The sequence below is a fragment of the Ipomoea nil genome, unplaced genomic scaffold, assembly GCF_001879475.1.
Source record: "Ipomoea nil cultivar Tokyo-kokei standard unplaced genomic scaffold, Asagao_1.1 scaffold0302, whole genome shotgun sequence".
Lineage (NCBI taxonomy): Eukaryota > Viridiplantae > Streptophyta > Magnoliopsida > Solanales > Convolvulaceae > Ipomoea > Ipomoea nil.
Genome location: NW_017616730.1, coordinates 824,422 through 896,510, shown reverse-complemented (window position 1 = coordinate 896,510; position 72,089 = coordinate 824,422). Strand labels below are relative to the sequence as shown.

At 33.5% G+C, this 72,089-nt stretch overlaps 6 protein-coding genes and 1 long non-coding RNA gene across 10 annotated transcripts; 5 read left to right on the top strand and 2 right to left on the bottom strand.

The window, feature by feature from the left end:
• Positions 1–773: 773 nt before the first annotated feature.
• LOC109158504 lies at positions 774–1,978 on the bottom strand. The gene is made up of 3 exons (XR_002050400.1): positions 1,743–1,978; positions 1,421–1,521; positions 774–879 (listed from the first exon to the last, which is right to left on the bottom strand). It is a non-coding gene; the product is annotated as an uncharacterized LOC109158504 (long non-coding RNA).
• Positions 1,979–5,643: 3,665 nt separating this feature from the next.
• On the top strand, positions 5,644–8,086 carry LOC109158498 (putative E3 ubiquitin-protein ligase RF4). The gene is made up of 4 exons (XM_019306418.1): positions 5,644–5,673; positions 6,859–6,907; positions 7,125–7,666; positions 7,750–8,086. The coding sequence occupies exons 3-4, from the start codon at positions 7,132–7,134 to the stop codon at positions 7,812–7,814; spliced, it is 600 nt and encodes a 199-aa protein (XP_019161963.1). The 5' UTR covers positions 5,644–5,673; positions 6,859–6,907; positions 7,125–7,131; the 3' UTR covers positions 7,815–8,086.
• Positions 8,087–35,566: 27,480 nt separating this feature from the next.
• LOC109158722 (putative E3 ubiquitin-protein ligase RF298) lies at positions 35,567–38,032 on the top strand. Its single transcript, XM_019306623.1, has 3 exons — positions 35,567–36,257; positions 36,434–37,311; positions 37,450–38,032. Exons 1-3 carry the CDS (start codon positions 35,567–35,569, stop codon positions 37,855–37,857), a joined length of 1,977 nt encoding a protein of 658 aa, XP_019162168.1. The 3' UTR covers positions 37,858–38,032.
• Positions 38,033–38,280: 248 nt separating this feature from the next.
• Positions 38,281–41,107, top strand: LOC109160609 (receptor-like cytosolic serine/threonine-protein kinase RBK2). Of its 4 annotated transcripts, XM_019308898.1 has the most exons (9): positions 38,281–38,578; positions 38,722–39,201; positions 39,432–39,683; positions 39,760–39,914; positions 40,077–40,156; positions 40,251–40,386; positions 40,483–40,632; positions 40,721–40,860; positions 40,914–41,107. In XM_019308898.1, the coding sequence occupies exons 2-8, from the start codon at positions 38,835–38,837 to the stop codon at positions 40,820–40,822; spliced, it is 1,242 nt and encodes a 413-aa protein (XP_019164443.1). In that variant the 5' UTR covers positions 38,281–38,578; positions 38,722–38,834; the 3' UTR covers positions 40,823–40,860; positions 40,914–41,107. The 4 variants fall into 4 exon arrangements, with proteins under 4 accessions (XP_019164443.1, XP_019164453.1, XP_019164436.1 ...); XM_019308908.1 differs by having other exon boundaries at positions 38,835–39,201; positions 40,721–41,107; XM_019308891.1 differs by having other exon boundaries at positions 38,803–39,201; positions 40,721–41,107.
• Positions 41,108–42,448: 1,341 nt separating this feature from the next.
• LOC109160646 (histidine-containing phosphotransfer protein 1-like) lies at positions 42,449–44,496 on the top strand. Its single transcript, XM_019308931.1, has 6 exons — positions 42,449–42,581; positions 42,733–42,863; positions 42,960–43,028; positions 43,243–43,314; positions 43,799–43,871; positions 44,114–44,496. The coding sequence occupies exons 1-6, from the start codon at positions 42,519–42,521 to the stop codon at positions 44,162–44,164; spliced, it is 459 nt and encodes a 152-aa protein (XP_019164476.1). The 5' UTR covers positions 42,449–42,518; the 3' UTR covers positions 44,165–44,496.
• A 10,620-nt stretch (positions 44,497–55,116) lies between these two features.
• On the top strand, positions 55,117–66,748 carry LOC109160629 (LRR receptor-like serine/threonine-protein kinase ERL2). The gene is made up of 2 exons (XM_019308914.1): positions 55,117–56,611; positions 66,653–66,748. Exons 1-2 carry the CDS (start codon positions 55,527–55,529, stop codon positions 66,672–66,674), a joined length of 1,107 nt encoding a protein of 368 aa, XP_019164459.1. The 5' UTR covers positions 55,117–55,526; the 3' UTR covers positions 66,675–66,748.
• LOC109160637 (gibberellin receptor GID1B-like) lies at positions 66,260–68,774 on the bottom strand. The gene is made up of 2 exons (XM_019308923.1): positions 68,375–68,774; positions 66,260–67,842 (listed from the first exon to the last, which is right to left on the bottom strand). Exons 1-2 carry the CDS (start codon positions 68,411–68,413, stop codon positions 66,844–66,846), a joined length of 1,038 nt encoding a protein of 345 aa, XP_019164468.1. The 5' UTR covers positions 68,414–68,774; the 3' UTR covers positions 66,260–66,843.
• Between the last annotated feature and the right edge of the window lie 3,315 nt (positions 68,775–72,089).

Sequence of the window (72,089 nt, the reverse complement as noted above, 5' to 3'; positions counted from 1 at the left end):
TAAAGTCCAATGTTACATTCTATTTTCTAAATTTAAAAGATTAATTACACATATACAATTATAATAATCAACTATGTTTAGTAAAATATTTAATTATATTATTAATAAATACATAATCATAATTAAAATCAACGGATACATGACGACTCTGTTTAGTAAAATCTTTAATGATTTTGAATATGGTCTTAATTCATACAATCCGAATCTTTTGACATTAAAAGCGTTCTCATTTCCATCATTGACAATATATCAAAGCAAAATGTAATAAAAGACTTGAATTTTACTGTGTAGTAAATGCGGGGCATTTTTAATAGAGTTTTATTATTTGTAATCTAGGCATATCCTTGATCCAAATTGTTTTAAATTAATGGATTGCATTCATTGTCTATTCTATTCTTGTAATTTTACCTTTACATTTTATTTGCCATTCTTGCAATTTCATAACTCACCTTGACCCTCTCGAAGTTAGTGTACATTTTTAAATAATTTTTAATAATAATTTTTTTAAAAAAATGAAAAAAAAAACGAATGGGTGGCCGTCGTCGTTTTATTTATTTATTTATTATTTGCTTAACCTGCTAAAATTGATGGTAACCTGCTATTTGATGAAATTGCATACATTTGATCGAAGTGTTCAGTGGCCTAATTGCACTTTTTGGAGTGTTCAGTGGCCTAATTGTAATTTTTTTTTCGTTCAATGGCCTAATTGCATTTTCAGATTACGTTCAGTGGCCAATTTGAACCTTATTCCTACATTTTATTTATCATTCTAGCTTGCAGGTGAAGACTACCATCATGCTGGAAACCATGAACTTCAGCCTGAACATCCCTCCAAGTTTATAAGAAAAAACGAAAAATGGAGATCAAATAACTTGGAAACTGATGGAATAATCACGAAGCGGGCTTGGAACGAACCAACACGGAGCGGGCTTGGAATGAACCAACACGGAACGGGTCGGACCCGGCATCAACGGACTACTCGCGACGCGTGGTGAACCACCCCAGGCGGCATGGGGTCGGCTCGCCGTCGAGCCGACATCCATGGGCTCGGCCGAGCCCATAGTCGGTCCCTTGGCCGAGCTCCGAGCTCGGCCAAGGACCGGGTCCTCGCGTGGAGCGAGTTTCACGGCGCGGGCCGCAGCTCCTCCCACGGACCCAGGGCCCGTAGTGGCCGGGGTATAAAAATACCCCCGGTGTCCTGTTCAATTATCTTCTACTTTCTATAAAAATACCCCTAGATATAAAAATACTTGTATCGTTATTACACGTCCCGAACATCTGTAATAGCATTACACACCTATAATATATAATATCATTTACGTACACACCCCTATTATCATTTTATTATTCCCTTTATCACATTCGACATATATTCGGATTGTATAATCCGGACCCCCGGTTCATATAATCCATCAGAAACTATCCTAGCTTCTAGAAGGAAGTGAGCGTCCTTCCACAAACAACATCATTCTCCTCAAATATACATCGCATGTTTAGTTCATCAACTGCAGGTCGTCGCCTCTGGAAATTAAAAAGAACAAAATGAGATATCTGTAATTCAGCTTTCCCACAATCAAATCTAAAATTAAGACTGTGTCATCGTATATAGAATTATGAAACATGCAAATTTTGTTTAAAGGTTAAAATAAGAAAGCAAGCTTTATATTTTATGCCACAAAATTCAATAATGAAAAGGCACATCACACGAAACCAAACTGCAGTGAAGATACATATAAATATACCTGAATGCCATCTGGCAAATTCATAGATGAAAGCATCAATACAGCATCTTGGCTAGAGTTTATCTCCAATCTCCATCGCTTTGGAGCAACCTAGCTTGTATTGAAAACAGAGATCGAGTAAATTCAACTACACAACTGCAATATATAATGTTACCTTTGCGCTTTGCATTTACTATAGCACCTATAACGTAACCCAATAAAGCAGACATGTGAGAATGGATTCTAATGGAAAATGCCCAATATATTTTCAATAAACACTTGCCCATATGTGAATGTTTCAAGATCAGATTTTGCATATACGTACTTGAGGACACCGTCTTCATGGTCGATTGGTCGTTCTTTAAATTTTTATTTAACTAGTTACTTCCGAATATAGTAAAATAGAAATTCAAATAAGTAAAAAAGTGAAAACGTCAAACCGTTTCAGAGTGTTATCAAATAAAAATATCACGCAATTAAACACGACTTCATCACGTGATTGACTTCTTATATAGTCTTGCTCTACCTTCTTATATCACGCAAGCACCACTTCATTGCACAAATGCAATTGAGAGAGTGAACTCAGGGGGAGACTACCTTGTTACTATTATTTGCTTAAACGGTATTTTTGTGAGTTTTCATTTTCATTTGAGATTGAATTTTTTTTAGTCTTTGCTCTAATTTATTCCATTGATGTTTAATTGTTCTCTGTGTTGCTTGGTGTGCCATTCTAGGAATACCCTTCCGGCCTTTGATTCCTTATCCAGTTGTTGGATTTTAATTTTGTTCATTTTTTAAATTCTGATTTTATATTAAAAAAAAATTTTGGTAAGATTTTTTTTCAGCCTAATTTTCATTTTACTCGATGTGTTGTTTTGATGATTTTAGTTGGTCTAGTAATTTGATTTTGATTTATCCCTTTTCCATTTTCTATAATCTTTGTTTTTCATCTTGAATTTACTTACTGATTGTTTTGGCAATTTTGTTGTAGGGGACAACTTTTGTTCCGTCCCAAAGGTATATATGTTGGTAGGGCTGGGCAATACTTGAAAAAACAAAAAAATTGGCCGACCTGAAATCCGTAGCAGACTACCCAAATCGATCCGAACCCGACATTTAAAACCGAACCGCCGTATGAAACGACGTCAGTTTATAGGATTCGGGTGGAGATAATTTCACATCCGACCCCTCTGAATATCCGGACAAAGCTAGGGTAACGTATGGCTTAGTTCTATACGGCATCGTTTGGTCTAAGTATATATATACATTGATAAGGAAGAAATCTTCAGTTCTCTCCTCATTTGCACAGTCGCGATTGCTAGGGTTCCTATTCCTTCTCTGATTTCTCTCTGTGAGCTCTCACTTCTCTCTTTGTCGCTTCTCCCTTCTCCCTTCGCGATTCTGATTTCTTTGAGACAGAGACTCTGAAACTCTGAGTTCTCTCTACTCTAGTCTATGTTGGTTTTCTCTTTGTGTTTCTTTTAAAATTCTGTAAATTCTTGCGGATTTATTAGAATTTGATCTAATGTCACACCTCTTTCTTTGTTTATCCTTAGAAATGATAGTTTTTTTTTATTTTAAATAATAATAAGAGTAAAGATCTTGTTTTTCTAGTCTTTCTATTTCTATATAATTTTTTGTTTTTTTGTTTTTTATTGAAATCGGTTGCTGATTCGTACTAGTTATTTTGTCGCAAAGGAGTGAAGACGTTTTACTTCTTTTTGGTCTACATTGCAATAAAATCCAAAGGTATGTTGATATTCTCTATGCATATCTTTTAAAATTTCGTGAATTTATGCTCTATTAAAATTGAATCTTATGTTACACCTCTTTCTTTGTTCATCTATCTATGGAAATGAGAATTTTTATTTTTATTTTTATTTAGGGTAAGAGTAAATATGTAATTAATTTTTCTAATCTAGCTTTATGTTTCTGTATTTGACAGCAAAAAAAAAAAAATGGTTAACACAAACGAGGCAGGAGGAGGTGGTGAAGGCAACAACAATGGTGATAACAAGGGCAAGGAGAAGATGGTGTTTGATGAATTGTCAGACAGTTCCATGGATAGGGATAGGGATAGGGATGGTTTCCCACTCCTACCTTCCATATATTATGAGAAGTATGAACGGTTAGCAGAATCTCTCCACAAACAACTGCTTCTGATCAAGGCATGGAAGGAGAGATCTATGAAGGAGGGGAAAGAAAAAGAAGAAAGCCCAGCAGAATTGGAGGAGTCTACTATGGAGGAAGAACGCATGAAGAAGATAAGAGCTGAAATCTCTGAACTCAAATTGGTGGATAGTTGGGAATTAGACATGAATGTGGAAAGGGAATGCGTTATGTGTTTGATTCTGGAAAAAACAGTAGCTTTCCTCCCTTGTGCTCATCTGGCTCTTTGCGAAGACTGTAATGTGCTTCATCAAAGGCTAGGAATGAACGACTGTCTTATTTGTCGAACGCCAATGGAGAAGCGGATCACTGTCCGCTAGCTAACTAGATCAGAGTACACTGCCCGAAAGCCATGAATGAGATCAAATCAGAGCAATAATGCATGGTATCGGATTATGGCATGGATGGTATCGGATTATGGCATGCATGGATGCAAGAGTTCTATTGCTTGGCTAGCTAGATGCTCAGCATTGTTCCAGAATTTTATTAGAGTTCGGTCTCTTTTGAAGTATTTTCTATATTATATTGTTATTTATTCTATGTTGTTTTATTAAATTATATTTCATGGTTGACTCATATATAAAGGTTTAATATGAATGGTGTGTGTATTTATGTATATATACACTTAATTTGATTATGTGACATATACAAAATTTAAAATTTACCTCAATTAATCACTTGTTAAACAAAAATGAAATAAATAAAATAGTTTTTTCTAAAATGGTCCCTCGATTATTTCTAAGTGTATATTAGGATTACAATAGGTAAACGGACGAAAATACCCACCATTTTAACACTAATTAGACAGAATATGTAACGGAGGATTAAATTGGGTAAGTTTTTGAAAGTCGAGCGACCACACTTCATTACTGGAAATTATTGAATTTTCGACCACCTGAAAGTGATCTTAAATCAAGTTAAAAGCAAAAAGTGGTCGGAAATAGCAACAAGGGTTTTTCCGGATACCAAAAGTGGTCGGAACAAGGCTTTCGACTTGATTTAAGATCACTTTCAGGTGATCGGAAATTTCAGAATTTCCAGTAGTGTTTGGTGCAATTGAAAGTCGAAATGCAAAATTGAGATAGAGCAATAGTTGAGGGACCATTTTGAAAAAAACTCAAAATTTAATACCAATTTAAAATTAATAATATATTGTTACTCATAATAGATATTATAATACTTATATGTAAAATTGTAGTACTATTTAGCGCAAAATTGATTGTTACTATTTAATAATGATAAAAAAAATGTAATACTTATCACTGAAATTGTAATACTTACACAACCAATTGTTTATGACCCAACCCGTCTCACAGACAAGGATCGATCCGTGAGACGGTCTTACACAAGTTTTGCCATATAAAAAATATAAGTTGTATTTACAAAACAACAACAACTACAAAAACAACAACAACAACAACAACAACAACAACAACAATAATAATAATAATAATAATAATAATAATAATAATAATAATAAAATCTTCATTTTTGGATAAATATTAATTGTGTCATATTCTTATTTCAAAAAAGGTATTTTTAAAATTTTCTACAGATAAAGAAACTGTTTCGAAACATTTAATGAAATTCCATAAATTTGTGGAAGGATATATTTTTATATTTTGACGTAAGGACTTACGTCATAGAATTGTTACGTAAGTGCTTACGTCATAGGTGATTTTTCTCCTATATAAAGTTGGCTAAACTGCCTCAGTCTTCACCACACAGCTTGTTCTAGTCATTTGTTTGATTAGTGTCTTGTAAGTTCTCATTTTCATCTAAAGTTGAACCTTTTATTTTTTATTTTTTCATTTATCTCATTGATGTTTGATTGATCTTTGTTTCAACCTCTCCATGAGATTGAGATATATCAAAAACATCTTTCTAGACTCTGATTTGTTCTTGGGTTGTTTCGTTTTTATTTCAGATAACTGCTCCTTTTCGAATAATCTACATACCCTTAAACATATAGGTGTGATGGTTATTAATTATTATTATTTTTTAAAGGAATATATAGAATAAATCTTATGTAGTTATGTTTCACTACTTCTTTCATGTGTAATGTATATTGAGTGTATATGTCTTAGATTTTTTTTTCGAAGAATTATGTCTTGAGATTTTTTGTTCATCGATTGAAATGAGAGTGTTTTTTCAGATCGATGTGCCCTATAATCTTTTGATTCCTTATATGATTGTTTCAAAATTTTTATTTTATTTTTCTTAGATCTTATTATACCTAAGTTTTTTTAAAGCTAGATTTTCTATGGGATTTTCGATCTAACATTGTAGAATTAGATTATATATATGTTTTACATTTTCCATGTTTAATGTATGTTTTTTTTTTTTTTTTCTTTTGTGGAATTATATGTATGAGATTCTTTGTTCATCTGTTTAAATGAGAGTGTTTTTTTAAAGATGAATTTGCTTTTGCTATAATCTTTCTGCTTATCTATTAGTTTCTCACTCTTTCCAAACCTTGATTCCATGTCTAGTTGTTTCGAATTTGTTGCTTTTATTTTTTAAAAAAATTGGTAAATATGTAAGATTTTTTAAAAAGCTAGATTTGTTGTGGGATTGCGGATTCAACATTGTAGAATATGATTTTATGCATTGCTCCACCTCTTTCATGTCTAATATATATTGACTATATATAGTATATATGTTCGAGATTTTTTTTTTTTTTTTTGGATTAACTTTATGTATTAGATTTATTTGTTTATATGGATCTGATTTTGCTATGATCTTTCCGTGTATCTATTACTTTGTTTCTCTCAGTGAGCCCTATCAAGAACACCATTATTGATTTTAATTCCTTCTGGTTGTTTCACATTTTTGGCTTTTTATTTTTATTTTTTAGATCTATTATATGTAAGATATTATTAGCTTCATTTTCATTGTGCTTTTTATTTTCAAATTTTTTAAATTTTAAATTTGCTTGCTAATTTGTTTTCATTGAATTTTGTTGCAGAGGACTACTTCTTTTTGGTGCTGCACTTGCATTGACATGCTAAGGGTAGGTATGATGATTTTCTCTCTTTGTTCTTCTCAAAATTTTGTGAATTATCGTCTATTAGAATTTGTTCTTACGTGGCACTTCTTTCTCGTCTTAATGCATAGCAAGTGAATATATATGTTCAGGATTTCTTTAATTTGTTCATCACTTATTATTTTGTTGAAATTTTTTTTCTTATTTTTTGTGTATCTTAAAGTTTGCTTTTGCATTGACAATTGCAGCTAAAGAATGTTTGGTGGAAAGGATATACCATCTCTATCTTCCTCAATGATGAAGAGTTATGAGTTATTAGACGAAGAACTCCATAATGCATTGAATGAGCTTAGGTCTCTGAACCAAAAATATGACCCATCTAATGCGAACAAGAAAGTTAATTGTAGGATCTGTTCCATCTTAACTAAAAGTATATTTAGATTTTATATTATATGCTCAATGTTCAACAAAGCCGACTGTGAAATCTCACAACTAGTTGTGTGGGATGATCCCATGGCAATTGAGCTCGAGAAGCTTCTAATTCCTCACATAAAGGTGCTTGATTTTGGCACCTTTAGTTGTCCATTGTTTGAGGTCTTGAAAAGCTGCGCAGGTTACATTCTGCTAGAGATGGTGTTTGTTCTGAAAGACATGAAACCATTTCTGAGTGTTGGTGAAGCAATGTGGCTCCTGTTAATATGTGATCTGAACATATTACAGGCGGTAGCAAATGCTACTCCGATCCTGATCAGTCAAGAAATATCCAAATCCAATCAAAAGCTTCTTAAAGGTAGTCATTCAAACCCTCACAAATCATGTACTCCAATTTCATCCTCTCTTACTCATCATAATATTTTGCATGTTCAAGTATAGAAGGAGGAGTTACCCCAGAAGAGATGATAACCGCGGCGATAAAATCCGGTGTTCAGAGTAGCTGATCAACGGTGAATTAGCCTGCTTGGTTGAGAGAAGATCGATGAAGATGAGGGCGGGGTGAATAGGATGAAGAAGAAGACGAATAAAAGGTTCTACTTGCGGTACGGTGGGTAGATGAGTTCTACTGTACTTGCCAAGAATGATTAGAAAAAAGTAGTGCATAAACATAGTTAACAGTTACTCCAATTACAATGTAGAGTTAATGTTTGTAGTTGTTGGATATTAGTTATTGATCCCATCTAAACTTACTGTCCTCTTTGAAAGAGTACCTTAAATTGTAATAAATAAGTCTAATTTAATGCAATTCTTTTAAATTAGTGGGTCACTTAATTTAAAAAGAATTCTTTTAATTTTATTTTACTACTTTTTAATAAAATAATTATTTTAAAATTTAAAAAAATTAAATAAAGATGGATTAATTATTATCATTATATGAATGGAAGCATACATATATACACACAAGATGTCCCCTTCACACAACAAGCAATTTTACAATATGCAAACTAATTTGTTAAATGCCATTTCAGTAAAATTTCAATAAACACTTGCCCATACACACAAGATCAGATTTTGCATATACGTACTTGAGGACACCGTCTTCATGGTCGACGGGAGTGACGTCGGCGACGGTGACGGAGGCATTGGAGTTGGTTTTTGAGGAGAACGAGTCCAACAGTTCCAGTGCTCTTTCCAACCTAATTTTCTGCGTTTTGTTCAAAGAAATCTGTAGACCTCTCATCTCTGCCGCTATATTTGCGTATTTGTGTGGGAAAAAAAGGACGGAGACAGTAGCGTAACAGATTTTAGGGCTATAGCCTATAGCATCGAATGAAAGTAAACAACACAGTCAAGAAGTGCATTGAAAGTAAAATAACAGGTGAGGTCGGAAAATAAGCTAAAGGCCGGAGAAGATGACTGACCAGAGCGAGGTGGTGAATGTGATTTGCAGTCTGCGACGGCCGACGGCGATTCGGGGCAGAGTAGTACACAATTCGGATTCTTTTCCTACTAATATGTGAATGGAAGTATACACATTCGGTCAGTGAGGCTCGAACCCATAATCTCTTATTTCAAAGAATTATGTCCGCCTCATAATTTTTTTTTGAAAGAATTACTTCGTGCCACTAGACTACAAGGTATATATCATATCTCTTTATATAAATCTTTGGAAAAATAATTTAGGTGAAATATTATAGGAATTTAGGAAAAAGATAGCCTGATATTAAGTACGTGTAAAAAATATAGTTGTTATTCACATAATAGACTTTCCTTAAATTTTTATTTAATTAATTTCTTCCGAATATAGTAAAATAGAAACTCAAATAAGCAAAAAAGTGAAAACGCCAAACCATTTTAGAGTGCTACCAAATAAAAATATCACGCAATTAAACACGACTTCATCACGTGATTGACTTCTTATATAGTCTTGCTCTACCTTTTTATATCACGCAAGCACCACTTCATTGCACAAATGCAATTGAGAGAGTGAACTCAAACGGGAGACCACCTTGTTACAATTATTTGCTTAAACGGTATTTTTGTGAGTTCTCATTTTCATTTGAGATTGAATTTTTTCTAGTTTTTGCTCTAATTTATTCCATTGATGTTTAATTGTTCTTTGTGTTGCTTGGTGTGCCATTCTAGGAATACCTTTCCGGTCTTTGATTCCTTGTCTAGTTGTTGGATTTTATTTTTGTTCATTTTTTAAATTCTAATTATATATATATATATATATATATATATATATATATATATATATATATATATATATATAAATTTGGTAAAAATTTTTTCAGCCTAATTTTCATTTTCCTCGATGTGTTGCTTTGATGATTTTAGTTGGTCTTGTAATTTGACTTTGATTTACCCCTTTTCCATTTTCTATAATCTTTGTTTTTCATCTTGAATTTACTTACTGATTGTTTTGGCAATTTTGTTGTAGGGGACAACTTTTGTTCCGTCCCAAAGGTATGTTGGTAGGGTTGGGCAATAATTGAAAAAATAAAAAAACTGGCCGACCTGAAATTCGTAGCAGACTACCCGAACCGATCCGAACCTAACATTTAAAATCGAACCGCCGTATGAAACGACGTCAGTTTATAGGATTCGGGTGGGGATAATTTCACATCCGACCCCCCTGAATATCCGGACAAAGCTAGGGTAACGTATAGCTTAGTTCTATACGGCGTCGTTTGGTCTAAGTATATATATATACGTTGATAAGGAAGAAATTTTTAGTTCTCTCCTCATTTGCACAGTTGCGATTGCTAATTAAGGTTCCTATTCCTTCTCTGAGTTTTCTCTAGCTGTTTGAGCTCTCACTTATCTCTTAGTCGCTTCTCTCTTCTCCCTTTGCGATTCTGATTTCTTTGAGACAGAGACTCTGAGACTCTGAGTAGTTCTCTCTACTGTAGTCTATGTTGGTTTTCTCTTTGTGTTTCTTTTAAAATTCTGTAAATTCTTGGGAATTTATTAGAATTTGATCATATGTCACACCTCTTTCTTTGTTTATCCTTGGAAATGAGAGTTTTGAAAAAAATAATAATAATAATAATAATAATAATAAGAGTAAAGATCTGGTTTTTCTAGTCTTTGTATTTCTATATAATTTTTTGTTTTTTTTTTTGTTTTGTTTTTTGTTTTATATTGAAATTGCTTGCTGATTCGTACTAGTTATTTTGTTGCAGAGGAGTGAGGACGTTTTACTTCTTTTTGGTCTAAATTGCAATAAAATTCAAAGGTATGTTGATATTCTCTGTGCATATCTTTTAAAATTCCGTGAATTTATGCTCTATTAAAATTGAATCTTATGTTACACATCTTTCTTTGTTCGTCTATATATGGAAATGAGAATTTTTATTTTTATTTAATTTATTTATTTAGGATAAGAGTAAACATATATGTAATTAATTTTTCTAATCTTTATGTCTTTGTATGTATTTCACAGCAAAAAAAAAAAAAATGGTTAACCCAAACGAGGCAGGAGGAGGCGGTGAAGGCAACAACAATGGTGATAACAAGGGTAAGGAGAAAATAGTGTTTGATGAATTATCAGACAGTTCCATGGATAGGGATAGGGATGGGATCCCACTCCCACCTCCCATATATTACGAGAAGTATGAACGGTTAGCAGAATCTCTCCACAAACAACTGCTTCTGATCAAGGCATGGAAGGAGAGATCTATGAAGGAGGGGAAAGAAAAAGAAGAAAGCCCAGCAGAACTGGAGGAGTCTACTGTGGAGGAAGAACGCATGAAGAAGATAAGAGCTGAAATCTCTGAACTCAAACTGGTGGATAGTTGGGAATTAGACATGAATGTGGGAAGGGAATGTGTTATGTGTTTGATTCTGGAAAAAACAGTAGCTTTCCTCCCTTGTGCTCATATGGCTCTTTGCGAAGACTGTAATGTGCTTCATCAAAGGCTAGGAATGAACGACTGTCCTACTTGTGGAACGCCAATCAAGAAGCGGATCAGTGTCCGCTAGCTAGCTAGATCAGAGTACACTGCCCGCAAGCCATGAATGAGATCAAATCAGAGCAATAATGCATGGTATCGGATTATGCCATGCATGGATGCAAGAGTTCTATTGCTTGGCTAGCTAGATGCTCAGCATCATTCCAGAATTTTATTAGAGTTCTGTCTCTTTTGAAGTATTTTCCATATTATATTGTTATGTATTCTATGTTGTTTTATTAAATTATATTTCATGGTTGTCTCATATATAAAGGTTTACAAAATTTCTAGCCCACTACCTACAAGATATATATATATATAGTCGCACTCCTGTGCAAATAAGTACCCAGGAGAAAAATGCGAATACATGCCAGTCATCCACGTGTCCAGATCAACGAATCAGATCTAATGTTAAACAAACGATACGATGACATTTTTGTAAATAACTCGAATTTTGGTGCAAGTAAATGTGTTATAAGTGCAAGTAGCTGGTGCACCTTTGCAAGTAAAAAATGTAGTAAATTCACTTACAAGTGCACCTACTTTCACCTACAAGTGCATGTAATTTTGCCATGTTAACATTCGTGCACCTAGGTGCAACTACGTATAACTATAGATGCACCTAGTTATAACGTCAATTGCACTTAGTATTGATGCTCAGTTTAAATTTTACTTGCACATATAATACATTTTACATGCATTTGTAATACATTTTACTTGCATGTAATTTTGTCTTGTTAACATTCATTGATTGGGTGCACCTATTTTCACCTACAAGTGCACCTATTTTCACTTACAAGTGCATGTAATTTTGTCTTCTTAACATTCATTGATCAGGTGCACTTACTTTCACCTAGATGCACCTAATTATAACTATAAGTGCACCTAGATCTGAACACATGGCGCGTGCTGAGTTATTCACATTTCCATCCTGGGCGCGGCATTCGCACCTGAACGCAACTCTCTCTCTCTCTCTCTCTCATATATATATATATATATATATATATATATATATATATATATATATATATATATATATATATATATATATATGTTCAAATGTGATTTTTGTGTCCAGGTGCGATAGTGCGGTTAAATGTGAGTCATTGATCTTGTTTAAATCAACGTTCAGGAGTATCAAAATTGAAAAAAAAAAAAAAAAAAAAAAAAACGAGGTCACAATTTGATAATTTCAAGAATCACCCTAACGTCACAATAGAGTTGGTGTACATTTTAAAAATTTGCATCAGCTCCACCGAGTGTGAATACTAAACTAAATAATTAAACAATATATAATAAATACACAAATTAACTAAAGGCCTTATGGTCGAGAGACATAACTGTGGCCCCTTAAATGAGATGTATCAGATTTAAATTCCAGTATGGAGATAAAACTAAATATAATATGAATTGTATATTCGTCATTCGTGTCATTCATAACGCTCTCGGCCACACCTCGAAATGAATGTACATTTTAAAATTAATTTAGAATTGAACTAAATTTGCATCCGCTCCACGTTATTCTTGTAACTTCACAACTCACCTTGGTCCTACCATTGAGAATATAATGTGAATATTTTATAATTTTACATCACTTCCATTTAGTGTGAGCACAAACTATTTTCATCTTGATAAAAAATTCAAATAATATAAAATAAATAAATAAAAAAATTAAAGTTGTGAATCCATTATAAAAGTTAATATCATATATAAATATTATAACATAATAAGTTAATTGTTAAAAAGTTTTAAAGGTAAATAAATCTTTATCAAAATTTTAAATAAATTTCATTCATCCAATAAAAAAATTAATAGTTAAAATATTGTGCGGGCCAAATTTAATATGAATGGTGTGTGTGTTTATGTATATATACACCTAATTTGATTATGTGACATATACAAATTTTAAAATTTACCTCAATTCGTTACTTATTATCACCGAAAAAATTAATATATGCGTGTTAGATTTACTAAATATACGTGATTTGGATGATACAATTGTTGTATATTTTCTTTGGTACACCCTAATTAAATTCATTTCATTATATTAATTAGTTGCCTTTTAATTCGTAAAATTATAAATAGCAAATTGATTATATTAATTCTTATTGAGACATAAATTTAATATAACATTGACTAATAATAATAACATGCATATTTAATTATTATGTGAAGTTGTATTATTCTTTTGTCATTTATTTTTCTTTGTCAAAGCTAAGTCTCATAAAATTATGAAGGGGAAATTAGGAGGGGAATAAAACATTTTTCTATTGATATAAATAACAATAAAAACAAGTGGTAATCTCATTATATTTTTTTTAATGGGCAAGGTTACACAATATTTATGTTTGAATACTAGAATTATGAGAAAAGTGATTGAAAATGTCAAACTGGTTAAGGAGTGCTAGTCTAGGTTGCATGAGAACGGAAAATAAGGTCAAGAATCTTAGGATACAAAACACGTGAGAAAAGTAAAAATATAAAAATAGTCATACTTATGTGAGACCGTTTCACGAATTTGAAATCATAATATACTTATTACAGAAAATTTAATACGAATTTAAAATAAATAATTTGTTACTAATGATAAATATTGTAATACTTATAACTTAAGTTGTGATACTTACAAAGTGCATGTAATTCTAATTTAAATATTGTAATATATAAATGTGAAATTTTACTTATGAAAAAATTACAATACTTATTGTAGAATATTTAAGAGTTTTTTTTTTTCTCAAAATGGTCCCTCGACTATTGCTCATTCTCAATTTTGCATTTCGACTTTCAATTGCACCAAATGTGATCCCTCCTTTCAAAAACTCATACAATTCAGTCCTCCGTTACATATTCCGTCTAATCAATGTAAAAATGGAGGGTATTTTCGTCCATTTACCTATTGTATGCCTAATATACAATGAGAAATAGTCGATGGACCATTTTGGGAATAGTCTAGGGACCATTTTGGAAAAACTCTTTTTATTTATTTCATTTTTGTTTATTTTCATTTTTTAGATTCTATCAAATTAGAATTTTTGTAATTTTTTCTCACAAATATAAATAGTTAAAATTCCACAATCCAACCTCAAAATTTTTAACCTTCTCTACAGACTTTTTTTCCTCTGTCTAAACATACAAACTTTTCCTCCATTCCTATTAAGTTTTACACTAAGTATCGTAAATTTCTTAAATACTCATATACTTTTTATTTTATCTGATCTTTTTTATGTTCACACACACACACACACACACACACACACACACACACACATATATATATATATATATATATATATATATATATATATATATATATATATACATACATGAACATAAAAAGATAAAAAAATTAAAAGTATATGAGTATTTACGAAAGTTATGAAACTTATTGTAAAACTTGATGGGGATAGAGGAAAAGTTTGTATGTTTAGACAGAGGGAAAAAGTCTATAAAGAAAGTTAAAACTTTTGATGTTGTATTGTGGAATTTTAACTATTTATATTTGTAAGAAAAATATACAAAAATTCTAATTTGATAGAGTCTAAAAAAATAAAAATAAACAAATAAAATAAATATAATAGTTTTTTCCAAAATGGTCCCTCGATTATTTCTCAGTGTATATTAGGAATACAATAGGTCAACGGGCAAAAATACCCTCCATTTTAACACTAATTAGACAGAATATGTAACGGAGGACTAAACTGGGTAAGTTTTTGAAAGTCAAAGCACCACATTTGGTGCAATTGAAAGTCAAAATGTAAAATTGAGATAGAGCAATAGTTGAGGGACCATTTTGGAAAAAAAACTCAAAATTTAATACCAATTTAAAATTAAAAATATATCATTACTCATAATAGATATTATAATACTTATATGCAAAATTGTAATACTATTTAGCGCAAAATTGATTTTTTACTATTTAATAATGATAAAAAATGTAATACTTATAACTGAAAATGTAATACTTACACAACTAATTGTTTATGACCCAACCCGTCTCACAGACAAGGATCGATCCGTGAGACGGTCTTACACAAGTTTTGCCATATAAAAAATATAAGTTGTATTTACAAAACAACAACAACAACAACAACAACAACAACAACAACAACAACAACAACAATAATAATAATAATAATAATAATAATAATAATAATAATAATAATAATAATAATTAAATCTTCATTTATGGATAAATATTAATTGTGTGTCATATTCTTATTTCAAAAAATGTATTTTTAAAACTTTCTACAGATAAAGAAACTGTTTCGGAACATTTAATGAAATTCCATAAATTTGTTTTTCGATATATTTTTACATTTTGACGTAAGGGCTTACGTCATGGAATTGTTGCGTAAGTGCTTACGTCATAGGTGATTTCTTTCCTATATAAAGTTGGCTAAACTGGCCTTTGTCTTCACCGCCACACAGCTTGTTCTAGTTATTTGTTTGATTAGTGTCTTGTAAGTTCTCCTTTTCATCTAAGGTTGAACCTTTTTTTTTTTTTTTTTTTTTTTTTTTTTTGTAAATCTCATTGATGTTTGATTGATCTTTGTTTCAACCTCTCCATGAGATTGAGATATATCTAAAACATCTTTCTAGACTCTGATTTGTTCTTGGGTCGTTTCGTTTTTATTTCAGATAACTACTCCTTTTCGAATAATCTCCCCTTAAACATATATGTGTGATGGTTATTATTATTATTTTTTAAAGGAATATATAGAATCAATCTCATGTAGTTATGTTTCACTACTTCTTTCATGTGTAATGTATATTGAGTGTATATGTCTTAGATTTATTTTTTTTGAAGAATTATGTCTTGAGATTTTTTGTTCATCGATTGAAATGAGAGTGTTTTTTCATATCGATGTGCCCTAAAATCTTTTGATTCCTTGTATGATTGTTTCAAAATTTTTATTTTATTTTTCTTAGATCTTATTATACCTAAGTTTTTTTAAAGCTAGACTTTCTATGGGATTTTCAATCTAACATTGTAGAATTAGATTATATATATGTTTTACATTTTCCATGTTTAATGTATGTTTTTTTTTTTTTTTTTGTGGAATTATATGTATGAGATTCTTTGTTCATCTGTTTAAATGAGTGTTTTTTTAAAAGATGAATTTGCTTTTGCTATAATCTTTCTTCTTATCTATTACGTTTCTCACTCTTTCCAAACTTTGATTCCATGTCTAGTTGTTTCGAATTTGTTGCTTTTATTTTTTTAAAAATTTGGTTATATGTAAGACTTTTTTAAAAGCTAGATTTGTTGTGGGATTGCGGATTCAACATTGTAGAATATGATCGTATGCATTGCTCCACCTCTTTCATGTCTAATGTATATTGACTATATATAGTATATATGTTCGAGATTTTTTTTTGGATTAACTTTATGTCTTAGATTTATTTGTTTATATATGGATCTGATTTTGCTATGATCTATCCGTGTATCTATTACTTTGTTTCTCTCCGTGAGCCATATCAAGAACACTTTTATTGACTTTAATTCCTATTGGTTGTTTCACATTTTTGGCTTTTTATTTTTTTTTAGATCTATTATATGTAAGATATTATTAGCTTCATTTTCATTGTGCTTTTTATTTTCAAATTTTTTTAATCTTAAATTTGCTTGCTAATTTGTTTTCATTGAATTTTGTTGCAGAGGACTAATTCTTTTTGGTGTTGCACTTGCATTGACATGCTAAGGGTAGGTATGATGATTTTCTCTCTTTGTTCTTTTCAAAATTTTATGAATTATCCTATATTAGAATTTGTTCTTATGTGGCACTTCTTTCTCATCTTAATGCATAGCAAGTGAATGTATATGTTCGGGATTTCTTTAATTTGTTCATCACTTATGATTTTGCTGTAATTTTTTTCTTCATTTTTTGTGTATATATCTTACAGTTTGCATTTGCATTGACAATTGCAGCTAAAGAATGTTCGGTGGAAAGGATATACCATCTATATCTTCCTCAATGATGAAGAGTTATGAGTTATTAGACCAAAAACTCCATAATGTATTGAATGAGCTTAGGTCTCTGAACCAAAAATATGACCCGTCTAATGCGAACAAGAAAGTTAATTGTAGGATGTGTTCCATTTCAACCAAAAGTTTATTTACATTTTATATTATATACTCAATGTTCAACAAAGCCGACTATGAAATCTCACAACTAGTTGTGTGGGATGATCCTATGGCAGTTGAGCTCGAGAAGCTTCTAATTCCTCACATAAAGGTGCTTGATTTTGGCACCTTTAGTTGTCCATTGTTTGAGGTCTTGAAAAGCTGCCCAGGTTACATTCTGCTAGAGATGGTGTCTATCCTGAAAGAAATGAAACCATTTCTGAGTGTTGGTGAAGCAATGTGGCGTCTGTTAATATGTGATCTGAACATATTACAGGCTGTAGCAAATGCTACTCCGATCCTGATCAGTCAAGAAATATCCAGTCAAAAGCTTCTTAAAGGTAGCCATTCAAACCCTCACAAATCATGTACTCCAATTTCATCCTCTCTTACTCATCATAATATTTTGCATGTACAAGTACAGATGGAGGAGTTGCCCCGGAAGAGATGATAACCGCGGCGATAAAATCCGGTATTCAGAGAAGCTAATCAATGGTGAATTAGCCTGCTTGGTTGAGAGAAGATCGATGAAGATGAGGGCGGGGTGAATAGGATGAAGAAGAAGACGAATAAAAGGTTCTACTTGGGATGGGTTTCTCTTCATTCCCAGAATAATATTTCGCGCTTGTGGTGGGTAGACGGGTTCTACTTGCAAAGAATGATGATTAGAAAAAAAGTAGTGCATAACCATAGTTAATAATTACTCCAATTACAATGTAGAATTAAATGTTTGTAGTTGTTGGATATTAGTTGTTGATTCCGTCTAAACTTATTGTTCTTTCACAAAGAGTACCTTAAATTGTAATAAATAAGTCTAATTTAATGCAATTCAAATCCTTTGATATTAAATAGGTCATCGAATTATACACCAAACTGCAATTAAGATACTGAACTCAAAAAAAAAAAAAAAAAAAAATTACAATTGAGTCTTTGAACAACACAAATTTATACAATTTAACCTAAAATCACTTGTTTATCTTTTAATTAGTGGGTCACTTAATTTAAAAATAAGTTTTTTAATTTTATTTTACTACTTCTTAATAACATAATTATTTTTAAATTTTTAAAAATTTTAAAAAGATGGATAAATCATCAATGTTCGGCAAATTTTCAAATACATTTCATTCATTCAAAACTAAAGTTTATAATTAAAACATTTGATTTTGTCAAACTTTATATGGGTGATATATAAAACCCACATCCAACCCAAACTTATTATCTACCACAAATATATTTTTAAAAACTTACCATTGTCCACCACCCACTACTGCATTCAATAAAATAAAATAACCCTTAGGGTTGGGGTTCAACCTTTTAAAAGAATAAAATAAAATAAAATAAAATAAAATAAAATAAAAATGATGTGGACTCGGATTTGAATTAATACCTCCCATTTGGCTTATTATAATTATCCTCCTCAATATAATCACATCTTAATCCATACGTCCTAAAATATATCTATATTATTACACAATTAGTCTACATATTCAAATAACTGTTTATCTTGATATAAATATATTAGTAATGATAGCATGAAGATTTAGACAAATTATGCCCTGAAAACGTGTTCACCATGAATGGTGTCCAAACGGTACCGTTTTTACGTTAAAAAAAAAAAAAAAAAATCGCTAATGTGGTGTTAACGGCGCGCGTTTGGTCAGATTATGAATTTTCTATTATGAGATTATGAATGTACTGTAAATTCATAATCTCATAAAAGAAAAACATTTATTAAATTATGAATTTTCTGTTATGAGATTATGAATTTACTGTAAATTCATAATCTCATAACAGAAAATTCACAATCCCATAACAGAAAATTCATAATTTATGAATGTTGAAGAAGCTTGCGCTACAGAGGAGCAACCATGATTTCGGACGGGAATGTGTAGGCATGGTTCCAAAGTGAATGTGCAGACATGGATTCATAATTTATGAATGTCCGAAATCATTGCTCACCTCAAATTAAAGTGAAACCGCGAAATGTGAAAATGAATAAGAAAAGTCACGAGATTAATTAAAGGAAAAAAAAAAAAGAAAAAAAGATGACGGTGTACTAACACCGTTGGGACCGTGTTCACCATGGATAGTGAACACGGTTCCATGGCATAACGATTGGTCATCTAATTACACAACAAAATACAATTGGGCTATTGAACTAAAAAAAAAAAAAAAAAAACTACAATTAAATCTCCGTACAATACAAAATAATGCAATTGGACCTAAAATGACTTGTTGGCCTGATAACATACTTGCAGTTACCAAATTTTAAATTATCTTTTAAAATTTTATTTTGATAAATTTAAATTTAAAAATATTTAAAAATTAAAAAAAAAAAAAAAAAAAAAAAAAAAAACTCACATTCTCCAGTGAGAAGACGAGACAACCTTTTCACTGGAGAACACCGGAGAAGGTGAGTTTTTTTTTTTTTTTTTAAGTTTAAAATATTTATGTAATTTAAATTTATTAAAATAAAAATTAAAAAAATATTTTAAAATTCGGTCATGTCAGCATGTTACCAGGTCAATAAATCATTTTAGGTTTAATTGCATATTCGGGAATCTAATTGTAAATTTTTTGAGTTCAATAACCCAATTATATTTTGTTGTGTAGTTAAATGACCTATTTGACCCTTATTCCATATGTATATAACTCTTACCTAACTTAAACGTATTATCCATGACAAATATATTTTTTAAAACTTACCATTATCCACCATCCACTATGCATTCAAAAAAATAAAATAAAATAAAAAACTTGTGGACTCAGATTTGAATGAATACCTCGGCAATTTATATCGTGCAGCACGGTGCACATAGTAATGTGCGCCCAGGCACAAAACACCCGTGTTTCAATTGTTAACGTCTTTCCGTCCGTCCAAACGATCAAACCCTCATTATGTGTATTCAGTTAAAAGTTTCTGTTTATTGTGTTATGAATTTCTGTATATCCAATTAAGAGTTGATGTGTATTCAGTTAAGAGTTTCTGTGCATTTAGTTAAGAGTTTCTGTGTATTATGTATCGTGTTAGATTATGTGTATTCAGTTATGAGTTTCTATGTATGCTGTTATGAATTTATGTGTATTCGAAATAGAGAATTTTTTTTTAGACAATGCACCAAAACGATGTCGTTTTGGGAGGCGCGGGACGCACATTGCTATGTACGCCTTGGTTCACGATATAACGATTGGATACCTCTGATTTGGCTTATAATTATCCTCCTCAATATAATTAATCACATTTAAATCCATATATACTTCCTAAAATATATTTATATTATTACACAATCAATTTACATATGCAAATAAAAGTTTATCTTGATATAAATATATTAGTTATGATAAATTTATGTAGTATAAAATTTTGCAATTGTCGAATATTAGTCATTGACTAAGTGCTAAATGTGTGTGTGTGTTTTTTTTTTTTATTGAGTGACGATAAAAACCTGCAATCACTACATGAGGTTATGCATATGATAAACTCTACTCATATATAATAGTCTGTAAATCACACAAAAACATTGTACTAGAAAGACAGTGTGCGATGACATTGACAAGTTTAACTAAAAGAGTATGAAATTTGAGTTCATCTTTATAGGTGTAAAAGAAATGCAATAATTAGTTTGGTAGTAATTAATAATTGATTCGGTGCCAAATATTTTGTCAATTTATCATGTTTAGAAATGTAACATAAATGTAATTATTACATTTACATTTAACGTACATGTAATAATTAGTTTTGAATGTAATCTTATTTAATGCATTTCAAGTCCTACGATATTAAAAATGTACATTCACATTACCACTTTTGACAATATGAAAAAAAAAAAAAAAAAAAAAAAAAAAAAGAAGTAAAGTTTATTAAACTATTTGAATTCTATTATGTATTAAATATCAAGTATTTATTTTTGATAGAGCTTTATGACATGTAATTTGGGGATGGCTTGAACAAGAGTGGTTTAAAATTAATTGATTTCATTCACTATATGTTCCATTCTTATAAACAAAATGGGTGTACATTTCAGAAATCTGTATCCGCTCAATCGAATGTGAATACTAACTAAATAATTAAATATTATATAATAAATACAAAAATTAAAATTCATAATTCATAATAAAACTAAATATAATTTAAATTTTATTCATCTTTATTGTAATTTCACAACTCACTTTGGCCCCTCCTCAGAATACATTTTAAAATTTTACATCACTTGCACAGTGTGTGAACAAAAACAATTTTTCATCTTAAAAAATTAAAATAATATAAAATAAATAAACAAATTAAAGTTTAGAATCCGTTATAAAAATTAATATTATATAAATATTATAAATAATATCTTAATAAATATTATAAATAATATCTTAATCGTTCAATAAAATTAAATAAATTTCATTCATCTCATATTAAAATTAATAATTACTCCGTAAAATATTGGGCGGACCAAATTTATATGGATGGTGTGTGTATTTATGTATATATACACTTAACTTGAATATGTGACACAGTGACTGTACAAATTTTAAAATCTACTCCAATTCATCACTTACTATTACCCAACAAATTAAATAAATCTACGCGAGCAAGATTTAGTGAATATATGTGGTTTAGACTTTGGATTAAATTATACCAGTCATGCGTTTATAATTATCTTTTATTGACATCCATAAATATAGTGAGAAAATGTAGTGAATATATGTGGTTTGGACTTTGGGGTAAGAAAATGTAGTGTTCATAAATACAATTAAAATTAACCAATTATAATAAATTAAAGTAAATGTTTATCGTTGTGTGATATTAGTTGGTGCTTCGATGCGAAATAATAAATGAATTTGAATTTGGTCTCAATTAGTGCAATTCGAGTCCTTTTACGTTATTAAAAAGGTTCTTATTACCACATTTAACAATATGTCAAAGCAAAATGTAATAAAACACTCATAATTTTTTACAAGGTCTACTATCGGAGTTTAATCTTATGACCATTTATTTGGAATGGTGACAGAGATGTTATCACACTACATAGCAAATGGCAAAGACTTAGATTTTACTGCATAGTAAATGCAAAATATTTTTTTAATAGAATTTTATTATGTGTAATAATCTAGGGATGATCTTGATCCGAAGTTGAGATTAATTGATTGCATACAATTATTGTAATTTCACAACTCATCTCAGAGTAAGTGTACGTTTCAAAAATTAACATCCTCTCCACCAATTGTAAATCCTTTATTATTATTATTATTATTATTATTATTATTATATAATAAAGCTATATGGTTTGAAAAATAATTAATGTTACAATTAATGCCACAACATCCTTTATTATTAAAAAAAAAAAAAAAAAAGCACAACATTTAAAAAATAAAATAGCTATATATTATATAATCATATAAAAAATATACTTTTGAAAAATAAAATAGCTATATATTATATAATCATATAAAAATGTGTTCAATTAGAGTTTAAATTTACACATACAAAATTTGAAATTTGCTTTCCAAATGTAATTATCTTAGTTATTATTCGTATTGTGAAAATTATAATATAGATGAAATACAATTAAGAATAAATCAATGTAATTATGTAACTTCTCTCTATAAGTTTATTTGAATATACACATAATTAGAGATTATATTAACCATACAAAATTATAATTTTAATATTAATTTTAATTTTAATTGTAATTTTGTATTATATAAAAATAATAAATACTTGACCAATGGAAGCTCAAAAATATTATTATATTAAATAATTTAAAATATTTTAATTTTTTTATTTTTATTTATATTTATAATAACATAATTTTTTTCCGTGCATCGCGCGGGTGAATTACTAGTATTTATTATTTTTATTCCTTGTAGGGCTTGTTTAATTTGTTCTATTCTTTATAGGGCTTCTAGTCCAAAATATGTATAAATAGACCACTATACATGGAGAGGACAAGCAATTTTTAATAATACAAAATATCTACTCTCTCTAAATGCTTTCTATATTTTTCTCATATATTCGTTATTTTAACGATTGTGTTGACCAGTTGTTGACTACTCAAAAGTCATAAAAACAACAAAACCAAATGTAAATGTGTTCATGTTCAGTTGAGTCACCAGTAGGGCCGGGGTGTGGGGGGCCATTAGGGTTGGGGTTCAACCTTTTGGAAGAATTAAGTGACCAAATATGTTTATTTTATAATTAAGAGATCAAATTTCAACATTTTAAATAATTAAGGGACAAAGAGTTTAATTTTCTCATTAAATGTGCAGTGAGCATGGGTCTAGCCTTTGTGGTGCATGTTCAGTTGAGTCACCAGTAGGGCCGGGGTGTGGGGGCCCTTAGGGTTGAGGTTCAACCTTTTGGAAGAATTAAGTGATCAAATATGTTTATTTTATAATTAAGAGATCAAATTTCAACATTTTAAATAATTAAGGGACAAAGAGTTTAATTTTCTCATTAAATATTCATATTGAAAGTTGAAGCACGGAAATCGTGAAAAGCATAACGTCTAAACAATTAAGTGTCAGTGTGTAAAAGTGACACACAAGCACCACGCCATGCCTGCATATTACTTTTGCCGAACATCAGTGTTAAAGCGAGCACAATGCAAGAAAGCAAGTGAACTTAAATTCATCTTGAGCTTCTACACAACTTCGATCAAAACAAAGATAATCTTGCTGGGATTTTTTGTTTAATCAGTGTTTTGTGAGTTTCCCTTTTCATTCAATATTGAACTTCTGTTAGATCTTGATTTGATTTATCTCACTGATTGTTTTTGTTTCTCTTGGTGATCTATTACCAAGAATACCTTTTTGAATTTTGATTACTTATCTGATTGTTTTAAAATTCTTATTTTTTTAAAAGCCTTGATTATATATAAGATTTTTCCGTGAAAATTATTTCCCATATGATTTTTGTTGTGCTTTGTGTGGCGTTGATATATATATATATATATATATATATATATATATATATATATATTGCTCATTAAATATTCATATTGAAAGTTGAAGTAACGAAATCATGAAAAGCGTAACGTCTAATTAGTTAAGTGTTGGTGTGTAAAACTGACACACAAGCACCACGCCATGCCTGTATATTACTTTTACCGAACATCATTGTTAAAGCCAGAAAGCAAGTGTACTTAAATTCTTCTTGAGCATCTACACAAGTTCGATCAAAACAGAGATAATCTTGCTAAGATTTTTTGCTTAATTAGTGTTTTTTGAGTTTCTCTTTTCATTCAATATTGCACTTTTGCTAGATCTTGATTTGATTTATCCCACTGATTGTTCTTTGTTTTTCTTGGTGATCTATTACCAAGAATACCTTTTTGAATTTTGATTTCTTGTCTGGTTGTTTTAAAATTCTTATTTTTAAAAGCTTTGATTATATATAAAATTTTTCCGTGAAATTTATTTCCCGTTTGATTTTTGTTGTGCGTTATGTGTGTGATAGGGATTATTCTCCAAGTATACCTCCCTATACACCCCGTGAATCTATTCGGGTCAAGAAAGTATATTTTGGGAATATTTTATTCCTTATGGGTTTGGACCTTGCCTATATAAAGGCCATTTACAACACTCCAAAGGGCGGTTGTACTCTCTCTAGAATATTATCACTTACACATTTCTCCTCTACTCTCTCTCTACATTCCGCCTCTCTAAACAGTTAATGGAAAGACTTTCTGGGAACAATTGGTCTTTTCTTCTCCAGATATTCATACATTTTTATTTTTTTTTTGGTAGGGGGTATTCTATACAATCTATTCGATCAAAATACATATCCGTAGTAGAAGCAAGTATTTACTACATCAATGTGGCTTTGATTTTTTTTTTTTTTTGCACATTAAATATTCATATTGCAAGTTGAAGTAAGGAAATCTTGAAAAGCGTAACGTCTAAACAATTAAGTGCCCGTGTGTAAAAGTGACACACAAGCACCACGCAATGCCTACATATTACTCTTGCCAAACATCATTGTTGAAGCAAGAAAGCAAGTGTGCTTAAATTCTTCTTGAGCATCTACACAACTTCGACCAAAACAAAGATAATCTTTCTGGGATTTTTTGCTTAATCAGTATTTTGTGAGTTTTCCTTTTCATTCAGTATTGCACTTTAATTTTGCTAGATCTTGATTTGATTTATCCCACTGATTGTTCTTTGTTTTTCTTGGTGATCAATTACATACCAAGAATACCTTTTTGAATTTTAATTACTTGTCTGATTGTTTTAAAATTTTTATTTTTTTAAAGCTTTGATTATATATAACATTTTTCCGTGAAATTTATTTCTCGTTTGATTTTTGTTGCGCTCTATGTGTGGCTTTGATATTTTTTTTTTTTTTTGTTAGATTAGAAATTAGATTTTTTTTTTCTTGCTTTATAATTTGCAACCTTGAGACATTGAACTTTTTTCCATCTTAAATTTACTTACTAATTCATTTTGAGAATTTTGTTGTACAGGACTACTTATTTTTCTGATTTGCACTTGCATTGACATACAAAGGTATGATGGTTTATGTTTGGGATTTCTTTGATCATTGACTAAAATCTAAAAGAATAGATTTAATTTTTCTATAATCTTTATGTGTGTGTTTGATTTATGGAGTTTGAATTCTATTATCATATTCGATCAAGTCCAATTATCTTTTTTTTTTTTAAGGTAAGTCTAATTATCTTATTTGTTTTACAACGTTTTGTGCTTCATGTTGGGATTCAAATCATGAATGAATGAAAATAGTCATTTTCATATGAAATCTCACTTTTGTTTCTTGAAATGAAAAATTGCATATTTAGTCCCTCAATTATTACTTGTTATACAATTTAGTCTCTCAAAAATATATAGTCACTCAGTTGTTCTAAATGTTACCAATTTGAATTCCGATTACCTTGTCTTTAATCTTCTATTTTTCTTTAGGTTATGCTTAGACTTTTTTGGAACTTTACACAACTCTCAATTTTCTTTCATATAACACAATACATATTCCTTGTTAGTATCAATTTTAATGCAAATTATTTTATCTGATCTTCACCACACATTTCAAACTCTGAGCAGGGTAAAAATCATATGAAATTAGGCAATTAATACTAATTAAGAATGTATATATGTTGGTTATGATGGAAAATTGGGGATTATGTAAAGTTTCAAAAAAAAAATCAAGGTAAATCCCTAAAACGTAAGATAGTTTAACAAATAGTCAATTCAAAGTATGGAATTGACAATCTTTAGAACAATTGATAAACTAGATTTAATAAAATTGACAGTAATTGACTAAATTGTATAATAGGCTGTACTTGATAAACTAAAATTGTGATATTGTTTCCTGTGAGATAAACTCAGGCAAGCATATTTATTTATATAAATTCTTATTCTGCGAGTCTATTTTGACTAAAATACATTCCAATTACTAAATATTTAATTCCAATTCAGATTATGTATTCCAACCCATCAACCATATTATATTTCTTGTGTTTCTCACAATTTGGTTTTGCATTGACAATTGCAGCTAAGAAAAATGGGTGACCAAAGGAATGATAGTAAGGGTAAGAGCAAAGTAGTGTTTCCATCAGACACTGCCAAGGATAGGATATACCAGCTTCATCATCTCCTTTGAGCAAAGGCAGAAGACAACAGGGTGAAAAATGAGGAAGAAATGAACAAACTTTCTGCTAAAATCTCTGCACTAAAATTGGCAGCTGAGGGGGAAAGTTCAAGACAGGGAGGATTGAAACGCGAATGGGAATGCGTTATGTGCTTGAGTGAAGCAAAATCAGTAGTTTTCGTCCCTTGTGCCCATCATGAAAAGCAAGGAATGAAAGACTGTCCTGTCTGCAGATCGCCAATCATGAAGCGGATCCAAACAATAACCAAACAAGTTCTCATATATTATTCTCAGGTTGACTCACTATAGTGGGACTCTCCCTCCTAACTTTGTTTCAGTTCTTTTACAGTAATCCATATTGCTCGTTTTATTATTATTATTTAAAAAAAAAAAAAAAAAGATTTTTTGAAAAAACTAGTCCAAGGACTAACTCATTAAGAAAGTGCTAACTTTATGGCCAAATTGTTTCAAGCATTCCAAGGATTCAATATATTTTTGTTAGAAAAATGGAATTAAAACTAAAACTAATTGTTTATGAGTAAATTGAGGGTATTGAAACTTTTGTGCCTAAAGTAAAATTAAACTAAAACTTTTGTAACAAACTTGAAATTTGCATCCAAATTGCAATAATTGTCTCAGTTTAGATTTTTCACAGAAGATGGCCCACCAATGAATGATAATAAAGTGTCAAAATTGATTGCATTGTGATAAATATTACTTATTATATTCCATGTAATCCTTCTTTAATTTTCGTTTTAGTCCGTCTCAAAATAATGTCTACATTCTTCATTTAATACAACACTATTTTTTTTTTTTCAATTTACGTTTTCTTCATTGTTCTTTGTTTCTCCTAGTGATCTATTAACAAGAAGTAGCCAAATGATATGATAAATTTGACAACATTTGAAACAATTGATAGGTTGGATTTTATAAATTGACAATGATAAAATAAATTTTATAATGAGTTAATGACCGATTTAGTCCATTAACTGTAGCAAAAGTATCGATTTGGTCCTCGATTATCATCTTTATTAAATTAAGAGTAAATACTCAAAATGGTCCCTCGACTATAGCTAAATTCACAAATTGGTCCTTGACTTTCAATTTCAACCAATTAAGTCCTTAACTTTGCAATTTTGACACGATTTGGTCCTCCATCTATTTGACCGTTTGTTGACCGTGATCGACGATCTCCAGAAGAACCTTCAGCTCTCGTTGGAGCACGTGGAGGCCTCCAGGATGACGTTGCACCGGTAACACGTCGTCTTCTTCGCTCTAGTACGAACTCAACTACATTGAATCCAAAGGGAGGATGTAGAAAGGCGACTGGATTTGGTAGATTGCTTTCGGCAGTGGATTCGAATGTAACAGTGCGGTCTGGAAATGCAACCGAAACCTTAAAAAACCAACTATGGATCATGAAAATACATATATATCCTCAAAAATCACAGTCAACAAACGGTCAAATAGACAGAGGACCAAATTGTGTTAAAATTACAAAGTTAAGGACTTAATTGGTTGAAATTGAAAGTTGAGGACCAATTTATGAATTTAGCTATAGTCAAGGGACCATTTTAGGTATTTACTCTTAAATTAAGTCGTCAACTTTGAAAATCTTACCCAATTCGTCCTCCGCTATCATTCTACGGCTCAAATTGACAATAAAAGCCACTAATGGTAAATAAATATATATATATATACCAAAAATTTAAATAAATTCCATTCATCCAAAATTAAAATTAATGATTAAAATGTTGGGTAAAATACTCGGACCAAATTTTACACGAATGGTATATATATACACACACAATTTGTATGTGCGCTCAAATATAATTAAATATTTTACTAAAATTAGAGTTTGGGAAAAATATTTTACTAAATAGAGTTGTCATTTAATAAATATTAATCGATTTTAATTATACCATTAAATATTTTGCTAAAAAGAGTCATCATTTAATAATTATCAATTGATTTTAATTGTATATATGTAATCTTTGAAAATTTTATCAAATAAGTCATCTAAGTTGATAATAATGCAATTGAGTCTCTTAAGTGTTAAAAAAAAAAAAAATCATTCAAATATATTAATAGACTAAAATATTCAATTAAAATCCAATGTAACATGTTTAGAGGGTTACCATTGACGTGACTAACACTTGTGTTTCTAATGTTGACATAGATCCCAAGTACAACTATTTTTTTTTACATGATTTTATTTATTAATTAAAACTACCAATTGTCGAAGAGACCACTAATGGCTACCTCCATTCAAAAATAAAAATAAAAAATATACTGTGCACTATAAATAAATGTTCATTTTTAATATATTAAAGATACATTATTTGTATATTAAAGATTCATTATTTGGTAATATACTAATAATGGACCTTTAATACTCAAATAATATACTTTTAAAAAAAATAAACCTTTAATATATTACAAATGTACATTATATATAAAAAAGTATATTAGGTGAATGCTTACAATGTGTTGAATGAATTTTTTAAACATACCATGTAAAATAAAATGGATGATGCATATTTAATTTTCTTTGGTATGTCCAAATTAAATTCATTGAATATATAAATTACTTGCCTATTAATTCTTAAAATTAAAAATAGCAATCTGATTATTACATTAATTATTATTTAAGTTAATTACCTAATGAAATAAACAAGCCAAACAAGTGAAAATTGAAAAGATAAAAATGTTGACAACCTTGTTACAAGAGTTTATTACTGAAATGGTCCCTCGATTATTTTGAAATTACTAATTTGGTCATCGACAAATTTTCTTACTCAATTAAGTCCCCAACTTTAAAAATGTTAACAATTTTGGTCATCCGTTAGATTAGAGGTTAGAAGTCCGTTAAACGGGAGGGTATTAATGGAATTTCGCATTACCCAGGTCCATGGATGCCTTGGCCGACGCCGGAATGGAGGCATATCTAGGCGTACTCAGTCTCCTCCACTATTGACTATGGTGTGAGGCCTAGGGTTAAGGAATTTCGCCATTTTTGGGAAAGAAATGAATTTTTGCAGTATTGATGGCTTACCATCTTGATCGACAGTCTGAGGGCTTAGATTAGCTTCACCTTATAGATCTCGATAACATTGAGCAATGGCGGAAGAGTAGAATTGCTGTTTTGGGTGAAACGACTTGGTACGACGGTCTTGTTTTCTAGGCCGCCACATTATAAACCAATCGTTATGCTATGGACTCGTGTCCAGTATGCACGGTGCCGTTAGTGGCACCGTTCTTTTCCACTTTTTTTTAAAAAAAAATTTCAGACTACTTTGTTATAGGAGTATATGTTCATAATTTTATCACTATAATATGTTCATAATGTCAGAGCTCTGTGTTCATAATTGCATAACTGTACATTCATAATTCCGTAATTGTACATTCATAATTCAATAACTGTAAATTCATAATTTTCGAAACTCTATGTTCACAATTTTAGAGCTCTATGTTCATAATTTTATCACTATATGTTCATAATTGTAAGTTCATAATGTCAGAGCTCTGTGTTCATAATTTCATAACTTACATTCATAATTCCATAATTGTACATTCATAATTGCATAACTGTACATTCATAATTCCATAACTGTACATTCATAATTCCACAAACGAATAACGCCATTAACAGCGACAAAAAAAAAAAAAAAAAAAAAAAAAAAAAAAAAAAAAAAAAAAAACTGGAAGGCCGCTTTTTCCCTTAAAACGACGTCGTTTTGGACTCGTGTCCACAATGCATTGTGGACACGAGTCCACAGCATAATTTGCGACTATAAACCGTGTAGGCCATCAGATAAATCGGAGCAAAAGGTCCAGTCCACGGCTCTTCGTTCAGATCTACTCCGAACACTTTGCTTTGGTTTGGTTTCAGAACTTGAACCTCCGCAAAGTACATGTAAACGTAATATTTGTCCGCCAAGTTTTGTGCCTCCCAAGAGAAGCTTAGCCCGCTACTTGCGTTCTCCGGCACCACCGCCACTCTCATCACCTCGAACAGCGGTCGGAAAACGTTAAAAACCTTGGTCGAGTCGACGTCTAGAGAAGTGCTTATTCCGGAAAATGGGAATCGACCGGAGGGCCGGTGGTGGTTGTGGATACCGCGACGGAGAAGGAGGGGAATGGTAGAGGCACAGTGGAGCCTGTGGTGGTGGATCGCCGGAGCACATCTCCGGTGGCGGAGGAGCGGGTGATTGCGGAGAGGAGAATGAACATACTGTGAATGAGGCGGTTGAGGAGGAAGGTTCTAGACCATGAGCTAGTGAAATTCCTTTATTACCCTCGACTTTAACAGATCTTAGACCCTAAACCTAACAGAGGACCATATTGGTTAACATTTACAAAGTCAAGGACTTTATTGAAAAAAAATAATCGATGACTAAATTGGTAATTTCACAATAGTCAAGGGACCATTTTGGTAATTAACTCTTGTTACAATTACACAAGGAGAAAGTACACTTCTAGTCTTTTAAATATTTTAATTATTTTGGATGTTAAGGGTCCATATGTGTTCACTTTACAATTAAGAGGTCATATCTATAATGATAGAGATAATTAAGAGACAAAATGTGTTTATTTTATAATTAAAGGGTCAAATTTCAACATATAAAATAATCAAGGGACCTATAATGTAATTTTCTCTTTATACAAATATTCATGTTGAAAAGTTGAAATACGAAAAATGAAAAAGTGAAAACTCCCAAAATTGTTTCTTTTTGCAAGAGAAAAGATCTAATTTTGTTAAAAAAATTATGTGGGTGTTTGGTTTATGGGTTTTGAACTTTCCTAATAGATTTAAATCCAATTAGTTTAATTTACTAAATTTTTCACTTTGAATTGAGATTCAAATCATGAAGGAATGAAAAAGTTATTATAGTATAAAATCTCACTTTTGTTTCTTAAAAGGAAAAACATCAAATTTTTGGTCCCTCCACTATTTTCTTTATGCAATTTAATCTTTTGGTCAATTTTTAAACAATCAGTCCCTCAATTGTTCTAAGTGTCACCAATTTAGCCCCTCAGTTAATTACATTGTCTTTAAACATTCTTTAGTTTAAAAATTTTGCTTGGATCTTTTTTGGGAAACTTCACACACAACTCTAAATTTACTTTCATACCTCAATCTATATTCCTTGTTAGTATCACCTTGCAATGCTAATTATTTCATATGATTTTCACCACACTTCAAACCCAACAATGGTAGAGGTAATTAAAGGTCAAAATGTGTTTATTTTATAATCAAGGGACCAAATTCAACATATAAAATAATTAAGGGACCTAAAGTGTGATTTTCTATTTGCACAAATGTTCATGTTGAAAGTAGAAAATAGAAATATAAAAAATTGAAAAAAATAAAAGGCAAAAATCTCAAAACAATTGAGTGACAACGAGTAAAATAGCCACGCAAGCACCACGCAATGTCCTGACCGTTCTTATATAACCTTTGTCGAACATCAATGTTAAATCAGAGACACATATGCAAAAGAGTGAGTGAACTTAAATTCTTGGCAATCTACTGTGCAACCTCAAAAACATAGATAGTCTTGCTACGGTTTTTTGTTAAACCAGTGTTTTGTAGGTTCCCATTTTCGTCCAATATTCAACTTTTTTGCTAGATTTTGCTTTGATTTATCTCATTGATGTTTGATTATTCTTTATTCTCTTGGTGATCTATTTGTAGGAATATCTTCTGAATTTTGATTCCTGGTTGTTTTAAAATTCTTGCTTTTTGTTTTTAGATCTGACGACTATATATAGGATTTTTTTTTTCTACTTTTTGTTGCAGAAGACTACTTTTTGGTTCTGCACTTGCGTTGAAACACAAAGGTATGGTGATTTTCTTTGTTTTTCTAATATAATGTTTCAAAATTTTTGTTGTGAATGTATGTGCTTTGAATTTCTTGTTTATCGGTTGAAATAAAATTGTTTCTTTTTGTAAGAGAAAAGATATGATTTTGTTAAAAAATTTCTGTGGGTGTTTGGTTTATGGGTTTTGAACTCTCCTGATAGATTTACCTTGTTTATTTTACTAGTTTTTTCACTTTGAATTGAGATTCAAATCATGAAGGAATGAAAATTTTTATTTTCGTATAAATCCCACTTTTGTTTCTTGAAAGGAAAAAATTGAACTTTTGGTCCCTCCACTATTTTCTTTATGCAATTTAGTCCATTGATCACGGTCAATTTTTAAACAATCAGTCTCTCATTTATTTTAAGTATCACCGATTTAGCCCCTCAGTTAATTACATTATCTTTAAACTTTCTTTAGTTTCAAGATTTTGCTTGAATCTTTTTTGTGAAACTTCATACACAACTCTGAATTTTCTTTCATACCTCAATCTATATTCCTTGTTAGTATCACTTGCAATGTTAATTATTTCATATGGTTTTCACCACGCTTCAAACCCTAAGCAAGGGTGAAAATCATATGAAATTAATAAGGCAACTAATACTAATGATGCATATGGGTTGCTTTATGAAGGGAAATTGAGAACTGTGTAAAAATATTTTTTAAAAAAAATAAGGAAAACCTAAAAACCAACGAAAGTTTAACAAATATTCAAAAGATGGAATTGACAACGTTTGGAACAATTGGTGAATTGGTAAAGTAAATTTCATAAATTTGACAATGATGAATAAATTGTATAACGTATAATAAATGAAAAACTAAATTGTAATTTTCCTTTCTTTAAATGAAAAAGAAATAAAATTTCACCTTGTTTTCCAGTCTCATAGATATATTTATTTTTATTTATATAAGTTCCAAACTTATGTACACTAAAAAATAAAAAAGTCTATTACGTTCTAATTACTAAATATTTAATTCAGATTTCAATATTTCAACCAAATTACCCTTCTTTTCTCTATTTATTGTGTATCTAGCTTACCATTTGTTGTTGCATTGGCAAACTGGGAAAAACAATTCTGAAAATCTCAAAACAATTGAGTGACAACCACTACAAATGCACGCAAACACCACGCTATGGTGTGACAGCCCTTATATAACCTTTATTGAACATCAATGTTAAAGCAGAGACACATATGCAAAAGAGCGAGTGAACTTATATTCTTGTCAATCTACTATGCAACCTCAAAAACAGAAACAATCTTGCTACGATTTTTTGCTAAAACAATGTTTTGTAAGTTTTCATTTTCGTCCAATATTCAATTTTTGCTAGATTTTTCTTTGATTTATCCCATTGATGTTTGGTTATTCTTTATTTCTCTTGGTGATCTATTTGTAAGAGTACCTTCTGGATTTCAACTCCTTGTCCGGTTATTTTAAAATTCTTGTCTTTTGTTTTTATATTTGACTATATATAAGAATTTTTCTTTATGAACATTTTTTTTTTTTTACTTTTTGTTGCAGAGAGGACTACTTTTTGATTCTATACTTGCATTGAAACGAAAAGGTGTGGTGGTTTTTTTTTTTTCATATATAATTTTTCCAATATAATTTTTGTTCTATCCAAATTAGATCTTATGTTGCACCCCTTTCTTGTCTAAACGTGTAGTGAATATATGTGTTTTGAATTTCTTGGTCATCGGTTGAAATAAAATTATTTCCTTTTGTAAGAAAAAAGATATTATATTGTTAAAATTTTTCTTTGGGTGCATGTTTGGTTTATGGGTTTTGAACTCTACTAATTTTTTTCACTTTGAATTGGGATTCAAATCATAAAGGAATGAAAACAAGTTATTCTCATATAGAATCTCACTTTTGTTTCTTAAAAGGAAAAATTCAAACTTTTGGTCCCTCCAGTATTGTCCCTTATCCAATTTATTAGTTCCTAAGTCAATTAAAAAAAAAATCAATTCCTCAATTATTCTAAGTGTCGTCAATTTTTGACCCCTCAGTTAATTACGTTGTCTTTAAACTTTCATTAGTTTCAAGAGTTTGCTAGCATTTTTTTTTTAAAGAACTTCGATCACATGCGAATGTACAACTCTCAATTTCCCTTCATAAGTCAATTCATATTCCTCGTTAGTATCAATTACAATGCTAATTATTTCATATGATTTTCACCACGCTTCAAACCCTAAGCAAGGGTGAAAATCAAATGAAATTAATAAGGCAACTAATACTAGTGATGCATATGGGTTGCCTATGAAGAGAAATTTAGAATTGTGTAAACTTTTTTTTTTTTATTTTAAAAACGCTAAAACCAATGAAAATTTAACAAATAGTCAAAGAATGGAATTGATAAACTAAATTTCATAAATTTAACAATGATGAATAAAATTTGTAACGTATGAGGAAAAAATTGAAAAAGAAATGAAATTCCTCCTTGTTTTCCTCCCCTCTCTCTCTCACACATATATATATACCCCTCTCTCTCACACACACACACACATATATATATATATATAGTATAAGTTTCAAACTTATGTACACTTACAAAATAAAAAGTCTACTTTAGTACGTTTCAATTACTAAATATTTAATTCAGATTTCAATATTCCAACGAAATTACCCCTCTTTCTCTATTTATTGTGTATATCTAGCTTACCATTTGTTGTTGCATTGGCAATTCCAGCTAAAAACTTCAATTCTTTCCAACAAAAATGGCTGACCAAAGAGCAAAACAAGCTGGTGATAGCAATGAGGAATCATTGCAGGTTTTCCCCGCTGTGAATGACAGAAAGGGGAAGAGGAAGGTGGTGGAGTTTCCATCAGACCGGGCCAAGAATTCATCTTCATCTTCCACAGAGCTAAGGAGTTGTGAGTTGAATGAGAGATCAGATCAATCCGATGCGAAAGAGTGGCCGGAAGAAAAAACACCACTTTATGAATGGGAAGACCCCATGGCAGTAGAGCTGGAGAAGCTCCTAATCCCAAGCATAAAGAAAGCCATCCTGATTGTGATCAAGAAAATCGTAGAATGTGGGTTCTCAGAGGAGGTTGCTGAATGGGGTGTGTTTAACAGTGGCGCTTACCAAGGCTATTTGGACATCATATCCAACATGTTCAATAGTGCTTGGGCTTTCCTGGCTTGTTGCAAGAAGGAGGATTTCGATTCCGCCATTCCATTGTTTGATGGAATAGAAAGCTTATCAGGTTATATCCTCCTGGAAATGGTGTGTGTGCTTAAAGAGGTTAAGCCATTCTTGAGTGTGGCAGATGCAATGTGGCTCCTTTTGATATGTGATCTCAACTTGCTTAAGGCTGTGGAACATGGCACTGTGAACCCGAATCCAGTCCTGTGCTCCTGCTGCACCTCCAAGGCTTCCCAATGCAAAAACGAAACTCCAAAAGGTAGCCATTTAGCTATTTTAAGTCCTCGATCAGAGCTTATAGTTTATTTTAAGTTACTAATAAGTTATAAGCTCTGTTTGGTAATGTTCCGAAAATAGTAGCTTCATAACTTTTTTTTTTGGTTATCCTTTATTGTTTTAAATAAAATGACATCATTTACCAATCCCAATTAGCAGATAGCAGTAGAGCTAGTGATGTGTCTGCACCTGAAGCCAGTGGTTCTGGCAGAAAGGGATCATCCGGGCTTCGCAAGAAGGTGTATCGAACTGAGACGAATAGCAAAGGTGGTAAGAGGAGAGGGGGCCGGTTTATAACCAGAACCAGAATGACCACTTCGATTGATGTGACTGTGAGCAAGCCACTGATCTCTCAGCCTGTTAGCTCTTCTGGTGGGAAGAAGGAGAAAGGTGGAGTTGTTTCTGTTTCTTCACTGCCTGCTGTGACCTCCAAGGCTGCAGCAATGGTGAAACAAGAAAGTAAGCTGCCAATTTGGAAACCCCCGGGCCCTTCTGCTGTTCCATCTTCTGTCCATATGACTGAGAAAGACGAGAGGATAATGGCGTTGATGGTGCGCAAGCAACTTCTGCAGCAGGAGCTACAAGGGTGGAACGATTGGGCGAGTGTGAAGGTCCGGGAGGCGGCTCAGAAGCTCAGCAAGGACAAGGCGGAGCTGAGAAAGTTAAGGCAAGAGAGAGAGGAGGCTGCCAACTTTGAAGCATTAATGGATGAGAAGATTAAGCAGAGGCAATCTGAGTTGCGGGGTGAACTGTCTGATCTTCAAGCCCAGATGGGAGCGAGTAATTCTGCTGTCCAAAGGCTCGAGGCAGAACGTGCCAAGCTGGTGAAAGGGATTGCAGATTCAGAGATGAAAAATGCACAGTCTTATTTAACTCTCGAGGAAACTGTGGGGAGGGAGCAGGAGTTGCTGAAACAATGTCAAACGCTGGAGGGGGAGGCTAGCTCTCTGCAGGAATATCTTGCACGTCTGAATGGCGAAGCAGCTAGCTTGCAGGCCGGGATAGAGAAAGCTAGAAAGCGCGAAGGGGAGTTTGAGGTATGCTTAGGGTTCATAAGGCCATGGTTAGACTAGCTAATTGGTTGGATTCAATCTTTTAATATGGTTTGACTCATGTGGAGTGACCCTAGCCCAATCTTTGTTTATAACAGTTCTGTATAATTATGGCTATTTCAGGCTCTCAGGCAGCACGAAGAGAGGGAGAAGATAAAGATTCTCCAGAAGCTCGAGTCCATAAGGAGTGAAAGAGAACAACTGAACTGTCAGGCAAAAGGCGAGGAGGGTAATTTGAGAGCAATAGCAGTAGCCAACAGGCTGGAGTACGAGGAACGCAAGAGCAAGGTGATTGCAGAAATCTTTGCTCTAAGGGCTAACCCGGGCCAGGGAGGTGTGAAACGCGAATGGGAATGCATTATGTGCTTGAGTAAGGCAACCTCAGTTCTGTTCCTCCCTTGTGCTCATCAGGTTCTGTGCAAAGACTGCAATACGCTTCACGAGAACCCAGGAATGAAGGACTGTCCTTCTTGCAGAACGACAATCGTGCAGCGAATCCATGTCCGTTTCCCCCCTCGCATACCACACTGAAGAGCAGTTGAAAGTGATCCAGCTTATATGTTCTGTCTTCATCTCTATTTTCATTCAGACTTGAAAAAAAAAAAAAACAGTTGTTTGAGCTTCAGGATTTCGTATTTTAAACTTGGTTTCGTATTTGATGTCTTACCTTATAGATTGAGACAGCATGGTATTATGGAAGTTTACTGTGAGGAATTGAAACATTGATTAAATTCTTGGTTGAGTTTGCTAATCCCTTAAGGCATCTGTCACCCCAATCATTACCATTCTTGTAATCATGGCATCTAAGTTCCCCAGAAATTACTCCAATTATCTCTATCATATTCCTTTTTATTTACTAATACTATGTTGTATTGTCATGGAATTTCTGGGACATGTCACAACCAAATGATAACTTCTAAGAAGACAAAAATGGGAAAAAAATTATCTTTTTTGTGTTGTAATTTTTGATGTTTTTTTTTTTCTTGGTTGGTGGGGGTAGGGTAAGTTAGGCAGCTTGTAGTTGAAGGAAAAATGACATGCACAGTTTACATGGCGTGCTCTGAAAGAGAGAGAGGAGGGATTTATGAAAGTATACTTAGAATCCAAATTTACCCTTTCCCTTTTTCTATCCCCAGATTGGAGTACTCAAAAAGATGGATAAAAAGGCTGAAATCTCAAGAAATATATATTAATCGTTCGGACACAAGGACCACTTACACCATGCAGGAGAATCTGTGATTCAGTGTCAAAGGTATTTGCTTTCTTGTTTTCTGGTGGGGTTGTTCTTAGTTTTGTGGTCACCTATTCTGATCTGTATTCTTGAAATTCTAAAGGTTCTTTCTTTGAATCCATTTTTGATTTCGGGTTCTTTTTTTCTAATGTTTTATTGGTCAGTACAAGTGTTCCTTGATTAGTTTTTCATCATCTGTTATGTGAAAGCTGCTTCTTTGTTCTTGGCCTGGTGAATTTGCCCAGTTTTCGTGTTCTTGGACTGGACTGGACTGAAGATGGTGAATGAGAACTCTCCGGATACAGTTCTTGAGGACTACCTGAATGGTTTAGTATCAGAAACAGACACTACAAAGAGCAGCATATTGGAATTTGAATCGGAGAGTTACGAAAAGAGGAATTCGAAATGGGATGGGTTTCTTCAGCTGTTGAGGGATAAATTCAAGAAGAGGCATTTCGGGAGCTTGGATCCTCTGAGTTCTTTGAAAATCTCGAAACGATTTAGCTGCAGCATGAGGGAGGCAGCTTGTGGTTCTGGGCTGTTGCAGAGCCCCATTTTGGAGGGTGGTTTGAGCTATTTCAAGCCTCAGTGGAAGAACTTCAGCCTGTCTGAGATCGAGATCGCCACCAACAATTTTCACCATGGTTAGTAGTGTTGAGCCATTACTGAGATGGAGCACATGCTTCAATTTGGTATCAGAACCATGCCAAAGGACACGTGAGGGGGCGTGTTGAGCCATTACTGTGCAATCCAACTATCAGCTTAGCCTTTTAGTTGAGATGGAACACATGCTTCAATTAGTAGCACTCTTAATTCCTTAAAATTTTCAAAAACTGCCTTTTATCTACTTATGGATCATCCACATGTTCTGCAGAAAACTTAATTGGGAAAGGCGGCTATGCTGAAGTTCACAAAGGGCGTTTGCGAGATGGACAACTAGTTGCAGTTAAGCGTTTGACTCGAGGATCACCCGAGGAGAGGATAGGGGATTTCTTATCTGAGCTTGGCATAATGGCTCATCTTAACCATCCAAATACTACCAAGTTGATTGGCTATGGAGTTGAAGGTGGATACTATCTTGTTCTCGAGCTGTCTCCTCATGGAAGCTTAGCTTCTATGCTGCATGGTATTCGTTGCAGCCCTAAATTTCTCCCTTTCGTATTGTCTATTCTTTTGTTGATTTATCTCTCCACTGTTTTCAGTCTCGAAGCAGAAACCGGGATGGTATATCAGGTATAAGGTTGCACTAGGCACAGCTAAAGGGCTGCAGTATCTTCACGAGGGCTGTCAACGACGAATCATTCATAGAGATATTAAAGCCGCAAATATATTGCTTATGGAGGACTTTGAGCCTCGGGTACTTACCAGTTTACCATTATCTTTTCTCTTTATGCATTCAAAAACCAGACTAGTTTATATCTGTTGAGTTTGTCTCATACCAGGAATAGGAATATGAGTGAAGCGGTTTGGGTTAGACTCATTGTATAGGGATTAAGAATTAGTTGTTTTTTGCATTCAGATTTGTGATTTTGGGCTTGCAAAGTGGCTCCCGGAGAGATGGACTCACCTGACTGTCCTGAAATTCGATGGCACATTCGGGTCTGCAACACGAGACAATACAATAAACTCGAATTTCTCAATGTCTGCAATAAGATTTACACGTCGCTAAGTGAAAGCATTACTGTCATTGCAGATATCTTGCACCCGAGTTTCTAATGCATGGTATAGTGAATGAAAAGACTGATGTTTTCGCCTTTGGGGTGCTTCTTTTGGAGCTCATTACCGGGCGTCGAGCGTTAGATTACTCTCAGCAAAGCCTCGTAATGTGGGTATGCATTATCTCCCCTCCCCTCGGGCTCTCATCGTTTCATTTCACTTCATATCCCACACTGCATTTGAAGGTGTTCATTATTTCTGTCTGCTAGGCAAAGCCTCTGCTAAAGAAAAAGAGGATTAGGGAACTTGCAGATCCATCACTCGGAGACGACTACAACCTTCTGCAGATGAATCTCATGGTCTTGGCCGCTTCGTTATGCGTGCAGCATTCGTCCATCAAACGCCCACAAATCAGCCAGGCAAGTTATCCTAAGATTGACAGAACCATTAAGGAATCTTTAGTTACTATCATATGTTTATGTTCTTGAAGTGCAATAATGCTTACAGGTTCTGCAACTTCTGAATGGCAACTGTGAAAGCCTAGACTATATCAGAAAAAACCGAAAACCATCCCCCATTAGAAGGGCTGCTATGAAGGAAAAAACATAGCCTAAACGGTTTTTGTGCCTTGAAGAACATATTGTTATTCTGCAGAATGGTTAAGATGATAATGGGAAGGAGGGATGTCTCATTCCTTTGGTGTAAATACTTATTTTTTGTTTTTGTTTTTGACCATTTCTTTCCACCAATTTAGTGCCAATATGTTGTCCAACCATGAACCTATGTAACATAAAGAACCACTTATTTTTTTGAGCAGATAAGTCCACTAAAAGATGATAATCTTCGTCTTCTTCTGCAGATTGCAGATATGAGGATAAAGATTCTGTATTCTCATATGCATTATATTAGAAGCAATAACTAAAGAGAGAGGCACCATGGTAGGCAAAAGTTGAGGTTGACTTGTGTTGATGTAAGTGGAGATTCTTAGTGGTCAACTAAGGTAGACAAAAGTTGGGTACTATGATAAAGAAAACGGCTGAGGTGGATTACAATGTCAAAAAGATAACAAACATTAAGGAAAAAGGTTGCATTGAGGATTCTCCAACTGCCCATCAAATCTCATTTTAAATTCCAAAAGTCCAACTCACAAAGGGGTGGAGGAAATCTTGCAGCCATGGCCAATTAACAATTTATAAGACGACAATGCTCCATGACAAACCATATAGTTCATACAATTCATTTCAATAGATAAATGGTTGATATTGACAAGAACCAGAAACAATAATAATGTCAGACACTCTAATTCCTGTATTTTAGGTCTAACCCAATTCGCTCCACTCATATTCCTTATATGAGAAAGACTCATATTTCTAATTCTATATGAGACAAATTCAACAATCCAGAAATATATCCTTTTAGGATAAAATAGTTATCTCACCATCTCCATATTGGTGAATATCTTCTTTAGGATAAAAGAATTCAACAAAATCTCCACCTTAATGAATATGTCGCTTAGGAGAAAAGACTTTATCTCATATATACGTAGGGACGGAGCCAAAGGGGGACAAAGCCAAACTGCCATTATGAATGCATAACTTAACTTAATACATGAATTTTTAGCTCACTGAATCATTGACTTGTATTTATTACAAGCATCTATACATTAGCAATCTATTTACCAACTTCACCAAATTAATAGGTTTGTCAATTTGTGTCCACTATCCATCAACGGTTTACACTCTTATTTTACTCTATACTTCTTGATATGTTGATTAGTCATCATGTTAAGGAGTAACTCATTTTCTTCTTCTACTTGTTTTTTATTTATCCAATTAATGTAAGTCACATGATAAGAATATATGACATCAATGGTAGAATTTAACATTTTCTCTATATTTGATTGTTAGTAATAGCATTGGTTGTTGGATTTAGGTTGTGCAGATCCATTTGGCCAAATGTTTTTGTCTTCTTTGCCTTTCTATGGGGTTGGGCTGCCCAATCACAACAACAAAAATAAAAATGAAAATTCAACAAATAAAAGAGCTATTGAAGTGAAGGTGTATTTACCATAGTGGCCACTAGTGCTAGTTATCATCCTCCCATTTAAGGGGCTCACAAAGTCACAAACTTTTCAAAGTCAATTCTTTCTTTCCAGCAGTCATTGTCATTTCAAAGTCAATCTCAACTTCTTGTCATCTCATCACCAAACGGACATATATATATATATATATATATATGCTTCGATTCCGACTGCGAAGTCTGCATAAGTACTAAAACCATAACCTATAAGCTAAGCAAATCAGCCATGGAAGTTGTAGGACAGCTTCAGAAACAGTTTGTTGCGTTCATGACTTCCCTGTATCGTGAGGTCAGTGCCTCGCTCGACTCTGCAACAGTTCCAAGATTCTATTTTTCATAATTTTTCACCATTTTAGTGATGTGGGTTTTTGTGTTAAAGGGTTTCTGATTCTGGGTTGGTGTTGTTTCCCTGTTTTGAACCAAAAAAAATAAAAAATTAGGGCTTTTTGGATGATCAGTTTCTGCAGCTTCAGAAACTGCAAGATCAGAGCAACCCAGATTTTGTGGTTGAAGTCGTTTCGCTTTTCTTTGAGGATTCTGAGAAGCTTATCAATAATATGGCCAATGCCCTGTGAGAATAGCTTCTGCCTTTAATTTCTCTTGAATATCTCTTTTTCTGCCTTGTTAAAATAGGTATTTTGAGTTTAAAAAGTGTGTTTTTTTACAGCCAGCAACAAGTTGTAGATTTTAAGCAGGTTGATGCCCATGTCCACCAGCTCAAAGGTAGCAGTTCCAGGTACATATCCTTGGACTATTTGTCTTTGATTCTTAATCATTTGCTGTTTATGCTATTTTTGTCTGAGAGATTTCTTCAGCTGGTTAGTAGTCATATGAAGTTGGGAATAATTAATTGATGCTAATATCAATCTCCTAAATTGAACATTTAGTAATGAAGTGATAATACTTCATATAAACTGCTGTTTTTGAACTGTTTCATTGGTTTTCCTCAGCATAGGTGCACAAAGAGTAAAGAACGCTTGTGTTTCGTTCAAGAACCATTGCGAGGAGAGGAGCCTTGACGGGTGAGTTTTGCTTAATCCATTTCCTTCTTTAATGCTTGTAAGCTTTCGGGATATTAGGAGAAAACAGCACGAATCAAATTGACTGCCAAGTTCTTATTACTGTCAAGTGGCATAGTAGTGTTGATCGAGCTATCTTGGGTTAATAATGAACCCTGCATCCTTTAGCAATGGACACTATACTGAGTCGGTATGTACAAGTACGAGTACGATGTTGATAAGAGTGGATTATATGTTATTCTTCATTCTTGCATTTCATGGGAAGAACGAGTACGATATTGATAACATTAGCTTTTTGAGAAAAGAAATTATACCAAACAGCTATCAGCTAACAGCCAATTTACCAAACACTTTTCTACAATCAGCTAATGTTACCAACTATTTATACTCTCTAATTAACACAATCAGCTAACAGCTAACAACCATTTTACCAAACAGGGCTATATGTTACGTGATGCTTTAATAAGTACTAATACTTTCTGTGCAGATGCGTGAGGTGTCTGCAAGTTCTGAAAAACGAATACTTTCTTGTCAAGAACAAGCTCGAAACCTTGATAAGAGTACGTGCTATTTCAAGAACCATAATCTTACATTCTTGCTTATCGAATGCATGAATAATTATCTTATATATTTGCTAGGGGTAATTTTCGTGGCAAAAGAAGTGCGTTATACTGCTTATTCGACATTCTTGATTTCCATATTTCATCTTGTATAGTTTTATACGATCTCTGGAAAGCTGGAACTAAACTTTTGACGAGATTGCGTTATTTCCTTTCAACTTTATTCTTGTGTTCGATTGCAGCTTGAACACCAAATCGTGGCTGCTGGTGGCACAATACCATTGTTGTCTTGAAACCTTATTTTGGGCAGGCACGACGCCACGAAGATTTTCTATATGCTACGACTGTTAGCTAGGCTCTGATAGATCGTAGAAGCACATCCAAGGGAATACCGGGTCTTGTCATTCGTCGTTCCCTCGAATTTAGTTTGTTAGTATTGAACTTAATACCGGTTTTAGCTCGACGTTGTGGTATGTTATTAGTCCATATATGGCTCCGTGCTATATATATATGTGTGTGCACGAGCGTGCAGTGAGAGCTTCTATGTTTGTTTTGTAATTGGATATGAGGAACTGTTAATGTTGGTTATGCATGATGTTTATATTAGTAGTGCAATTATATTAAAGTGTGATGAAGCTCCCTTTGCTATGGAATAGAATAAATAGAGTTGGGGGCCCCAAATGCTCTGTCGGGCCAGGATATGGGTCCGGGTGATATGGCCCGCTTGAGTCGACAGAATTTAACATTTTTCCGCTCGAAGCGTTTTCTTAAGTTTCTCATCATTAGTACTACATGTTTTAGTGTATGATATGATGTTGAAGGCTTTATTAGTTATACACTTTGAGATATTTGGTATAATTTGTCTCTAATTGTACACTGTTTACTGTGTTTGATTAGAGCCAATCTTGGATTTTTTTTAAAGCAGAATTTTGTACTTTTAGTTGTCGTGTCCCTCTTTCCTTAACAGCAAGAACATATGTATATGTTAGTCACATTTTTTGCTTTGTGTCTTTTGTCCAACTTTGTCTCTCCAAAGCAATTAAGGGAAAAGATAGATGTACAAATTACAATAAAATTTAATATGTTTGAACTTGAAATTTTTAAAGAGTCCCTCACTATTTTGGAAATCAATGAATGAGATAAATTATAGGATGTGTCTTAATTGACCTACATACTCCTAAATATTTATACACTAATACCCGCAATAAAGCTAAATTCATACCTTTTTTTGGGTCCTTGATATGATTTACGATACAATTTAACAAATTTAGTATGAATAACTGTACCGTTAGTGAGACTCGATCATAAGTCATTGTTTCTAAATTTCACCTGATACCGTAAATAGGGGTATACGTAGAGTACCCCGCAGGTGCTACGGACGGAGTAATGAAGCTCGGGGTTCCCAATAGTGGGTCGGGAGGCTCGGTTCAATTAAATGCCAAAAGTCCCATCTTAGTTCCAATAAATGCCCTATTTATAGGAAGAGGAGAGGACAGGCTCCGGCGATCCAGCATGGCCGTCACGTGGCAAGCATGCATCGGTCACCACCGAGGTCGTGTAATATCTCGCCACGCGGTGGTGCTGTCCTGGCTGACTTAGGGACACGAGGCCAGACACATACCGATCGGGGCCCGAGCGGATGACGATCGGGTGCGGGACACATCTAGCCCGCGATAGTCTCTCCTTCGGCACGGGCGATCGGATGGGTCGGTCGGGAAACCGCTCGGACAGCAAATCTGAGGCGGTCTTTCGTGGTCCAGCCGGTCGGGACGTGGCTACCGACCGACACCGAACGGACAGCTACGAGTACCGAGGGTATATTCCTATTATTACTCTTGTCCCGAGGGTAATTGAGCTGTCCATGCGAACCTTTTAACGGAGTAATGTGACATGAAGGTTTAGTACTTTTGTGGACCGACCAATTTATGTGAGCCGACTCGTCCCATGAATGTTATTATTGCTGTATTATGCGATAGCAATGTGACATTAGAACCACTGCACATTAATTGCTAATAATAATTGAACGCAGCAAGAATCCCATTGATTGTGACGGCGCATACACTCACTCCCCTTCCAATTTCATATAACTAATGTTATCAAATGCTATGGCTTTCATTAATTTATCTGATCTTATCACCTACTGCCATAATTTCTGCCATCTAATGCCAACAAACCCTGTCGTTTTCTTGCTGCTTTCTTGCGTTGAATGTTGATCACCCAATTGCACATCTAAGTTATACATCCCATAAGAGCAAAGTTGTGTTTACGCTTTTTGGTGGTTTGTAGTACTGTCTAATTAGCTCGATAATTATAATAATAGGCTTGAGAATTAGGGAGTAGTTTTTTAAAGGATTGACTTGAGCCTAACTAAGGGTCCGTTTGGAAAGCAGGAAAATGACTTCTGAAAAATGTTTCTCTGGAAAATTAGTCATTTTTCGAAAAACATTTTCATTTTCAGTGTTTGGTTGCATTCTGGAAAACTATTTTTATGTGTTTGGTTCATTTTCTGGAAAATGAGTAGAATTGTATAATTAAACATTTTAATTATTTTATTTAGAATATTACAACATTTATAATAATATATAATAATATAATAATAATTTTAAATATAATTAAAAAATAACTAATAATATATCAAAAATATTATGGTGTTGGTGGTGGTGTAGTGGTAGTGGTGTTATTTGTTATATAATAATAATAATAATAATAATAATAATAATAATAATAATAATAATAACTGGTGATGGTATGACGGTGGTGGCAGTGGTGGTAGTGGCGGCGACGGTGGTTGCGGTGGTATGGTGGTGGTGGTGGTGGTGGCGGCGACGGTGGTGGCGGCGATGGTGTGATGCTGGTGGTGTGGTGGTGGTGGTGGTTGCGGTGGTGTGGTGGTGGTGGTGGTGGTGGTGGTGGTGGTGGTGGTGGTAGTAGTGGTGGTGTTATGGTGTTGGTGGTGTTGGTGGTAGTAGTGGTGGTGTTATGGTGTTGGTGGTGGTTGTGGTGGTAGTGGTTGCGGTGGTATGGTGTTGGTGGTGGTAGTGGTGGTGGTGTGGTGGCGGTGGTTGCGGTGGTATAGTGGTGGCGACGGCGGCAGTGGCAGTAGTGGTGGTGATGATGGTAGTGAGGTGGTGGGGGTATGGTGTTGATGATGTTGGTGGTGGTGTGATGTTGGTGTAAAAGTTTCCCCCAAAAAAAGGGGAAGTCATTTTCCTCCAAAACAAGCCTATTTTCCAAAGTCAACGGAAAATGATTTCCGTTGACTTGATTTTCCAAGCACATCCAAACAGTGAAAACTTGGAAAATGATTTCCAGAACTCATTTTCCAGGTTTCCAAACACACCCTAATTGTGAAATGTGAAATGTGAGATATCTCGGTCGGCTTAACTTGACGTATAAGAGATTTCTTAGCAAACTAATGCTCACAATAATAAAGAATAAGTTGATTTGGCTAATTTGAAAATCTCCTAGTTACCTCAATTTGCCTTGCAAGAGTCAATTTTGCCAATCGACACTTATCACACTAAGGCATCCTCAATAGTTGATATTTTTTTTCCAGTTTTTATGGGTCCCAACATCCACTCATCATCGACTATTTCACTTAATTACAAAAACTCTTCTCCACATTAATTTTAGGTTTTTTCTCAATTTTTTGTAGACTTATCATTTTACCCCCACTATATTTTAATTATTTCTTTATATATTATCATTCTAAAAATTATAATTATAAATTTGATAACCATATTATTGATAATTATAAATTTAATAATAATATTATTGATAATTAAGAAAATTTAATTTAATTAATAATTATAAATTTAATAACAATATCAAATTTAAAATTTTTAAAAATTAATTTTTTTTAAAAAAAAACAAGAATGTTAATAAATTAAATTAAAAATATTTAAAATAAAAAATAAATAAATAAACAAAAACAAGAAGCTAATTAAAAGCCCCAACAGGCGCGTGTAACTGGTTGGCTGTGAGACGCAAATGCGTTTTACTATTATTTTTTAAAAAAAAAATTTGACAAAATCTCCATTTTGCAGGAGTAACCTACACTCACCCTCTTATGTACTCTCAAATTCTACTCCCTCACTTTTACTCCCGGATAATTAACATGATAGTGTGATAAGTTATTTTCATCATATGAGTCCCAAAGAAAATGTCTATATAAAAAATTTAAGAGTAAAAATAAAATTTAAAAGTAAAACTTTGGAATCCACATAATAATTTCCCATATAAATCCAACTTGTGTCAAGTAATTGTCATACGAAAGTGCGTGGAGAGGAAGTCACGGCTGGTGAAGAAGCTTGAGAAGCACGAATGCTGTGATTGGTGGTGGACTATACTATGGCCTTGTTTGGCAATCAGCGGTTAGCTATTAGCGTTAGCGGTTAACAAATAGTGGATTAGATTAGTGGGTTTGACTAGCAGATTGTATCAGCGGTTTGTAAAAAAAGACGTTTGGTAAAATTAGCTGTTTAGAATAGCGATTAACATGTAAAATAACCCATAAGGACATTAGTGTAATTTTTTTTATTATTATTGGTAATAATATTATAATAATTATAACTATATAAAAATTATTAATTCAAATGAGCAATACATTTGAAATTGAATAAAATAAGTGTGAGTATATGCCACCAAATTAAAAAAAAAATGTAACTGTATGATATTAAATTTAATTAAGAATTAAATAAAGGGGGAAAAATAGCTAGCTTTCAAAAAATAAAGGGGGAAAATAGCTATTAAATTTAATTATAGGAATGCAAAGTTGCATTTTGGATATATGGAATGAGGCATGCAGCAAGTCATCCTATATGAAAAAAAAAAAAAAGAGAGAGAGAGAGAAACAAGGGCAAAATTGAAATTTAGAAAATAAATGGAGAAAAGCTAATGCTAAACGCTGCTCCTAGTAGCGTGTCAATTTTAGCGGATTGGACAGCAATTCGCTAAGTGAAAAAACCATTAACCAAACGTCTTCTTTAGCGATTTGAAAAAGTCAAACCGCTAAAGATGGTTAAATCCGCTAAAAAATGGCGAATAAACTGATAACCAAACATGGCCTATGAGTCTATGAGTTCTTGACGGGGAGATATATTAATATTAATATATTAAATATATACATATATCATATATAGATTCACAGTAGTGGTTTGAATAAAGGAGGAATAGGATGTTTGTTAACATACAATACAGCTGTGTTGAAGTGGGCCCCTACATTCCGGTCCACCTCCCAAACCCCCTTTTCCGGTCCCTGGTTTGACTAGGTGCGTGGCCAGAACACGAGTCTCGCTTCGGGACGATATGATAATGTTGCGTGTTCTGTAGTTTATGCCGTACCACCACCCTACTAACTATCTATCACACACCTTACCTTTTTCAAAAGTTAGTTACGTTGTTGCTGTTTCTAGGCTTGACCGCTCTACTTTTGGAACATCATCGGATCGGATCGGATCTCATCTCGTTTCTTGACTATTCCTCAGCTGGGAAAATGTTAGAGATTGCCAAGTTTCTTTGTGTTGTTTATTGAGTGAATTCAATGAAAAGAAGAGAACAAAAGATAATGCATGGATTGTTATTTATTGTTAATGGTAAAATGATGCTGAAATTGTTGTTTGTTACTTGTTGGATTTTTTTTACTTTACTACGAGGTCTCCAGGTCTTTCTCCGTCCGCTTTATGATCTGGATGCACCCGACTAATCTCTGTTCGCTCCAAGAGAGTACATTTTTGTATTCCTGAGAGAGTATTGTTAGATCTAAAATAGTCTAACTATAATGAACTATAGTATACGAGAAATCTGACCTCGTATGATTGCGGAAGCGTAGTCATGTAAATCTCCAGCCATAGTTGATGTTCCTATTGTGTTGCCTGTTAACGGTAGACCGTTAGCCATGTTTTGCCTCAGAAGACTAGATGGTGTATTGGTGTCTACTGAGCGGTCTGAGTACCGTAACTGAATGTGCTAACATCATCATCCTGTATCCCATCAATCCAGGATTATATTAGGCACAGAGTTTGGTGGACTAACAACTTCTCGTTATTCAGTCCAACCAGACCACTTAATAAGTCTATTCAACTTGCACCACTTAATTAAGGCTCTAATATAGGCTGTAATATATAATAGACAATATATTTTGTTAGGGAAAATCTTACAAGTATAAGAAGGTTGAGAGCTTGACCGGCTATGAATATAATAGTTAGACTTATACGAAAGTAATTTTATGGAGTAGAAGGTGCTTGAGTTGTGCAAGAAGGGTTCTATATACACTTTAATAGCGTATAACTAATGTCATGATAACCACTTGATAAGTGGCTTAGATATGGTGTGCTCTAATTGATATATGTGTATTTTCAAAAACAAAAACAAAAATTGATATATGTGAATAGCCTATTAAGCGACAATATAGGCTTGTCAAATAGTGCAAGCCAGCCTATCAAAAGATGAAGGAGAGCTAGTCTAATAGTGTGATGGGTTTAAGCCTATTAAGTGGTCAGACTTGGTAATTAAATTGACTTTTCAATTGTCTCTAATCAGTCAAGTATTCTAAAATATGTACTAATTTTACAACTTCATCCTAGATCTACTATTTAGATTACCGATTCAGTTGAACTGCTCTATAATCTTATTAAGTTAAATTCAAATTGCGTACAAATAATTATTAATTTTGATGAAATATGGGGAGGTGAATGCTGAAATTGTTGTTAATGCTGAAACTGTTGTTTATTATTTGGAACAACCACACCAATAACTTTTTGGTGGTTTTTTGTGGAGTATTGTGATGTGGACTAAAGGAAAAAAGAAGAGAGAAAGTGTCTTTTTAACTCCAACAAATGAATGATTTTTTGTGGACTTTAAGGAAATAGACAGTTGAACTGCTCTATAATCTCATCAAGTTAAATTCATATCGCGTACCAATAATTGTTAATTTTGATGAAATATTGGGGAGGTGAATGCTTTTATTGGAGCAAGAGTTTTCAACTCATAGCGTGCATTCTCTTTGTCAGCTTCAATCTACTTTTTGCTGCATTATATTCAATATGTTTATGATGATGAGATGGAGCAAACATTTACAGTTTTGAGCTCGATCATGTGTTCAATTTTCATGAGTATCTCCGCCTCATCAACTCATCATCAACCACCGTTTCATGCTTTCCAAAAGATTGTACTTACGTGATATGGACTATACATATTAGTTCAGTTAAACCCGCATGACCAGCTCAATTAATTACAGATGTAAAATTTGAAAACAATGATTCGGGATCAAGTCTTACCGACGGCAATGTAAGATCGAGTAACCTGTATTTTATGACATGCATAGTCCATTGATCTGTGAACTCCTAAGTCAGAGATGTTACTAGTGCGTTTGGTTGGAAAGGGATAATTAAATTATAATTTCATGAGAAAGAATAAAGTTAGAATTACCTTTCAAAAAAAAAATAAAGTTAGAATTTACATTACATGGTTTGATATGCAGGAATAGAATGATGGATAATTAAAAGAAAAAAAATAGTAAAGATTAAAATGTCTTATATAATAATAATATAATAAGAAGAATAAGGGTAAAATAGTAATTCACCGTAGAATTACAATTCACAAAGTGTGAAATTGCAATTGCTAGGGTCTCCATAGGAATTGTAATTCCGTGGTTGGAGGGAATTGCAATTCCGTCAAATCCACATAACTCTAATTCCTCCAACCAAACCATGAAATTGCAATTCTATGGAGTTTGATAAGAATGGAATTACAATTCCATCCTACTAAACACCCAAGTGGCAATTCGTGGTGTGCATAGAAAGGAAAATGCTATGCGTATTCTCATTTTTTAATCTCAACTTTTACTCTCACACATAAAACTTTGATGTAGACACTTACATTGAGACTTGCACATAGAAAAAGTAACTTATCACACCAAAGAATAAAATTGATGGAGTAAGATTTGGGAGTACATAGTAGAACTCGCATAGAATTGAAAAGTCAATACAAATGTCTATTGAATTACGACTCATCAATATAACCTGCAATTTGGCATTCATATTTTTCATTCTCCTCCAAGAAAATCATTTTGATTATGCTTTATATACATTCGGACCTTAGATGTTGGTATTTTATGGTCTATTTACCTATAATGTTTTATTTTCTCTTAACCCCCCTATGATTTTTGGGTTTTCTGGTCCAAGGAGGTCCAACACAACCTTTGGCTGGAGGATACACCTTTCAATAAAAATGTATGCCTATCTCGGAAATAATGCTAGTATTCGGAATCTCTCTCTGGTATTCTCCCCTCTCCGGGTGTTCAATCGTTCGTCCCCTTTTACAAGACTGGAGGAGCCTTTAAATAGCGGCTCCTCCTCTACCGACTTGAAGGCCCTTAATGGCCGACTTCAAGACTAATCAAGATATGGAGCCGTTGGACGCCATTACTCGGTCGACCAACGGCTCTTCTAGGCTTGTAACAGCCTGAGCGGGTCCTGCTTTCAATGCCCTAACGGCTCCCTTTTAAACGAGCTTCTTCAATGCTCTCAACGGCTCCTTGAACCGAGTCTTTCCCTGGGCTTGGGCCTTGGTCGACTCCTCGTCTCAGCCTAAGCTCTCACTGGGCTCCTCTTTAGCAGTTCTGAAACGGGCCCCGTGCCTGGGCCTGGGCCGACTCCAGGACTCGGCCCAATTGCTCTTCGGGCTCCTCGGACGCTGGCCCACTTCTCCAGTCTCGAACCATTTCCTTTGGGCCTCTCTCTCTTGGGCCGGGGTCCTTACCCCATCACCCCCCAAAAAAAAATAAAAAAAAATTAACTCACCAAATATAATATTACTTAGATATTGTCCACCACATTATAAAATTAATCCCCAAAAAATATAATTATTATACGCTCATATTATAGTTAGGGAGGCCGTTTCTACATCATATTGCAGAAAGTGGAGGTCCACTCTGCCTTTCTACTATACCTTGTAGTAATTACGCTATAACTTTCATCGTAAAAATATATAATTAGTTAACCAAATTCTTATTTTATTATTTTATTCTATTCATACCGTTAATATAAATTGTTAGATTGTACTCATTGTAGCTAGCTACCACATTTAAAATAGCATAAATGAAGCAACCAATTAAGTAGACGCTAATAAAAAATTACTACATTTTTCAATCTGATAAACTACTTCACATTATAGCACATAAATAATATGTACGATCTGTCAATTTATGCGGATAACCTACTCCTCTATAATGTCACATATTTCCTTTGCGGACATGTTTTACGTTGTACGAGGGGTGCCTACGCTCATGTGGTAGTTCAAACTAATCCATAGTAGTTACTATGTGATTATTATGTGTGTAGTAATAACTATATTTGTTATTTTTGTTTCATTAAAAATTTGAGTTTTAGCCCCCGATAAAGATTATACAGACACAATCGAGCTCGTACAAAATAAGTCGGCTTGAGACAAACATCATTGACTTGATCAGGACGATTTCTCAGTGGCCTAATCATATGTAACCAGGAAAACTATATACTTGCGGTCCGCGGAACAATATCTCACCCAACATACCTCTTAAACGTACCCCTAGACTAAAGGAGTAGTTAGATTACGTCTCATCACCTTCTCATACTTCTTGACACAATCTCCTTGATTGTCGAACCTTCGCCTTGCATATGTAAGACATGCTAAAATCCTGACATGTGTCCCTAAACCTGCCTATATAAGGAGCATTTATTGCTTAAGGAAGGAGGGGACTTTAATTTGAATCTTCAACTACCTTAGACATTCCCGAATTAGCCATATATCTCACCCAGTTCCTTAACTCCTCAAGACAGAGAACTGGTTATAGATCCGCAAGATTGGGAGGACACCTCTCCGATCGTATATCGTGAAGTTGACCACATTATTAGTCTAAAAAGGGGGTGATTAAGTTGGTGAAATATGACTATCGTATCTAATTAATGTCACTTGTTATGTCTTTCGAATACACATGCCCCTAGCATGAGCCCTAAATAAGCTTCTCTTTCATCTAAGATGTATGAGGACTTTGGTGATAACTGAGGATGCAACACTTGATTTCTTATGTGAAGATAGACTATAACTTATATTAGTGAATTTTAATCCTGAATGAGGGTCTTCTTGTTAAATTAATCATCTAAGACTGGATTATGGACAATATAGTTAAGGGTAAGGATAGACCTCCTCTTTATTATATATATTTTTAATTATATTCTAACATGAGTTATTGATTTACTTAAAAAAAAAAAAAAAAAGGATTCACATACTTTTTTTCTTCTTTTCATCAAGTGAGATCAAAATATGTAGTGTGAGTAATACTTCATCAAAGTGTACTAACCATTTTTCATTGAAAATTGAATAACCAATTACATTTATGCATCAATGTTTTAAAAAGAGAAAAAAAAAACAAAAGAAAATATTTGGCATACTTTTTTTTTTTTTTTTTTTTTGAAAGCTAGTGAATCTATTACATTGTATTAGATGTTTATATATACTTTCGCAACCTGTTGAAGCATAAAGAGTCAACACCACCTCCACTGATGCTCGATCTCATACTCTCATATGAAAGAATCACTACATACCAACTGAGTACAAGATGCTTAGCATTTGGCATACTTTTAATCAAACAAATTTTACATAATATTTATTGACCAGTTATTGAATAAGAGATTTTAAATTTGACCATTAAATATAATACAATTCTAAATAGCCAAATAGGAAAACTTAAAAAAAAAACATTAATTGAAATTTTGTATCACGTGTCTTGTAATAATTAGTGAAAATTAATTATACAAACTTTGACTCTATTATCAATCAAAAATGAATTAACCCTTAAAAACTGTTTTTCTTCTCAATTTTCAAACTCATCATCTAAATATGTGTTAATATTACTAAAATAAAAATAAAAAGACTCTCCTAGTCGAAATCATGATACATAATCTTCCTAATTTGATTTAATTTATATTATTTATATAATTTGTAAGCTATTACACAGAGTGAGACATTTTTAAATAGTAATAAATGTTAGTATCCATGGTTACTTTGGAAAAGAAAAAGAAAAAGAAAGGCAATAAAAGAGGAAACTTTTTTTACTATCTAGGCAGCAGCCATGCCACGGTCACGTGATTCTCGTCCTAATCAGCCTGTAGACCCCGAGCCTGCTGATGTGTCAAGATGAATCCCAGTTCCATGTAGTTCCAAGTAGGCTCGGACAACCGTTTGCTCACGAACCTAATCCCAATAAAAAAAATAAAATTAAAAAAATCAATTCCATCGCCTTCGTAGTGGCAGTAGGAGTAGTAGCGAATTCATTATTTCCGGCATCTTCCCAGCCAAGCCACAAGAAACCGTACAGAACCCAAGAATCAGAAAAAGTTATATTTTCTTTTTCTTTTAATCTCTTTGCTTTCCTCTGAAGCCACTCTTTCTTCTACCTAAATTTTTTTTTGCTGTTTTGGTTGGTACCTTCCATCTCTGCAACCTTGATGCTGTCTTCATTAAAGCTTTCCCGACCCCATAGTCCACGAGAATCACCTGTTTCTCACGGAAAAGTGTTCCCAAAAGCCCGCATTTCTACGCTATTTATACCCCTCTCTCATTGCTCTGTTTATCTCCAAGCAGATTGAGATTGATTACAGTACAGGGAGAACGACAATGGCGATGGGGATGATAAAGTTTGTAGCTTTGTTGGCCATTCTTGTTCATTCTTGTGTTGTGGTGAATGGGATTCTTGACCCTGTTGATTTCTTGGCTCTGCAAGCGATTCGGAAGAGATTGGTTGATTTGCCTGGGTCTAATTTCTTTGCTTCCTGGGATTTCACCTCCGACCCCTGTAATTTCCCCGGAGTTTACTGCGACGGTGATAAGGTGATTGCGTTGAATCTCGGTGACCCGCGGGCGGGGTCGCCGGGCTTGACGGGGAAGCTGGACGCGGCTATTGGGAAGTTGTCTGGTCTGGCTGAGTTTACGGTGGTTCCCGGGAGGATATTCGGGGCATTGCCGGAAAGTCTGTCGCAGTTGAAGAATCTTAGGTTTCTGGGAGTCAGTAGGAATTTTATCTCCGGCCAGATTCCGGCTTCTCTTGGGCAGCTCCGGGGATTGCAGACGCTCGATCTCAGTTTCAATCAGTTCGCCGGGAATATTCCTTGGTCCATCGGACAGTTGCCGGCATTGTCCAACGTTATTCTCTGTCACAACCGTTTATCCGGTTCGGTCCCGGTTTTCGTCTCCAAAACCCTAACCCGGCTCGACCTGAAGCACAACGATCTTTCCGGTTCTCTCCCGGCGAATGCTTTCCCTCCATCTCTCCAGTTTCTCTCGTTATCATGGAACAAGCTGAGCGGGCCGGTGAACCGGATTTTAACCGGGTTAAAAAACTTGAATTATCTCGACCTCAGTTTAAACCAGTTCACCGGCGAAATCCCGGGAAACATTTTCAGTTTCCCCCTCGCGAATCTCCAACTCCAGCGGAATCAATTCTCCGGGCGGGTCTTACCCCTCGATCAGGTCACAATCCCCACCGTTGATCTCAGTTACAACCACTTGTACGGCGAAATCTCTCCCCTCTTCTCCACCGTCCAGAATCTCTACCTCAACAACAACCGCTTCGCCGGCGAGGTCCCCGGCGGTTTCGTCGACCGCCTTCTCTCCGCCAGCATCCAGGTTCTCTACTTACAGCACAACTTCCTCACCGGAATCGCCATAAGTCCGACGGCCGATATTCCGGTGACGACGTCCCTGTGCCTGCAGTATAACTGTATGGTGCCGCCGATTCAAACGCCGTGCCCGTTGAAAGCCGGGAAGCAGAAGTCCAGGCCGACGAATCAGTGCGTCGAGTGGAAGGGTCAAAACAGGAATTGACAGGGCCGAGTCGGGGGCAAAACGGGAATACTGGATTAATTATAGTATTTGTTGAGGAGATTAAGGTGAGATTGATTTATTAATTCTTATCAAATTAAGGGTAATTAAGAAAAATGATTTAAATAAGAAAGGAATTTGTGCATACCAGGAGAGAGAAAAATAGCTCAGTTTCTTATTCTCTCAAGGCCAAATTAGACCCAACTTTGGCTTATTTTTGTCTTTAATTACACAACTATGTCCCCCAAAATGAGAAATATAGCTATTCATTAAATGGCATTATTTGGTTGAATTTTTTATTTAATTATTCTTTTATTTCTATTGATTTTGTTCTTATTGGGCTCAAACTCATAACCTTCCATTTGGGAGAACATCTTCCTGTCAATAGACCACAAGGTCATTGACATTTAATTATTAAGTCGTTTTTTTTTATGAATCAACTAATTTACAAGCAATTAACAAATATAAAGGGTATTTGGCATTTTACAACAATATTAAGAAAATCCTAATTTGCTGGTAGCTCAGTTGGTTCCTAGATGATAAATTGTGGGTAATGACATATAATCGAATCATGACGCCGCAATGTGAGAGTTATACTCAATGTGGTAGGCTGATCCTTCCACCTAATTAATTGGTCATTGGGTCAACGCAATTTACCTCTACAGTGTCATTTTGGAATAGGGTATAGATGCTTGGGGCCAGAGAATTTTACATTTGTAGACAAGAAAACCCTAATTTGCTCGTAGCTCAGTTAGTTCCTAGATGATAAATTGTGGGCAAGGACATATAATCGAGTCATGTCGCTGCAATGTGGTGAGCTCCTTGTGACATTAGACACTTATCCTTCCACCTAATTGGTCATTGAATCAACGTGATTTACCTCTCCACTATCTTCTTGGATCAGCCGATCAGGATATAGAAGCTCGGGCGAGAGAATTTTACCTTTGTGAACAAGAAAATCCTAATTTGACAATCAACTAATCATTATATTTATCCGAGTAAACAGTGCAGTTGTTGTTCCAAACAGCAGGTGCAATAGGATTGGAAGGTGGTAGAAACAGCAGAAAAATGGACCAATCCGAGAGTACTTGGGAATGTTCCAACGTTAACAATGAATGAAGGGTTTGTTTGGTTGTACTTTTGTGGTGTGTTTTTCTTTCTTTAATCTGCGGGAGAGTGATATAGCAATATAGCATACAATAGTGGGGAGCAGAGTTCATGTGTTCTCTGCCATTTTTGCCTTTATATATGCACTTGCTCCAGACACTAGAACTGCAAAAGACAAGAAGGAGACGTTAATCTCTGGGGCCGGCCAGCTAAGATACTTCGTATATTCATGGAATGAATTTTGTATTTTTCTCCGTATTTCTACCTATTTTCACCCACCCATCTATCCTTTCTACACCTAAATGTTTACCTACTACGTTTCTTCATATACTTAATTGTATATATAGTTATATACTCCTATTTTTACAGTTAATTCTCGACCGTAGATCTAGATGTAAATGCATAAGTATGTAATAATACTTTCAAAGTAGTTAGGATGGAGTCAAAACTGTAACATTGATCAAACTTTTGTGATAGGGTTAGAGTCGTAATTAGTTTAGTGTTTATAATTAGTACTCTTGTTGGAGGCTGATGCGTATTGTGAATGGATTACTTAGAACATCTCCATCTGTTGGATTTTTGCACAATATTTTAGGAGACCATATAGGAGAGAGAGAGAGAAAAAAAATGGAAGAGAAAAAGAAAAATAAAAAGATTCTAACATTAAAAATAAAAAAATTGCCGACCACTTTGACGCCTGCAAAAACATGCATGAGAAAAATCTTACAAAAAATCATGCTTCCCATTAGACAAAAATAAGTTACTAAATTTTTTACTGTTCTAAAAACCAAGAAAAGTCTACTGCTGGTGATGCTTTTAGGAGAAGGCCGGCTACATGATGCTTGATGAGGTCAAAAGGTTGTCCAAAGTGGGTCAAGAAGGATTTAGAGTGTGTGCACAAACATTTGCTTCTCATCAACGGATGGACAAAGATATGATCATATATTGGCTCTTTAAAAAAATTGGAGAATGGTACTTAATTAAGTTGGATTTAAAACTTTACTCTGATCTTGATCTAACTTTTGTGGTGGAGTAAGAGTCCTAATTTTAGTGCCTATAATTAGCTAGCTAGGAAACGACTACTTAGAAGAAAGTTACCCAATGTTTGGTGAGATCAAAAGAGAGTCGTCTAGAGTGGGCCGGGGTATTGTGGGCATTGACTTAATAACTACCTAATGTTTGATAATTAATGTCCAAATAGAGTCGAGAAGAGTCCAGAGTCGAGCTATTTAAAGTGGGCCAAGATTTTAAACAATAGAAGGCAAAAAAAGTCCCAAATGTGAGCCATTTAAAATAGAGTATCACAAATTATCTGCTTCTTAAGAAATGGACAATGATACAATCTTAATTATATTAACATATATAATCTCTGAAAAAAACTAAACGAGGATATATAACATTGCAATTGGTTATTTGGTCCCCATTTTGGGCGGATTAGTTATAAGTTTAGGTGGCGATCGAGAGGGATGCACGTGGTTGATAAAGAAGTATATATGATTTGTTTATGTATGAATAGATTGTATTGTACGCAGTGTATATAAGAAGGGAAAGAATTGAAATATAATGATGAGAGCTTGTGCATGGCAGCCGCAACTAATTAACGTTTTGCTAAAGAAACGAATAATAATATCCCAATAATGCAACCTAACTTCCCCAAAAACCTGCTTTAATTTTCATCATCAACATTAGATCAACCATATTATATATATATGAACATCCATCTCATTATTATATATAGCATTCATCAGGGACATAACAAGTGTTCAATTCCAAAGAATGATGTATAATTCATAAATACGTATGTCAATCTAGGTTGAAAATAATGGGCTAATCCCAAAAGATCATAAAATTAGTGTTTGGGCCTAACACATTAAACATGGATAAGAACATTAGGCCAATTAGTGAAACCAGGTAGGCCTGATGGTCCAAACAAATTGACCCAAAACTGAGCGGATATTTATTTAACCCGAAAATTATCAACAATTATACCACGGGTCCAAAATACACAATTTACATATTGAACCCATAGCTTATACCACCTATTATTTGCTTCCTTACGATTTTCTTTTAGGCTGTGTTTGGAAACCCGGAAAATGACTTCTGGAAGTCATTTTCCGGGTTTTTGGTGTTTGGCTACACCTGAAAAATCCAGTCAACGGAATCCATTTTCCGTTGACTGGGGAAAATGGGGCCAATTTGGCGGAAAACGACTTCCGCCAAATTTGGGCGGAAGTCGTTTTCCGCCTCTTCTCTTTCATTTTTTTTTTTTTTTTTTTTAAATTCTATGGTTTCTGGCGGAACCCAGTTCCGCCAGAAACCACCCTTGGTTTAGTTCAGCCGGAAGCCATAATTTTTATTTATTTATTTATTTTTTTTAGAGATTTAAAATAAATTTTTAATTTAGAATAAAATAATTAAAATATTTAATTATACCATTCTACTCTCATTTTCCAGAAAATGAACCAAACACACCAAAACAGTTTTCCAAATGCAACCAAACACTGGAAAAGGAAAATGTTTTCCGGAAAATGACTCATTTTCCAGAAACCATTTTCCAGAAGTCATTTTCCTGCTTTCCAAACGGACCCTTTACTTGGAATTAAAAATAATAAATAATACCCCGACCAAATAAGTAAAGTATAAGTTTTATACTAAAATATGAAAACTTTACTTTTTTTTTTTTTTTTTTCAATACCATCTCGATCGAGTATGTTGTAGGTTATTACTTATTATACATGAAATTATTTAAATAGTAAATTATATAACTTTTGGAAGATATATTACGGTTTGAAGTGCGACGGCTACACCTTTGGGCCAAAGATTTTAGCTTTGAATTGGTATAAATATAATACTATGTATCCAAAAATAAAATCTAGCAAAGTTTATTCCACCAGAAATTCGTAATTTAAAGTGTAAAGTGAGATTTGCTTTAATTTGGGTGCACAAATTCTCCATGACCAATAAATACTTTAAAAAAAAAAAACTCGACAAGTCGGCAACCACAAATGACAATTTGCAATAACACTTTTGTTCAATGTTTGAAAAATTGAACACATCCCTAGTATTCCTAGTAAGGCAAGTATAGGGTTAATTCTAATATTGGTTAGTTTTCTATATATATAGTGATATTTTTACATTTAATTTTGATATGAATTTATCAAATTATAGTCTTTAAGTCCTTTATTTTAGGTCAAATTTATTCTTAGCTTAGTCATACTCTAAACCTAAAGTCTAAACACACCATCTCATTAACATTTGTTTAGATGTATATTTTTCCAGAGAATTTTTTTCTCGTGACTCAAAAATTCCCATCAGGGATTTGCGTTATTGAGAATGGATGACACGACAAAATCAAGAAGAAAAAAAATTGATCGTAGCAATTACATTGATTTTTAAACTCTTTTTTAAAAAAAAGCACTAAAGTTGCACATAGGATGCTCAGCTAGACAATTAGAGCGATTGTCAAAATTGCACTAAAGTTGCACATAGGATGCTCAGCTAGACAATTAGAACGATTGTCAAAATTGCACTTGAGTTGCACGTAAGATGCACATGTAGACAATTAGAGTGGTTGTCAAAGTTACACATACTTGAGCAACGCAAAATGCTCAACTGAGCAATTAGTTAAGTGCTTGTCAGTTTGGTGATCACTTCAATCCCCTCCCTTTTTAAAATTGAGAAAAAAACTCTAACGATTATATATATATATATATATATATATATATATATATATATATATATATATATATATATAAACACAAGATTAGTGAATGTTGATATGAAATGTTAAAGTTAATGGGATGTTGTAAGTGAATATAGTGGTGGTTCGCATGTTGTCTCCTAGTCTTCACGCCACAAACGTTTCCTAATTATAATTAATTCTTAAATAAACCAGTCTTTCCTGATGTTACAAGACAGTCCTAACTGGTACAGGCAATATCCATACTATTTTATTATTTTTTAACCAAAAAAAAAAAAACAAAACATTAACAGTAAATTAATAGTGATTATCATAATAGCGATGTGGAAGAGCATAATATTCTTTCTTTCGTTCGTATTACACATGAACAAAGAGGCAGCAAAGTGTGAACAGTCAGGCCGCCGCCGACTACGACCCAATCGAATAAACATTACATTTTTTTTTATCGAAACAGCGAAGAAGAAGAAGACGACAACTAACGTCGCGACAACGTTTGCCCACAACCAATAAAACCGCCTTTCAATTGTCTGTTTTTGGTCCAACGAATTCAACAATGCTGATACTATAGTATGATAGCCTCAGTTCTGAGCTCATTTTGTCTATATACATAGCCTCAAATAATCTTTCACCCAAAACAAATTAACATTGCAATCACCAAATATCATATATGATATATATTCTCCTAACTCTAGATAATGGTATAATATGTTACTTGTTCACTTAATTATATGACGTGAGGACATTGAAGTGTGTCAAAAAATCACCTAAATTATTTATCGTAAAACCTAAATCTTTGTTTATCAAGAAAACGTAAAGTAGGTTGCCAGTATAGTATGTACATTAATTTTTCAATTAATTACATGATGTAATAACAACAAAGAGTAGCAATAAACCACTCAAATCTATTTATGATAAAAAAAAAATTAAATATTTGTTTATGAGAAAGACAAAAGTGCCACAATACGTTACTTATTCAATTAATTATATGATGTGATGATCAATAAGTGTGCCAGAAAATCACTCAAATCTATTTATTATAAAATTGTAAAAATTCAATCCCGGCCTATTTATCCGAAAAACGTAAAGTAGATCGCAGGTATAATATTATATGTTAACTTTTTAATTAATTATAAAGCATAATAACAACAAAGAATTGTGTACCCATAAATCACCCAAAACAATCAACCACCAAGGGATCATAATTATAACATTAATCTCTGTTTATCCAAAAAACAGAAAGTAGGCCGTCAGTATAATGCGTTAACTCTTCAATTAATTTTACAATGCAGTAACAACTAAGTGTCGAGTGCTCAGAAACCACCCGAAACAATCAACCGCCAAGGGATCATAATTATAACCCCGATCTCTGTTTATAAAAAAAAAAAACGTAAAGTAGATCGTTAGTATAGTACGTTAACTTTTCAAAAAAAAATAAAAAATTTGAATACTATTAACTCTATTACAATACATTATCTATTTTTAACTACTTTCTCAACTTTTCAATTAATTATACAACGTAGTAATAATAAAGAATTAAGTACCTAGAAACCACCCAAAACAATATAATCAACTACCAAGGGATCATAATTATATTACATCTTTGTTTATGAGGAAGACAGAAAGTAGATCGATCTCTATTATAATATATTACCTGTTCGATTAATTATATGACGAGAAGATCATAAAGTGCGTCAAGAAATCACTCAAATTTATTTATGATAAAAATTAAATCTTTGTTTATCAAAAAGATGTAAAGTAGGTCGTCAATATAATATGTTAATTTTTCAAATAATTACATGACATAGTAACAACAAAGAGTAGCAAGAAACCACCCAAATCTATTTATGATAAAAATAAATAAATAAATATTTTGTCAACAAAAAAGACGGATAGTAGGTTGCTGCTACAATATAATATGTTACTTGTTCATTTAATTATATGACATGATGATCATAAAGTGTGTCAAGAACCAAGTGGCTTGTGGTCCACTGGTATTGAATTGCTCCTCTATGTGGGAGGTCTAGATTTCGAGTCTTAGTGTAGGCATAGATTGTATGGGTATTCCCCTTCCCTTTGTAAAAATAAAGTGTGTCAAGAAACCACCTAAATCTATTTATGATAAAATTTCAATTTTCTTTTTTGGTGGGAGATAAAATTTCAATATTTGTTTATCCGAAAATCATAAAGTAAGTTGTCAGTATATATATAATATGTTGACTTTTCAATTAATTATACAATGCAGTAAGAGCATCCATATCAGTAAATAATATGGGGAGAATGCAGCATTAATTCACTCAGTTCAAATTTATAGTTAATGTGGGGGAGAATAGATTTGGAAAGAATGTCTCTACAAATGTAAAAAATTATGTGAAAAATCAAAAAATAAAGGAACAGCTGCTGTGCGCGTTTCGTGCACAGCAGCAGCCCACACGGGCGCGTGCAATGCACGCGCGTCAGGCACGCCTAAACTTTTTTTTTTTTTTTTAATAGTTTTTTTCTTCCTCCCCTCCTCTCCCCACATTCTCTTTCCTAATCACTCTTATATTATCCCTCATTCTCCCCCATCATTGTGAATGCTCTAACAACAACAAAATTGAGCACCCAGAAACCACCTAAAACAATCAACCACCAAGGGATTGTATTTATAACCTCTATCTATGTTTATCCAAAAAAACGTAAATTAGGTTATCAGCATAATATGTTACCTTTCCAATTTATTATTTATTATACAACATAATAACAACAAGAAATTGACTATTTAAAAACTATCCAAAACAATCAACCACCATCATAATTATAACCCTCAACCCCTAACCCTCAACCCCCACTCCCCCCAAAAGAAGAAGCTAAGAGCATCTACATCAGAGGAGAAATAGGGGAGAATTCACTACTTTTGAGGCCAAAATGCTATGGTGACAGAGAGAGAATGAAGAGAGAGAAGGGGTGGGGAGCATCTGCAAATGTTAGGATATTACTCTGCCCAAGAAAAATAATTAATGATGAAGGATAAAGAACCAATAGAGAAATGACATGCTTATTTTTTATATATATATTTTTTATAAAATCAGTTTTGATTTTTTTCCCCTCCCCTCCCATATTATTCTCTTTCCTATTCACTCTTACATTCTCCCCCTAATATCCCCAACTGATAAGGATGCTCTAAGATTGATTTTGTCAAAACTCCTTTTTACCATTTTGTGGCCACGTACTCAAACAATCCCAAAATAAAATCGTGAAAATCCAAAGGCAAAGGGGTATTGTTTTTGTGGTTTTTCAAAGTGGTCCCCCTAATTACTAGTATTTAATATTTGATACCATTCCATCCAAAATTGAAAACAAACAACTTCCCTAGTCCCAACCACTAGTTGACTACCTTCTCCCCTTGAATACAAAACAAAATGCATCCCCCACCATCATAGTGCTGACAAACAATGAATCATATCAACGTCAACCATGAACCATGTATATATCCCACAAGACAAGGAAACCAAACCATCTATTTATAATCACAATTATTGTTTAATGTTAAGTTTAATGTTTTATCACCGGTTAAAAGAATTTGAGTCGTTTAAGTACAAGATAAATACCCTTCTCAATACAATATGTGACAATATTAATATGAATTAGCCCCAAAAATAACTGAAGATCAGAATAATGAAGGTGTAATAAGACAAGAGTGGTAATACACGGAACACAATGTTGCATTGAGTGATCAACAAGTTCATTACAAGTTAAATACGTGTTTGATTTGATCACTATACAAGATATATAAATTAAAGGACACAACAGTAGCCTCACGCGCATACCATTCAGAAACCCACTCTAGGCTCTCTACCTGTGCAAAAACCCTAGATGGTTTCAGCTAATATATACCTCAACACAATGACGGTTGATACAAGATATATATATATAAGACACAACAACCTCTCGCACATATCATTCAACAATTCAGCCACCTTAAGTCTCCTGACCAGCTAACCCTCTAGCTTTAGCTGAGACAACCTCAACAAACAAAGCTTAATATTTCAGTTATCCCATCAACACGACATGATAATTCGGGTAAATAAATTTTTTTTAAAAAAAATGTTATTGTGTGAGTAGTATTTTACACATGCTAGAACACAAGATGAGATTGAGGGATGGATGAATTGAAAGGGACCCATAGCCAATGATAAAACCCTGGTTGGATGGAAATAGTTGGCATGTCCTTTTTTGGGTGGACGGGGTTTGGTTATTGGCATGACAACGGGACTGATTCCCACTATGGTCCACCACCAGAGACACCAGTTTTAGCAGATCACTACAATAACTTCAAACACTTTGGGAGAAAAGTGAGACAAAACTTTGATGTCTTCAATGTAGGGAATTTAATCCTTAACGGGGTACAACTAGGAAGGAATTCCCATTCTCCTCTCCTGTACCCATCATTTCAATTTCCATTTTCTTTCTTTCTTTCTTTCCCCCCTTTCACTAGTACAGTACTCATATTTTACCACCAGACATCTTTGGGGAAAACAAGGAAAAAAAAAAAAAAACAAAAAACCCAATTTTTCTTTGTTTGGTAGTCAAGAAAATATGCAATAATTATGCATATGTTTCATTTTTGTTAGTAGTTCTGAATTTCAAGAATTTCAAGAATTGAGTTTAATGATGTCAAAGATGGAAATGAGATGAATATCTCCTCAGACAGAAAAGGAAAGGGGGAGTTAGAACTTAGAACTGCAGAAATTAAACCAAAATGTTTTATGTATTTCTAAGGCACAGTACAACATAGTAAAACATACAAACAAAAGCTAAACAACAGCATAGGTTTCCCAATTCATGTCCTAAAATTAGTTTTTTTTTTTTTCTTGGATACTCAGTAACTGAATAGATTCAATACATCACTCCAGTGAAGTCTACCTAGCTAAAGCATAACAAAAGATGAGATTTTGATCCACGATTTGCGTCTTCACAGCCAGCCAACGAGGGGAAGCTCGAATCAACACCATCACACCTGCTGAAACGCGAGAGGCTCGAGCAACAGATCTGCTGGACTCCTGAAAGTGATGTGAATTGGGAACCATAGGACAGACTTACGACTTTCGATACCTAGGAAGACAACATAGATACCTAGGAAGATGCAGAGTTTCTACTAGTCGAAAACAGGAACAAGTAAATCTACACAACCTTATAACTAGCTACACACGATATCACGATAATATTAACTGGCAAAAGGAAGCAAAAACACGGGGGGACTGGGGAGATATGTCAACGCTTATGTTATGTATATAGCCATATAGGTGCCTGTAATTGAAGTTAGGTGATTTATGAACAGTCGGGGTGGATGAAGTCCGTTATCTCCTCCATAAGGGTATAAAAATGGTCATTGTTGGGCAGGAAATAGAAGCCGATGGTTGCCTGCTTACGATGCAGAAGTTTCACGTCTTGCCCGGACTTCTTAAGCCCTTCGACATAAGCCAACTGCCAGTCCTGAGAGATGTCAAAGCCAGCCACAACAACGAGACTTTTCGGGAGCTTTAGCCCCTCGAGGCTTCTGCTCCTCGGGCCAAATATGTTACAAGCCGGATGATCTCTATCTTCCCCTTCGGGCAGAAAGGCCCTCCAGTACCAATCCCTGTCTCGGACCGTCACAAAGTACTTCCCATCAAATTTCGTCTCCGACTCGGTCCTCTGCTCCCCACCAAACATCGGGTGCAGGAGAATATTCCCCAAAACCTCGACACCCGACTCTGCAGCCTTCACCGCAACATGGTGAGCGATATTCCCACCCGAGCTATCACCCGCTAGGTAAACATGGACCTTACCCTCCTTCCCACTCTTCAGCCATTCCCTAGAGTGAACCCACTTAAGAGCAGACCACCCATCCTCATAAGCACAAGGGTATCGGTGCTCAGGGGAGCGACGATAGTCCACAGAAACCACCACCGCATCACAAATCCTAACAACCCTCCGGCAAAACGCATCATAGATAGCACTATTAGCCGTGGAGTGAGTGAAGCTTCCACCATGGAAGAACACGATAACAGGAACAACCTCAGTTGTACTCAAAGGATTCTCGAGTTCTAGCAAACCCCAACGAGCCTCATTCTCGGGGGCAGGTTTGTATATCCTGTTAAGGATATTGGTGGCCCCATCCAGAACATCAAAAGAGTAAACCCCATCAACTGGAATGGTATTTGCCATGGCTTTCCTGTCAAGAAACTCAGCCAACTCACGGTTGAATGTGCCATCAGGCTTCCTGAGCAGATTGTAAGCCACCTTGAAATTTGATATGAGAATCCAGGTGTTGAGTGGAACCACACTCTGCAAACAAGAAAAGAAAGCATAGAAATTAAAGAAACATCTTCAAAGTACCAAGAAAAGAGACAGTCCCTTAAATGTAAGTACTGAGGCCTAGTTGATTGATCATGGTTGATGGCTTCTCAGTTGAATCCATTAATAGCAATCACCAGTAAAGGAAAATTCTGAAAATAATGATGCATACCCAGATAAAGAAATAAAGTAGAAAGGCATAGAAACAACCCCAAACCCACCTAACAGGAAAGCAAAACAAAAGCTTATTTTGATTTCACAAAGACTGTTGCTCGATCCGTGGCAAACAGAGCAATCCATAAATAGGCACTACCCAAATCATAAAATTAAATGTAAAGTTTCAAACTTTTTCCCCAAATCAAACTTTGGGTGTTCCCAACACCCAAACTTTCTTATAGGGGGAGAGAATAAGGTCAACCTCCAACACAAATCATGAGAGCAAGGGAAAAATCAAGCCAAAACCAAATACCCTCCTCCTGGAATCAACCAACAAAGGATAAATATTTCCTCAGAACACACGCACCTTGGATTCCCTAGCGTTGATTTCGCTACTGCCTGCCATGACTGTCTGTCTTCTCCGAAAGCTCTAAAGAAGGAATCTTTTTTTTTTTCTTTTCTTGTTTTTCTGTAGGGGAAGCTTTAGATGGGGGCACTGATCTTGAAAAAGAGAAGCGTTTGATTATTCATAACGATTCAGAGACAAAGCTTTGACTGCGGGTGAGAGCGATAGTGTGAACTCTTGCGTTGTTTATGAACAAAGCCGCAGAGTTCCCAGAACAGACCAGAGCTCAAATGACAAAAGGCTTATGGTGAAGAACTGAAGAAATTTTCCCTGTTGAGTGAAATTTAAAGGCTGAGGAAGAGAGAGAAAGAACGGTGAAGAAAGAGAGAGAGAGAGAGAGTAGCGTGAAGTCAAACGCAAAGGGACGACGGTGAAGGACGGAGACGAGAGAGACGACAAAGTGGGGCGGCCGAAAAAAACTGTTGAAACAGGCCCCACCAATTCTAATATAAATCCATTTTTGGGTTAACTTTTTTTTCCCGTTTTATTTCTAGTGCCAATCACATTTCTCTTTTTTCCGAACTATAATATTACGCGTATCAAATAATTTATTTACTATATTGATTTTATCAAGAAAAAGAAACCCTGAAAATCAGATACTTTCATACGTATTCTTATCAAATTATAAATACTATAAGAACTATATACTGAATTACGTATGAATATAAAACAAGTTATTAGACGCTTTATCCAAAAACTTCTTACCATCCAACCGTTTCAATAACGCGAGGAGGGGTCATCCCACGTGAGCGATAAAAGATTTACAGAATTACTAAAAAAATCTTCCATCATCCTTATTCATCCCGCATGAACAAGGGACAATTAGCGAGTAAAAGCAAATTTGAAAGATCTACATCTATAAATTACAACACATTTTTTATTTAAAAAAAAAAGAAAAAAAAACTACAAACACAATCCATCATCTCCATCCATCCAAGATAAGCATGGGACAGTTAACGTGAGTAAATAGAAAACTATTAATATAAATTAGCGTCATAATTATTTATATTTATCAAATCTAGCTTGAGTAATGAACAAACTAGCAAGATAATTTCTTTATGTAAATTAACTTTTTTTCCTTTTTATTTTTAGTGCCAATCACACTTCTCTTTTTTGGAACTATAATGTTACGCGTATCAAATAATTTATTTGCAAATATACTTATATTGCTTTTATCAAGAAAAAGGAGCCCTGAAAATCAGATACATTCATACATATTCTTATCGATTTAAAAATACTATAAAAATTATATACTGAATTACGTACAAATATAGAACAAGTAATTGGACGCTTTATCCAAGAAACTTCTTACCATCCAACCATTTCAATAACGTAAGGAGGGGTCATCCAACGTGAGCATTAAAAAGATTTACAAAATTACTACTAAAATCTTCCATCATCCTTATTCATCCCGCATGAACATTGAACAAGGGACAATTAGCGAGTAAAAGCAAATTTGAAAGATCTACATCTATAAATTACAACACTTTTTTTATTTTAAAAAAAAAAAGAAAAAAAAAAACTACAAACACAATCCATCATCTCCATCCATCCAAGATGAGCATGGGACAGTTAACGTGAGTAAATAGAAAACTATTAATATAAATTAACGTCATAATTATTTATATTTATCAAATCTAGCTTAAGTAATTAACAAACTAGCAAGATAATTTACTTAATGTAAATTAAATTTTTTTCCTTTTTATTTTTAGTGCCAATCACACTTCTCTTTTTTCCGAACTATAATCTTACGCGTATCAAATAATTTATTTGTAAATATACTTATATTGCTTTTATCAAGAAAAAGGAACCCTGAAAATCAGATACATTCATACATATTCTTATCGATTTAGAAATACACTATATACTGAATTTTACGTACCGACATAGGACAAGTCATTGGACGCTTTATCCAAGAAACTCTTTATCCATCCACCAGCCGTTTCAATAACGTGAGGAGGGATGAGCATGGGACAGCGTCATAATTATTTATATTTATCAAAAAAGGAACCCTGAAAATCAGATACTTTAATACGTATTCTTATCGATTTATAAATACTATAAAAACTATATACTGAATTACGTACGAATATAGAAAGAGTTATTAGACGCTTTATCCAAGAAACTTCTTACCATCCAACCGTTTTAATAACGTGAGGAGGGGTCATCTAATGTGAGCAATAAAAAGATTTACAAAATTACTACTAAAATCTTCCATCATCCTTATTCATCCCGCATAAACAAGGGACAATTAGCGAGTAAAAGCAAATTTAAAAGATCTACACCTATAAATTACAACACTTTTTTATTTTTTATTTTTAAAAAAAAAAAAGAAAAAAAAACTACAAACACAATCCATCATCTCCATCCATCCAACATGAGCATGGGACAGTTAATGTGAGTAAATAGAAAACTATTAATATATATTAGCATCATAATTATTTATATTTATCAAATCTAGCTTGAGTAATGAACAAACTAGCAAGATAATTTATTTTTGTAAATTAACTTTTTTTCCTTTTTATTTTTAGTGCCAATCACACTTCTCTTTTTTCGGAACTATAATGTTACGCGTATCAAATAATTTATTTGCAAATATACTTATATTGCTTTTATCAAGAAAAAGGAACCCTGAAAATCAGATACATTCATACATATTCTTATCGATTTAAAAATACTATAAAAATTATATACTGAATTACGTACGAATATAGAACAAGTAATTAGACGCTTTATCCAAGAAATTTCTTACCATCCAACCATTTCAATAACATAAGGAGGGGTCATCCAACGTGAGCATTAAAAAGATTTACAAAATTACTACTAAAATCTTTCATCATCCTTATTCATCCCGCATGAACATTGAACAAAGGACAATTAGCGAGTAAAAGCAAATTTGAAAGATCTACATCTATAAATTACAACACTTTTTTTTTATTTTTAAAAAAAAAAAGAAAGAAAAACTACAAACACAATCCATCATCTCCATCCATCCAAGATGAGCATGGGACAGTTAACGTGAGTAAATAGAAAACTATTAATATAAATTAACGTCATAATTATTTATATTTATCAAATCTAGCTTAAGTAATTAACAAACTAGCAAGATAATTTACTTAATGTAAATTAAATTTTTTTCCTTTTTATTTTTAGTGCCAATCACACTTCTCTTTTTTCCGAACTATAATCTTACGCGTATCAAATAATTTATTTGTAAATATACTTATATTGCTTTTATCAAGAAAAAGGAACCCTGAAAATCAGATACATTCATACATATTCTTATCGATTTAGAAATACACTATATACTGAATTTTACGTACCGACATAGGACAAGTCATTGGACGCTTTATCCAAGAAACTCTTTATCCATCCACCAGCCGTTTCAATAACGTGAGGAGGGATGAGCATGGGACAGCGTCATAATTATTTATATTTATCAAAAAAGGAACCCTGAAAATCAGATACTTTCATACATATTCTTATCCATTTAAAAAACTATAAAAATTATATACTGAATTACGTACGGATATAGAACAAGTAATTGGACGCGTTATCCAAGAAACTTCTTACCATCCAATCGTTTCAATAACGTAAGGACGGGTCATCCAACGTGAGCAATAAAGAGATTTACAAAATTACTACTAAAATCTTCCATCATCCTTATTCATCCCGC

Bases quoted from the DNA above. Each gene is read 5' to 3' on its own strand.
- LOC109160609 (XM_019308908.1), top strand. From the start codon at position 38,835: ATGGTGAATGAGAACTCTCCGGATACAGTTCTTGAGGACTACCTGAAT. The intron at 40,157-40,250 runs GTCTGCAACACG...CTGTCATTGCAG, and splicing joins AAATTCGATGGCACATTCGG to ATATCTTGCACCCGAGTTTC. The intron at 40,633-40,720 runs GCAAGTTATCCT...TAATGCTTACAG, and splicing joins AACGCCCACAAATCAGCCAG to GTTCTGCAACTTCTGAATGG.
- LOC109160629 (XM_019308914.1), top strand. From the start codon at position 55,527: ATGGCGATGGGGATGATAAAGTTTGTAGCTTTGTTGGCCATTCTTGTT. The intron at 56,612-66,652 runs GTGCCTGCAGTA...ATAGATACCTAG, and splicing joins ATTCCGGTGACGACGTCCCT to GAAGATGCAGAGTTTCTACT.
- LOC109160646 (XM_019308931.1), top strand. From the start codon at position 42,519: ATGGAAGTTGTAGGACAGCTTCAGAAACAGTTTGTTGCGTTCATGACT. The intron at 43,315-43,798 runs GTGAGTTTTGCT...CTTTCTGTGCAG, and splicing joins GAGGAGAGGAGCCTTGACGG to ATGCGTGAGGTGTCTGCAAG. The intron at 43,872-44,113 runs GTACGTGCTATT...GTTCGATTGCAG, and splicing joins AGCTCGAAACCTTGATAAGA to CTTGAACACCAAATCGTGGC.
- LOC109160637 (XM_019308923.1), bottom strand. From the start codon at position 68,413: ATGGCAGGCAGTAGCGAAATCAACGCTAGGGAATCCAAG. The intron at 67,843-68,374 runs GTGCGTGTGTTC...TCTTGTTTGCAG, and splicing joins TCAACGCTAGGGAATCCAAG to AGTGTGGTTCCACTCAACAC.
- LOC109158498 (XM_019306418.1), top strand. From the start codon at position 7,132: ATGTTTGGTGGAAAGGATATACCATCTCTATCTTCCTCAATGATGAAG. The intron at 7,667-7,749 runs GTAGTCATTCAA...GTTCAAGTATAG, and splicing joins CAATCAAAAGCTTCTTAAAG to AAGGAGGAGTTACCCCAGAA.
- LOC109158722 (XM_019306623.1), top strand. From the start codon at position 35,567: ATGGCTGACCAAAGAGCAAAACAAGCTGGTGATAGCAATGAGGAATCA. The intron at 36,258-36,433 runs GTAGCCATTTAG...CCCAATTAGCAG, and splicing joins CAAAAACGAAACTCCAAAAG to ATAGCAGTAGAGCTAGTGAT. The intron at 37,312-37,449 runs GTATGCTTAGGG...TGGCTATTTCAG, and splicing joins AGCGCGAAGGGGAGTTTGAG to GCTCTCAGGCAGCACGAAGA.